Genomic DNA, 64,129 nt, shown 5'->3' on the forward strand with positions numbered 1-64,129 from the left:
GAACTGCTCTTTCTGGACAAGTGGTCTGTGGCTGCACAGCAGTCCTGCTTCTGTGGGCGTGTCCAGAGTGCAAACCAATGTCAGCACACAGAGCTTCTGTTCTAAAGCTTTAGCTGAAACTTCTGTAGGCATAACATGGGTGTTTCCTTTATTCAGATGTCAGAAAACTTAATTATTTTGCACTTCTCTTACAGGCAGGCTGTAGGACATAAGGAAGGAAAGAGAAAGTGCCTCTGCATTTTCTATATTTGGGTTGTCAGATTTTTTTTTTTTTTTTCAATTGTGTGAAGTTATTTCCTTTTTCTTCTAACAAACAATTGGGCCATGTACATAGAGCCTGTCAGCAGACTTTTGCTTTGCTACCTGAACATCTTTTTAGAGAATACACTAAGGAAACTGCAATCAATAGGGGACTGCAACATAGCTCTGCCGATGTTTGCATTCTGGAAACTCTGATGAGCTTGACTTTGTATTTTTAACTATCCGCAGATGCTCAGGATCAGACTTGGTGAAAATGTCGTGGGTTGGAAAGAGATTTGTGTGCTTTTATTAGAGAAAAGGAAAAGGACCAGTGAGACATCTTAGTTCCATCAGTAGACTCACAGTAGGATGAACTGCTGATTTTAATTTTCCAGGGTGATAAAACCCAATCAGCCACTTGCTGTGGACCTGCTTTACACATTGAATAACAGGGCTTACGTTACTTTCCATTAAAGGTGTGGGGAAACTAGCATCAGGCTCAAGATCTGCATCAATAAGCATTGAGTTTCAGCTGGCTTGCATTCATTCACTCTGCCTGTTCTCAGAGTGTTTGGAGGAGCACAGGCAGGAGCTGGATATGTGCAGCCCTGGTCCTTTATGTCCTATTCAAATCCATCTTTGCAGGAAGCCCCTGGCCTACAAATGCGTTTGAGTTAGGAAGGTGCTCACTGCAGGAATCGGTTTAGGAAAGATGCAGTTACTGGGTTCTGATGAGCAGAGGTTACTCTGGTCAAATGGAATGATTCAAGTGTCCCTTAGGCCCAGTGTGACTGGCCATTCCAAAGCTGTGAGCTGTAGGATTCAGCAAGGATGTGGTCTGTAGGCTGAGAGCTGAGTTGGCACAGCCTGTGACTATACCTGCCACGGTGGTGTTGAGGGGGAGCCACCTCCAGTGAAAACTGCTGGGACTAAGCAGAGCTCAGTAACTGGGGTTTGTTGCTTTTGCCCCTTAAAATAACTGCCTGGTCAAGGCAGAACTATTCGCACAAGTGTTAAAATCAGATTTTTTTTTTTCATTCCAGAATCAAAACATAAATGTCAGACTATTAATTAGCTGAATATTTATGATGGAGGTAGCTAGGACAATTTTTTTCTCCCACATTGTAAGCAGAGTCTGAAGACACAATTAAACTGAAATCAAACTGTCCCTTTTTCCTCCTTACACCAGATATGTGGCCAATAAATGGATGTTTTGGCTCTTCATAGATCATTTGCCTGTACTCCAGTCCCTTAGGACAAGCTCAGTCATAAGCCATTAGGCTTGAAAAAATTTTAAAAGAAACACTGCTGCTTTGCTGTCAGCATCTTGTCTTGAGAAATTTGACCAGTAGAGAACTTCTGGGCTGGAAGATGATGCTTTTGGGTCAGTGCAGTAGAATTCCCAGAGTTCTGTTGTTCTGATGCCTGGCAGAATTGACCTGCATAGCCAAGAGATGTTGCTTCCACCTTCCCCCATAGACAGATAGATGTCTTTTTAAGTAGTTGTCAGGAGAGAACAGAGCTGAAAGTGTAATTTAGTGGACCTGTTAACGTGGTGCCTGGGGTTTTAAATACAAATGTCATACTTCCTTTTCTCAGTAAAAAAAGCAGTCAGCAGTTTCAGCTGTTAGTGGGATACTTACTGGTCACCTTTGGCATGTTTTATAGGCTGGATTTTTCTGCCTTGTTTTGGGAGGCACTGACAGTCTGGTCCCAATGGGATCTATTTTTGTTGAGATTTTCAAAAGGGATGTTTTCATTATTTGTGAAATGTTTTTATGCTGCACACGGGTACTGTACACTCTGTTTCCTGGAAAAAAATGCACTCTGTTTTATTGCTGGATTTAAAAGGGATAATTGGGGCTTTATCTTGATGGATGGTGTTTCTACTTGACTGTTTCAAGTTCCTCTTTCTCTATGCGTGGCAGATGACACAACTGCACTTACTTGTTCATCTTATTCCAATATGACTTGAAATGAGCTCACGCGCTGCTTTAGTCGCTCTGTTTCTTAAAAACTGGATTTTGTGTAGCTGGTGGCTGAATCCTGGATTTGGGTGATAGCAATGTTTCACCATCAGAAATTGCTGGGACTGCAGTAATTTAGGGTTCAGGGATTTGTGCTGTCCTCTAGGACATCATTCACCAGACAGTACAACAAAGCTGGAGTCCAGGAGAAAGGGACTGGTGTCCTACAGATGTCTCCAGTACAAGAAAATGAACTCTCCACTGAGCCTTGTGTACTGTTTATATGGCTGGTAACAGGAGTTTACCCTTGGCTTGACATGCTTGAGGGTTTGTGTTCTTGCTTGGCATATTTTCATGTGCATTGTGCAATCTTGGGTTTGCACATCATAGCTTTAGAAACCTGGTGGTGCCACTTTGGCTGTGCTAAGCTTAGCCTTGTTAGGGAGAAAGATTTTGTTGGGTTACTGTTCTGTGCTTTCTGCACCAACTCAAGGATTCTGTAATAGAGAAGTATTTGACCTCCAAAAATGCCATGGAGGTTGAATGTGGTAGAATTATCCCCAAAGCACAAGCAGCTTGTCCAACCTAAACTCAAAGCAGTCCTTCCAGGAGAGGAGAGGTACAACACTGATCTTGGTGAATGAAGACTACTTTTTTCCTAACTCTAAACATTTCTGAAAGTTCCTCTTTGAGGAATGAAATAATATGCAGATTAATTTCTGTGTTGTATAGAACTCCAGGAGTGTTTGCAGTCTCTCCTGGGATTGATGGAAACAGTACATACAGAGTTTGGGAGTGGGTTTTAAGATTACTTTGTCTGTCACAACTTTTAGCAGTATTTTGTTGTTGTTTTAGGATTTGCTAGTGTTTGTTCTTTATTCCAGTGATGCTTTAAAGGAGGGAAGGAGTATTTAGCTGCTAGGTCCACAGAAGTGTAAATATATTTACAGTCGATTGGACTGAGCACTCCATTCTTCTGTATAAAGTACAAAGCCTTGGTACTTCGTTGGCAAAAAGCCCAGTGGCTTGTGAGATTTTTGAATGTAGCAAAACAGGCTTCAAAACTATCAAGCTCAAATTGGAGACTGGATGCCTTTGGACCAAATCTGTTGTTACTAGATGAAGTAGCCTTACCAGAAAGCCAAAAATATGATCCTGTACAAAGCTACTCTTTAACCAGTCCTGTCACGTAGTGTCAGCCTGGTTACTGCCTACTGTGAGCTCAGATTACCTAAAAGTAACTAAGCACAAAGACATAGGCTCGGTCAGGAGACTTCAGATGTAGGATGAAGGCTCCGCTTCAAAGGGATTGTGTGCTGACCCCTTGTTTCAGCTGCCGCCCTTCCCCAAATGTGCACGTAGCCTTGTTTTCAAAGGCAGCCCTTTGGCTGAGGGATTACAATGGGTCTTGGGAACACCAGAGACAACAAGCCTGTTTTATTGTTGTAAAACCAAAATGTCAATCTGTATGAAACACAACAAAAATGAGCTAAGGTTAGTGACACTTTGTCTCCAAGGTCATTTGTAGCTTCCTCAGCGTGGCATCTGTTCTGCAATGCACCAGGCATGCAGATGGACTTTTGATGAGAAGACAAAGTTGCTCTGTTCAGGTGCCCAGCCAGCAGTGTTCAGCTCAGCTTTAAGCCATGGAAGCGAGCAGGTCTTGCGCTGACGAAGTTCCAAGGCAGTGGGTCTGAGTGACTTAGCACAAACAATGGACCCCTGGCCTGGCACAGACCACGGGGAGCCACTCTGGGGCTCGGGCATGCTCACTCACAGCACGGGGTCAGCACTGAGCTCTGGGCACAAAGGAATTCTCACCCATTCTGAAAGCTGTTGAGCACCAGTTTCCAAGAAACCTCATGGCAAAAAAAAAAAAAAATCTGGAGGTGTCATGTTTCTCCTCTCCTTTTAATTTTTTTTTTTTGTAGTTATAATTTCCTGTTTAAAATAAATTTAAAATAATCTCTATAGACAATCAGAGGTCTTCTAGGAGACTCTACCCAAAAGGGTGACAGCTCCACACCTGTGGGCCTCTTTCTTATACTAACTCATTGGAACTGATGCACTTTTCCTGTATTTTGCCTTTTTTAATTAGCTGCTTGTTCTCAAACAAAGATTTAAATGCATATTGTGTTGTGTCCCTTCTGCTTGTTGTTTTATCTTTCTTTAACTTTTAAAAGAAAATATATATATGCAGTGAGACTGAAGTACTACATGGAAGAGAAACATGCACAAGAAAATATGCCTATTAAGTCCCACCATTGTTTGAGCAGGTGTAACAATTTAATCAGAGGATTTTTTTAAAAAATATTTTGGATGGATATTTTACTTGTTTTGTCTGTAAATAGTGTACAAAAGTTTGTGTTATATGACAGTTTTAAGTGGTTGTAAGAAAATTAAAAAAGATACTTAAACTGTTACTGATGGCTTTGGTATTAATATCATCATAAATACTGCTGCTCACCATGAGCAATTTTCCATCTTGGAAAACTGTGGAAAGCTGTCTGGCATGTTCCATTAGTTGCATAAAAGGTAAATGCAAGCCACATAAATACCACTTGCAGAGGCTTCATGTTAAAGAGTTTGATTGGGTTTATTCAGTTCCCTCAAATGCAGGAGTCCTCTTCATCCAACCTGCTTCTGGGCTAACAGGTTTTGTTTCACAGGGTGCTGAAGCCAATTAATATACAGGAGCTGAAGACAGGACCACAAATAGGAGTAATTTTCTTTTATTGCTTTCTTTGAACCTTGGAAGCTGCTTGATACAATCCAGGGCAAACCTTGCAGGTGCTGCTGCTCCTCCTGGATGGTTTCGTAAAGGTTAACATTACTTGAGCAAGCTGAAATTTTAAAAAGGGCTGGCTTCGCTTCCTCTGACTAACATGAGAGTCCACAGGATGTGTCAGAAACAACTTTGCCTTGCAAAGTTCTTGTTTCGTACTCAGCACTTGTTTCTTGGCTGCACTTCAGTTACCTTGAGCTGATTTTACACTGGGTGCAGAAAATGTATAGGAGTGGGATGGAACTGACTTGCTTAACACTGTCTTTAGACCTCTATAAATATGTAGGATTTAACATAAATCTACTTGCCTTCACAGAGCACTGTCTGCTTGAGAGAAATCTGAAGGCTTGTGAATAGTACATAGCAGGAGGCAGTGATTTGTCTGCCACGGGTTTCAGAAGGGCTTATAGGAGTCATGAGGAGATGAAACCCTCGAAGAGGTATTTTGGGGGAATTTAAAGCATGGAGTATGAAGTAACATGAGGCATAAGCCCTCTGAGTTATGTTTCCAGATTCGTGTCTGAAACATAAGTTTTGTGTGTAAATAGCATTAGGTAAATCTTAATCAGTACTGGGGTCCAGGTCACGTATGTGTGTGCGATGTCTAATGTTCAGCAACAGCTGTGAAAGCTTAAACACCACCCCTGGGCCACAAATAAATAGGTCAAGTCCAGGTTGGAAATGCAGTGTTTGGGGGCTGTTAACCACTGTGTGCAAGGGGGAGAAAAAGCAACCTGCTTTGGTCCTTGTCTCTTCTGTTAGGTAACTATTTGCTTTCCTGACCTCTTGCTTTTGGCGGCTCAGAGCAGAAGAGTGTTGACCTGGGGCCAGAGGCACTGGACAGAGTATTTTGGCCGTGTGCTCTCTAGGTCAGAGAACTGAGAGCATTTCTTTTTCTAACTGTAATTTCCAGACATTTATGGCACAGCCTAAAAATCAGAAAAATTGCTGTCTGTGCCAATACTGTTTGTCATTACCTGCGAGGAAGGACAGTCACACAGGTGGGTTTGTGATGTAGACACAAGTGTTATTTGAAGAATTATTGCTTCATGTGCTCAGCTTTGTTTTCTGACAGACTTCAATGTGCTTTCTGAGTCATACTGATAAGTGAATTCATATTTAGACAGGGATTTTAAAATATTTAAAGAAATTGAATTTTCTAAGAAAGCAGTACAATGCAACATGACCTGGGTTGATCCTGCACTAAAAATAAGAACCTAAATTGAAATTGATGCAGTTCTAGCTGGTGAGGATGAAGAGGGGTACGGCACAATGGGGCCAGTCAAGGCTCACTGGCCAGCAGGTCCAGTTTCACAGTTTTCCAAATGAAAGTGCTGACATGTTTTGTTTAATCCATTGGGCTGGGGGTTGCCCTTTAAGGAAGAAACATTTTTGCTAAAGAACCCAGATCATAATTTTCTAGAGTGATAACAGCCTTGCCTGACCCTGTGTGGTCTGGGCTGTGCAAAGCCTCGGGTGTTGTGGTTCTGACCCAGGGATTCCTCACGGTTGTGAAGCGGTTTAGAAATAGGGGTGGATGCCGGAGCCAGTCAGCGTTTGGATGCCGGAGCCAGACAGCGTTTGGGGGCTGCCCGCAGCACCGGACACTCCTCTGCTGTGCTCCTCGGCCGGCTCTGCCCAAGCGCAGCGGGGCAGCCCAGGGGCTGAACCCCCTGCTCCCGGGGACGCGGGGCCAGAACCCTCTCCCGAGGGCCGGTCTCTGTCCCTGTCGCGGGCGGAGCGCTGAGGGCTGGGCGGGCCGAGGGGCGGTGCCGGCCGGGGAGCGGGGCGGGCAGGGAGCGCAGGCAGCGGGGCGGAGCGGCAGCGGGGCCGGCACGGCCGCCATGCGCCGCTGAGGGCGCCGGCCGGGCCTCGCCATGGGGGCGCCGCCGCCCAACGGCAGCCTCGGCCTCACCGCCGGCACCCCGCGGCCCGGCGGGGCGGCGGGGCCCGGGGACCGCGGCTGCGAGAACGGCGCCCTCATGGACAGATTCGGCATCTTTCTGCAGGGGCTCCTGGGCGTCGTGGCCTTCAGCACCCTCATGCGTGAGTGGCGGGGCCGCGGCCTCCGGCCTGGCGGGGAGCGGGCGGGGCGGGCCCGAGGACGGGTCGGGCTCGTTAGCGGTGCCGTGGCCGCGCTGCCCCGAGGCCGTCCCGGGAAGGGTCGGGCAGTCCCGGGCTCCCGGCCGGGGAGGGTTCGGAAGGGCCGCGGCGGCCTCGGGGGGCGCAGCCGCCGGCAGCGCTTTGTGGGTGCCAGGTGAGGCGGAGCGGGGCCGTGCGGGGAGGCCTCAGAGGCGGTGGCTCAAGTCCTTTCGCTTTCTCAAACTTGCCTTCCTAATGTTGCACCCGTGCTGATAGAATTTATGGGTGGGTGTGTGTTCTGCTTGGAATACTGCCAGCAGGAGGAGGTGGTGTGTGCGGAGCTGCTCGGGTTTGGGATGTACAGAAGTCACGGGTTTGGCTGAGCAGTTTTACTGCAGGTGCACCTTGTCATGTCACCAGCAGCAAAGTCGCACTTTGTTTCGATCGTGCCTCGCTTCCTTGGAGGGCCATTCCTGGGAGCTGGAGCAGCCCGAGAGCTGTGTGGCCGCTGACAAGAGCTCAGCTGATGGGCAGCAGCTCCTTACACTGCTTTTTTTGTGGTGGAAAGGCAAGGAAGGTCTGTGGTGGCTCCAGCCCTGTGGTGAGGGGGTCACAACAACGTGAAACAGTTCTGGTGGATTTGTCTCTATCCCGTGGTCTAGTCAGTATCCTTTGGGTTGAGGAGGGGAAAAGAAGCCCAGTGCCATTACTCAGCTGACTGTGACCTTGCTAGTAGCAAAAAGTGGGAGAGGGAAAAGAGAACATGTTTTGCAGACGTGTTTTGCAGTTTGATCTAAAGACCAAGATCCTGTTTACATTAGAATTGCACCGATGCCTTTTCCTGCTGCTGTCACACTATTATGGTTAACTCAGACATTTGCATGCCTTAGTGTCTCAGTCACTATTAACAATTACACTGCTCTTCTAAAAGCTATGTGTGTAGCTGTCATCCTGTGGCAGAAGGGCAGCAGTAATCACTGGTGTAGCATTTGGTCAGTGACTGCAGCCTCATAATCAGAAGTTTTAGCAGTTTCCAAACAGGAGTACGTCTGTGTAAGAAGGTGATGGGTACACAGTGTTGGTTTTAAATTTCAGGGATACAAATAGGTAATTCTTATGGCTTGAGCATAAAAAGATGAAGAACTACAGATGTTAGTTGTCAGGATGGTATCTTTTTTTCTTTATGCATTCTACAGTAACACTGGACTAAGTGAAGACAAGAAAAATGAAAACCTTGTTGTTGGCTGCACTTTCTGACTTGAGTTAGGTACTGTTAAACCATGAGCTGTGAGGAGACCGTTGATGCAGTTGTGGCGGAACGGAGTGGAAGGAAGCCAGCCAGTCCTCGCAATGTACTGGTGAGAAAAGGAGTCTTTGTCCAAAGGAGATTAGAGCAAAAACATAGCAACTTATCATTCTTAAAGGTGCATCTGTTCAGAAACAGAGGGACAGGTATGTTTGTCCCAGCTTTGACAGACATGTATTCTTCCACAGTGTTTTGTGCCTCTCCCTGAGCAGGAGGAGAAGCTGGTGATGCCATGTGGGCCTATTACACTGGTACAAGAGCAGTTCTCTCTCTGTTAGGGGCTGTTTTGTGCAAAAATTCTGTTTGTCTGAATGTTCCTAGCCTTTTTATGTCATATGCAAAACACGTGGTGTGTTGTACCAAACCCTTTAAAGTTTCCTCAACAAATGGGACTTGATGTGACAGCAAAGCAGGAACTTGTGGCTGAGACCGGAGGGAGAGCATGACCTTAGCAAACATCTGGGCACCTACACAGCTGTTCCTGTCCCTGGGCTGCTGGGGCAGGAGGGATGACACAGCTGCTGGAGCTGGATCACAGGACTGATACAGCAAGAAAAATAAATGAGGAGTTGTGGTTGCTTTTAGGCTGGAGTAGCTCTGGTCCTGTAGCTGTCTGGCACAAGAGAGGTGCTGGTGCTGAGGGAGAAACAAGTGGCAGGGGCTGCTTGAGATTTGTGACTGCAGTCAGGTCCCTTTGGAACAGTGGTAATTCTCCGTGTGCAGCTGTATCATTTCTCCAGCTCTTGTCTGTAAAAAATAAAAGAACTGAAGACCCATGACTGTCTGGTATTTAAATTTAATAAGGAGGAAGTCACTTGTCTTCTTTTTTTTTTTTTTTTTTTTTTGAAAGGAAACACTAGAAGAAGATGTTCTAATACTTTGGTTGTGATTAAAGGTACTGAACCCTCTGTAGTAAAAGAAATTAAAGTAATGGCACCAGAGGTACATTGCACAATTGCTCTTTATGCACAGAAACTATCTTTCTTTGAAAAATACTCGATTTGACAGGTAAAGAATAAGAAATTTTGGTAAGTGGCTAAATCAAAGGCTGACCCAGACGTGCCCTTTTCTAGATTAATTTTACCATGCCTGCATTCAGTGGAAAAAAAGAAAATATTTTTAAACATAAGCTGTAAGAGAAGAAGGACCTTTTCTGTGCCTCACTGCTGGATGTTCATGTACAAATAACTGAAGGATGATTCTTAAAGCAAAATAATTTAAGGTCTGACACTCCAGTGTGCCACCTTTTTGTTCATACCCGTGTTCAGGTGCTGTAAAGCTGTGCTGTCAGCAATGACATCATTCAAACTTCGTATTTTAAAGGCTAAAATGTGTTAAGAATCAGGTTTTTAGTTCGTGGAAGATGTGGTGGCTCTCTGCCAGGAGGAGCGTGGGAACTGCCCTGCTGTGACTGTCTTCTGGTACTTGTAGGAAAGGCTTTTGCCCCAGGCACATTATCAGCCTACCACTGTTCCCTCACTACTGAATTGGCACAACCAAGAAGTGACAGAAACAGTGAATTTCTCGCTTTGAGCTGACAAAATGTTCATTTGAAATTAATTCCTAGGTTTCCTTTTCTTTGTAGCTCTTGCCTTCCTGTTCTGAAACACAGGGAATGAGGATCAGTTTCACTCACTCACCTCACCCTACCATTTAAATGAGTGACTTCCTTGTGGGTTTTTTTTAGATTCAGATACAACCTGTCACAACCCCCTAATCTTTTTCTTGTAGAAGGTGCTTTAGCTGGTGATCGTCTATCCTGAATTTATATGGGAGCTTCCCTATCCCCCTTAAAATAGTAGAAGTTTGCATGTGGTTTTTATTGTTGTAAGTTAAGGCTTCACAAATCCACTCCTTAGTCTCTCTGATTCCAAACTGTACTCTCCTGTTCTTGATGTGAAGCGTGTGCAGGGAGATCCTTTTCTGATGTCTGAATCAGTAGTGAATATACCTAATACTATCAGAGCCCACCTGTGTGTTGTCTTTAATTACTGTGAATTAATTTTACTGCTCAGCTGTGAGGCTAAAGATGTGTGAAACACTTTCATCCAGATGCTACAGAAGTTCCAGTACACAAAAAGCTGAACTGAAGTTGGGTGAGACGACTTCTGTTGGGTCTCTCCTGACCGCAGGCTCTCACTCCCTATCCAAGGGAACTAACTGATAAAAACCCGCCTCATTTTGGCAAGTCTGCTTGGACTGGCAGCCCTCTTGACTCTGGTCACTAACTCTCAAGTCTGTTAGCCTGCTGGTTTTAAGTGTATTGTTTGGTTTTGTTCTCATCCCTCTGGCCTTACGTACACGTTTGTTTTTCACCCTGGTTTATTTAAGCCAAGCCACTTCATAACAGGAAGTCTTAATGAGTTTCCTTCAATGGAAGAAATGTATGTTTATGCTGCAGGTCACTAGGCCAAAGATAAGATTTTTTTCAAAGTTTGCTGCTATCATATTTTTTTCTTACTTCATAAGGATCTTGATTTAAAATGATGGCTTTGCTGTTTAGGTGTTTGAGGTTCCTTGGTGCAATATTTGTGTTTATTTCCTGGTGCCACGAAGCTGGTTTTAAATACGTTAGTATTAGGGCTTTTATTGGTAGTGAATGTTAAGAGAGGGGTGTTGGCATGGTATTCTCATACATGTATGACATTAGGCGTAGGTTTAATTAACTCCATTTTTATTACCCAAACCTGGAAAAGGGATAAGGAAAAACCCACTGCCCATCCCTTTACCCTGTCTGACAAAATGTTTTAAGTAGTTTATTTACTAAGCTTGTTTGTCAGAAGACTGGTGCCTTATCAGAGTGTGGCAGTGTTTGTTTTGGGCTGCTTAGGAATGGCTGAGAAATCAGATGTGAGTTGTATTGATGAGTTATTGAAATAGAGGAGTCAATTGGTTCTCTACATGTAGAAGGTTTATGTCTATCTGTGAGGAAAATAAAAATATGCTGTAAAGGAGACCAGAGTGTGGGAGTCTGTTCCCTTTTTATGGCTTTGTTACAGTTTGTGTCTGTACTCAGGCTGAGAAGGGTTTACAATAGTGGAATGATGGGGTACAGGTGCAGTGAATAATTGACTAGGTGAGTTTGCTGTTGAGAGTGACAGATGAAACAAAAAGAAACCATTCTAATAAAATATACTATCTATATTGTAAGGTCCTCTCTTTGCTTACAGTACCTTAAAGGAAATACCTTGAGACTATATCCTTAATGCTAGTTAACTTTACAGCAAGGTTTTCCCACTTAAAAAGCTGTCCAAGGAGAAGACATGCTTTTTCACATAATAAGCTATCTAAGTAGGTAATTTAGTAGAATTTGAAATGCCTTCGCAAAAATGTGCTTTTCAGAGGAATTATTTCATATTTGCATGAAGGTAAGGGAGTAATTTTATGGGAATAATGTTCTGGGGAGAAGGAATTAAAAGTAATTCCAGTTGCCTTTAACAAAACAGCATAAAATAAGCTACTGGATACAAAAGGCGTAAACCATATGATTTAGTAGATTTCTATAGCAATTTTCTTTCTGCTTGAGCAGACTTAGAAATTACGAACATTTTATATTCTGTAACATCAGCCGTGAAGCACAGACCTCTGAGAAACAGCAACTAGTTTATTCTGCATGGCATTTCCTAAGATGCTGGGCAGTGGCCTGCTAGCTTCATTAATAAAAGCATTTCTTCAAAAGATTTTATATTATTCCGGCTTGATAATGCTGCATCCTTGAATGTATTTGCTCTGAGTGATCGCAGCGTGTGTTTACATGAATTCCTGAGGACCCCTCAGCAGGGTCCTTTGTGTGTCTGATATCAAAACTTGTCTCACACTGAAGTTTCAAATCACAAATGGGAACATTCCTAGTTATGAAAATATGAACAGCATTGTACTTGCACACCCGAACACGTGATGCAAAACGCACTTTGTTCATTTTCCTAGGACTTTCACAAGTGCAAGCTCCTGGTGACTTGCCAGGTAAATGCAGAAATGGCATTCCAATGTGTGTTTGGGAATGAGTTTAAGGAGCACTCTTGGGTATCGCAGCAGCGAAGATGAATCCCTCTGCAGGTAGAGGAAGACTAGTAAGATGTGCTGTTGAACTGTGACAGAAGGCGAGGTTTGGGAGAGCATTTTTTAAAAGGAGGAGGTGACAAAAGCTCCCCGGGGAGCAGCAGGACTCGCGGGTGGCGGGGTCGGGGCAGGACCCTGGACAGCTCCGCGGGCAGCCCTGGCCGGGTCACAGCCGCCCCCCGCCCGACAGCGAGCCGGGCCCGGGGTCAGGGCCGGGGGTTCGGCATCGCTGCAGGGACGGAGGGACGCGCTAACCTGACCCACAGTCCGCCGAGGGCTTGGCCGCCTGGCAGTGAAGGGCTGAGGCAGCTCCCTCCCGGCTGGCTGGGGGCCAGGGAGGAAACAGGATGGGGTGATGGTAGTAGAAATATGTGTTATTCTCTTCCTCCTTCGGGCCCATTCCATGGCAATTAGTGACGATCGGTATCGCAGTGCACTGCAGTAGCTGTTGTTGTGTAGGTTGTCTGCTTGTAGCTGCAGGACTTGGAAAAGCCCTGTGAGGTCACTTTGGTCACAGCCTAGTAAATTGTGCCTTACAATGATCCAGTCTTTCCTTATCCCCAGATGGTGAGGTATCGCTTGCAGCCATGTAGCATTGCTGCTGCTTGTTTGTTTTAAATAAATCATCAGCCCTTCCAGTGCCTCTGTGACATCCTGAGCCGTGCTTGAGACAAATAGGAGAGATGCACTTTGAGCTGTAGAAGAAGAAAGAAGTCCAACCCTGGCTAAATTAGCAAAGTAAATTACTTTCTTTTACCATGCTAATATTGTAGTACTCTTTAACATATGGAACGTCTATGTGGAATAAATTCTGTCCATTGTGAACTCTCCAGAAAAAGGCAAATCTTGCTGACAAATTTCATGCTGTATAAAAGCAAGTAATAATAGGGTTGGGAACTGCTCAGCTGATCCTTTTTAAGTGAAGGAAATGACCTGTTTTTTTATTAAAACTGCTTGCAAGATGTCCAGTTCTTAGTTGCCATAGATTGTAATAGCACTTTATTGGTCCTCATGTCCTGATCATGTCAGGTCATTAGTATTTTACTGTCACTAAGTGTCCTTGAAATGCCATGCCAGTAAAAGTTAAGACAATTAAAATAAGCCCCCAATTTAGACAAATAATCTGCAATCTGTAAGTCTCTTTTTATTAGGTCTGATGCCCTACTTTGTCTTGCTGGCTCAGAAAGTGTTACATTTTCTTATTACTCAGCTGATTGCTGGATGTAGTTGTAGGCCCCATAATAAGATTGTTCTAAGTACAATTACACATGTCATTTACATTATGAAATGCTTAGGAAAAAGGATAAGTTATGTTGACATTTGTAAACTGTTAAAATGATAAATTATCGAGAAACTCTGAAGCTGTGTTTAATTAGGATGAACTTCTGGGCTGTTAGCTAGACTGGTGTTTAACTCTAAAGTGCATAGTGAATGTCTTCTTTACCAGTGTTTTATAATTAAATCTGTAAGGAGCTGATTTGTACAGACACACAGGGTGCAGTTTTGCGTTCTGTGGTGATATTAATTTCATGGTTAATGAAGTTTGCATTCTTAAAGTGGTATTTAACAAGGTCTTATCTGTGTGGATTTTGTTGATGAAGTGAAAAATCAGGTCTGCTTTCTCATGCCTACTGGTAGGAAATTCTTTGCATTCTCAAAGATTTCTTGTTCTCAGCAAAAATTATTCCCTGTGAAACTCAGTTTGTTAAATCTCTGGCAAACTGAAAACAAGCTCAGAGCTTGCATGAGTCTGCCTTTGCTGGTGATGTGGTGTGGGGATGAGGTTTTAGGGTTTAGTTAGGAATAACTAAACCTGTTCACAGTGATGGCCATGATACCGAAGACCTGTTTTTCTGCCACTTACCCTGATCACACATTTTATATATATTTGTTGTCATATGTAAGGAAGGTTGAGAATGAAAATGAGCTAAAATGGATTTACAGTTCAAATTCCTCATAGCTCACTCTTCAAGGTTCAGATTCATAGTTCCAGGTGTGAGTTAGTTCCCAGACGTGCAGAGCTACAGCAGGAGAAAGTCATGTCAAGGAAGGAAGTTACTAAACTTGGTTTTTTCTGGGTTTTATGATTTCTTTCCTCTAGATGTTGCACCTTTTTTTTTTTTTTTTAATAAGAATCAAACATTTTTTGTAATTTGATACGTTTTGATAAGTTTTCAGTCATTTTACCTTCTATCACGTTTTTGGCTACCCCCAGCTTCTAAGACCAACCATTCCCCTAAAATTTTAGCTCCTTTTTAGAATAATCACTTTTACTTCCTTCCTGGTGCTGGAGAAGCTGCCATTCAACATCTTCCAGCACACCTTCCTTGCTTTGAGGCAGGTGGTGTGACTAACAGCGTATGTTATTTTATATATGTAGGACTTAAATGCTTTCTTTGTTTGATAGTTTCAGCCTAGAAAGATTGAATCTGGTAAGCAAAGCTCTTTAGAATTTAAACAGCCTCTGAACATACAGTTTATATCTACCTTTGGCCTCCTTGATTTAACATATTTGCTGTTTTATTGTTTTTACAAAGTTTTTACAGTTTTCCTTTTACATCGTTATTGTATCTGAACTTATATTTCAGGTTTGCTTTCTGCTTTTAAAACTGTTCCAGTTTCTGCCTTGCTTAATATTTTAATGAATGGTGATTGAGTTTGAAGTTGTGCTTTGGCAGTTCTGCCTGTTCCCAAGAGCTGATTTAAAACAACCAGCTTGAATGACTTAAAGTTCATTGATATCTGTTGTCATACTAATAACATTCAGAAAGCTTCATGTATTATTGAGTGATCTTGTGAATGCTGTACGTGAAAATGGTGTTGTGAATCGTAAATTGCTGCTTAGTGCACATTAATATGGATTGATTCTATTTGTTTTGTACTAAATAATTCATGTTTCCCAAATGGTTCTGATTTCTAACAGAGAAAAAAAATCCACTTGAACACAGTAGACTGTGTTTTTCAGTCTTCACTGGGTGCTTGTATAGCATGACAGGAATGGTACAGCTGTTTTTCTAGCAACCTTCCTTTTTCATTTAGTAGTTGTTTAATGATACCTGATTCAGAGTATAAAAATGTTTGCAAGAGGGATCTGTATTAACTTTCTAAAGCCAGTCTCACAGGCATTTCCACTGGAAGCTTAGATTTGCTTTGCTTTAACTATCTCGTACCTGCTGAAGAAACAGAATAGCAAATGCATCTGTCTCTGAAAGTGCTGGGAAACTGTGATTTATTATGACTTTCAAACAGAGCACACCTTGACCCAGCAGTGCTGTGTATGCTAAATGCAAAGATAACAAATGCCTGTCTCTTAAGACTGAATTGTGGCTTTTAACTTTATTGTTTGGATAAGTATTTCCTAAGCTACTTGTGCTGTTTACCTTAGAGTTCTTAAAGCAGTTACTTGCAGCCCTTTATTTTTAGTATTGCCATGGCATTGTCATGGCTTTTGGGAAGCTGAGGGCTGGATGCTTCTGTTTACAGGGTGTGTGTAGTTGCATTTTATGACTTTTAAAGTGCTGCTCTCTCTGGGGAGACAGCAAATAGGTTAGCAATCAAAACTGAGAAGTTGTGTCTAATTCTTCCTCTGCTAAGTTAGTTCAGCTGTTTTAAAAGTAAGCTTTACCTTTAAAAAAAAGGAAAAAGCTTCATGACAATGGCTGTTGATGTGGTGTGTCTGGGCTGCTGGCTCTGCTAAGACGTATTTGTTTCCTTTATTGACAGCCAAGTTAATGCATCTGTCAGAGCCACACTGTCATGTGCTACCAGGATCCACGAGATCAGTCTTGCTGAAATTGTCTTAGGCTGAGTTTTATGCAGGTAATATGATTTATTTGTGTCTCCCACAACCAATCTGTACAAGCTAAGGATTTAGCAAAATTTTTTGGAGCTTAAAGTACGTACATGTTAGGAATAAAAAACCCACCAGCCTCATGTAATGCATTTGGCTGCCTTTTCTGAAGCAGCAGAATCGTCTGATTTATTCCAAAGCTCATATAGCAGTATTTAGGGTTCTTTTCCTGATAATGATTTGTCCTCTCCTCCCCTGCTCTGTCAAGGGGAGCTTTACTTTGTGATAGCCATTCCTTACAGAATGACTATAAAGTTTTAGCTCTCACTAAACCTTTGTAGAGACAAAATTTACAGGTAGGTTTTTAGCTGGTCATGGAAGCAGATAGGAAGTAAATGTTTTTACAAAGGTAACTTCAGTTACTTTATTTCACCAGCATTTATCCAGCAAGCACTTCTGCCCATTTGATAAATAATGTGAAATCCAGTGCTGACACCTTGTTTTCAGTCATGTCGTGTCATCTGTGCTTAGACAAAAGAGGCCAGGTCATGAGATAGCTGGGCTTGATGGATGCTTGGCACTGGTGTGTTTAACTTTGCAGTAAAACAGAGCCCCTTGTTCTCTGCTCTGACAAAAGTGCCAGTCAGGCCCACAAAGGTTTTGCTGCCTTAACCACAATGTTATCATCACTGCTGCCAGTGGAACAGAGAGGCTGGGATAAGATCTGTGGTTTGCAGGTACCTCGTGGCTGTCCAGACACAGCATCTTTAGTGTGACGTGGCCTTGAATAACCAACTGGCTGGGTCATTAAACTTTATTTGTCCAGCTTTGTATAAAGTTTCTCCCTGGGTGACCATCTTTAATGGACCAGTTTTTAATTACACTACAGAATCATTAAGGCCAAGGGCACAGTAGAATTAAGAAAGGGTTTGGGTACTCACGTGACTAATACTGTTTTCTGTCTTACAGAGGTTTTAAAAATTCCTTTTTGCTGGGCAGCAAAGCTGGGGGCTCATGCACTTCATAGTATGTCAGTCTAATATTGACTAGAATAAAATTTTCCCTTGAGTGAGTTATTCCATAACCTTTTTCATCATGAAGAAACCATGGCTCATGATGTCTTTCTCCAATGCAGTAATATCACTGGAAATGAGTTCTAGTCCAGTATAATTTCTGCTTCAGTATAATGGGTGTCTCAAGTGTGGAGAAGTCTGGGTCCTTAAGCAAAAATATAATGTAGAATTCTGGGGCCCTTATGTAGGGAAATAAGCAGCAGACTTTCAGGGTGTGCTGCATTTGGGCATGTAGCTAATGGGACACAGGAGTAGAAGGAAGAATTTCCAGTAGGGCAAAAATTGAATTGCCAAGAGCATAGTGCATTTTTGGGCTGGAGAAATGAGCAGCACACCAAAAACACTGATTCTTTTGGTCTTTTTTGCAATCATGTTTATTACCTCTCTTAAAACAGATGCACACAGAATTCCTTTTTTTTTTTTTTTTTTTTTTTGACTTTGATACTGGGGAGATGCTGAGCTCATAAGTGTCACAAAAGCTTTTGGCAACTGAGTGATACATGGTTTACACACCTACATATTTTTTGTAAGGCATCATTGTAGCCTGTTCTCATTGGGCATGTTGTTTCTTGCATAGTTAATTCTAAAAAGAAAAATTCTGTTTTGGGGAAATCTATGTAATCTCATGTAATTACTTATTCTCATTTTGCTGGTACCAAGAAAATAATGGGAAGGGGGGAAAAGTGGAATGGCAAGAAAAGCCTCTTAAATGCTTTGCTTTAACAGTAAAGGGAGATAAGTTCAAGTTAATGATAAAGATCACAAATAACATGAAATTCGCTGGTAGTTGTCATTCCATAGTCATGTGAATTTCCAGGAATTATTAGTGTGCATATGCTTTGTTCAGAACAGACGTGGTTCCCACTGTTGTGGGAAAAGTGTTGATACTAACAAGTAGAACAGTGTTTTTCAAAGTCTTCCTAAATAGAATTTTAAAAAATAAAAATCTGGCCTGCATATGTAGTTGACTTTACAAGTTTTTTACAGGGTTAGAATTTGCAGGTTCAGATTTGTGAGGCATATGGTCTGATAACCAAATGTTCTGAAAATAGTGCCATTCTCTGAGAGTGGCCGTATGAAAATCTGCATCCAATTCCAAGCTCGGGTGCTACTGCTTGGTGTAACTTCAGCTGTTACTCCACACTCAGTGAGCAAAGCAGCCTTGTACAGGAAACTTGTAATAATTGTTGTGAGTGCTGGAAATCATCTGAATCAATACCAAAGTAGCCTGCAGATCCCAGCAGTCTTGCACTGTGAGGGCTGTGTTGGAGGATCTGTCTGGTTGCAAACACGTTATTTGGGAAGCTCAAGCTACAGCAGATTTCTCACTGTTAAATTCTGTCCCTCCACATATGTGTGTGTCTGATTTTCAGTTAGCCCTACTTTAGTCCTTTGATAATCGGTTCAAATCTTGGAACTTTTTAAGCATCAGATCACGAAAAAATGAGTTCTAGACTTACAGACCAATTTTTCTTGGAAGGGACTCCAAATGTCACCTGTTCCCACCTCCTCAGAGCAGGGCCAGCCCATGTCCCCTTGCTTGGAACCTTGTCCGTGGGAATTCTCAAGGTCTATCAGACTGAAGTCACTGGACATTCTTTGGACAACTTGCTGCAGAGTTTAATTGCTCCCACTGGAAATTTTTTACTTCTTTGACCCTAGAATTTCCCTGGCTGCAACTTGTGGCTGTTTCCTGTGGCCTGTGCACTTGTGAGAAGGGTGCAGTTCCGTCCCAGATGAAACTGCCCACACACGTGAAGAAATGGGAATGTGACGTGTAAATATGATCCTCACCAACCTTTCCTCCTTTTCTCTTTGACCAGCTCAGCTGTTCTTTTCTGATGACAGAAATGTGTAGGAGGTTTACGAAATGAAACATTTAGTCACATGCTTTGTCTGTGACCCATCTTTGAAACAGTTTTGAGAAGCCTTGGAAACACAGGTGAAATTCCCATCTCTCTCCTCAGAAGAGCAGTATTGTTGTAGTGCAGCTGCAGAGGACATCAAACATGTTGATTTTACTTTTTTTTTAATTTCAAATTAATGAGCTGGAGAAATCTTTGATCTTTACTGGGGTTGGAAAGATTCTTACTGTGAACTGCCAGAACCTGCATCTAAGAAATGCAGTAGTGCATGATACGTAGAAATGTTTCAAAGGTGTGAGATGAGCCAGTTTTGTGCTGCTACAAGAGCAGCCGTCCAGAAGCTTGGAGTTCTTGAATCCATATTGAAGTTACTTCACATCAGCAAAATAGTTCCTGTGGGACTTCTTGAGGAGGTGAAGGAGAGGAAGGTTGGATTGAATTTCAAGTGTTGCTTTGCATATTGACAATTTGGAGAGGTTTTATTTTATTTCTTGTCTCTGTTCTGGCCTTTATTCTTCCCTACGAGTCTTCTGAAATTCTGATTGCAAAACTGCTATGTTAAAGTAAGTGTTAGAAACCCTTCCACTCTGGCATTAATTATTCCTAGAATTTCAATGAAGTGGGAAGACAATTCAATGAACTTGAATTTTGCATAAGCAATACTGTGTCTTATATGCTTACCTAGTATGTGTCCATCTGGCAGCTCACACACTTGTTGGCAGAAGTGCTTTTATTTCCTTTCCTGAAAAATTCTGGCACTGAACGTATAAACAAGCAGCACTTCTTTCTTCATTTAATTCAGCATGAAATTCTGAACATTATTAGTTAATTAATATTAACTCTGGCGAGTCGTTGCTGGTGCGAGTGCGGAGCTCCGAGCTGGAGCATATGGAGCGGCACCGCGTCCTCGCAGGCAGGAGCCGGCAGATTGAGATCCATCTGTCAGCTGACACACGCACAAGCCCGGCTTTGTGCTGAGACTGCCAAGAGAAACCGGGAGTGGGGCTGGGAACAGCAATCCTGACTTCTTTTGGGGGAGAGAAAGGGTAAAAATTGCTTTCCCCTCCCCAATTTAATAGGTGCTTAAAAATTGCCAATAAAGATTCTGTAAAAAGCATGCTGGCTTTTAGTTCCAAAATTAATGTATTAACAGCGAGCATGGTGAGGACCCTCAGCTTACCAGTGTGGTTGTCTGTTGGGTTTTTGCTCAGTGTAGTTACTGGGAAGGCTCAGATTCTTTATCAGGGATGTGTTGGGAAGTACCTGGTAATGTCTGCATCTGTCAGAAACACCTGATGCTCACAGACACTGCTGCAAGGAGCTGGGCTAGGAAAACAGCACTTTCATGTGGATCTACTGGGCTTTCAAATGTACAGGTACATATTCATCAGGTTGCACCTCCTAAAGATTTTACTCATTTAATTTGGGGGGATAGAAGTTTGTGGTGTGATCAGCCAGCCAGTACATTCCCAAAAGACAGGCTTTCCAAGCTTGCTCTCCTGTTTAATGTTAACTCAAGTGAAATGTTGTGTTTCTAGAACTGGCCAGAGAAACACAAACTTTCTCAAGTCTCAGTTTCTCAGCACAGATAAAATTTGAAGTGCTTTCAGTTGAATTGCTTTTGAATAACCTCTTCCAAAATGAATTTTTGTGAATTTTTAAAAGAAATTAATGAATCCACAGGCATTACACAACTTCATAGCAGTAACAGACAACAGCCTAAGCTTGGAGTTCACCCTTGCCCAAAGCAGGCACACCTTAGCAGTTTAATTCCATTTTTGTCTGCAGAAAAGCATCTTGCACTAACTCCACAGTAAGTTGAAACTTCTGTTTCTTGCACTTGTTTTGTGATGCTTTGTGGCTTCCTATTGTTACACAAAAGTGCCACTAATTAAAGTAATCCATAATGTGACTGGGAAGGACTTGTCATAAATAACAAACTGGTTAACTTGGCTGAGTGTTGCTCATTTTTAACAGAAGTTTTATATTTGTGTCATGCTGTTCACAGGGAAAACTGCTGGCAAATGTTGCTATTACAACTTTATCTTTGGTGTAAATGTACAGTCTTTTTGTCTTGTCACTTTTTAATTTCTCATGGGGGTGAATCAGTTTCTCTCTGCTGTCAGAAGCAGTGACAGTGAGATGGCAGGTTGACAGCCTGAAAGTGCTGCTCCTCCACCTTGAAGGTGATTTATTTAATTGTTTTATGAGGACAGTTGATTTTGGGGGAAATTGCCTTACTTTTGAAAAAGTTATGATTGGTTCAGAAACCAGAATGTGGTTTAAAGGCTTTTAAGCTGGGCAAGCATGACGTACACAGAGCATCCTATATTAAACTGAAATTCATCACTAATATCTGGAGAAGCAGGTTAGAATACCTGTTGATATTTTGCTGACTCTACCTGCTATGGTTTGTGCCTCTTAAATCAGAATCTCTTCAATTTGAAGGGGTGGCGGGGAATCAAGGCTTATTTATTTTAATATAAGAGATCATTTCTGAAATAAGAGCCTAAATAATTATTTTTCAAGACTTGTGTTGAAGGAACTGGTGAGTGGTACTGAAATTTGGGCAGAAGGAAGTAAAACCCATTCTTAGTGGAAAGGTTTCACATTACCTTGTTATCTCTGGTCTGTCTTTGGGATGTGTAAGGATTTAGTATTTGGAGCTGTATTAAAGAATAAATCTGTGTTAGGATATTAGGCTAGATCTGGCAGAGGTGAGGCTGCTACAGCCCCTGCCCAGGTCTGACCTGTGGCATGGCTGAGTGTGTGTTCCCAGCAGGAAAAAAGGTTTTCTTGCCCAGGAGTTAGAAATGGCATTTCCTAAGACAATGGGACAAACTGCAGACCAGACGGTGCAAATGTATGGACCAGTCACTGTTTACACATCAGCAACTGCTTTTATCCCCTTGTCCCTCTACTTTCCTACACTTGTTCCTTCAGGAGTCATTTAGATCCTTCTTGATGGACCTGGGAGGGGTTGGAAATACATGGAAGTAGCTGGGCAGGGTATGAGAGGAGCTTTTTATCAGATGCCCAAACAGTTTGTATTATAAACTGCATTAAAACTGCAGTAGATAAACTTACCTACTTTTTTGCCTTTGTATATAGTTGTCATTAATTTTAATAGTGATTTTTTTTAGTTTTCAATAAGTTAACAACTGTCAACCTTTTTGTGAAGGGATTATCAGACTAAAAGAAAATCTGTCCTGCTTTCCTTTTGTAATTCAATTTGCCCACAAAATAGAGATACTTTGTCAGAGAATGTATTTGTCCTGCTACTAATTTACTTGATTTCTTTCTGATATTATAGACTGCCCCATATTATGAAAATACTTTCAAATTTGACTTTGGGTCTCCAGTGAGGAAAAGAAACATCTCTTTCTAATACCTGCTTTTCTGTTGGAAATTAAATTTTCTGGATGGGCAGTCATAAAAGCTCAGGCCAGTGGAATGGTGGTCAGATGTGGATTATTGTTTCATGTGAGGAATGTTGGCAGTCAGAGGATGGAGCTCTAGGAATTTAGAGGGGACAGAAGGGAGACAGTTTCTTAAGAAATGGATCCTTGGAGTTTTAGTGAAAGATCCAATTCATTGAAGGATGTCACTTTTCTGCCAGATTATTTGCTTTCACTTTTCTGTATTTTTGTTGCTTTGGAAGTTGCTGATTGTCTTCAATGATTTTTTTTTTTTTCTCCTTAGTAAAACGCTTCAGAGAACCAAAGCATGAAAGACGTCCCTGGAGGATATGGTAAGTTTCTGCATGCTTCATTCTTAACTTCTTTTTCTTCTTGCATGTTTTAGAAATTGAAGGGATGATGTTTGTGTATGATGACTAAAATAAAGAAAAGTGATGACAAGAAATTGGTAACTGTCAGTGAGGAACCAAAAAAGTTACCAAAATGCATGAGTCAGGTTACCTTCTGTGTGTTTCCTGGCTAGACATTTCTTACTGAACACTTCCAGGAATCTGCAGAGATGTGCTTTTAGACATAAAGCTTCAAGTTGTGCTTCTTCCTGAAGATGGAAACTTAGAGTAGCCCTAAGATGCACCTGAACACCTACAAACTTGCATAAGCTTATCAGAAGATCTCAGCTGGGCTCAAATAAAATTCCATGTTTTGTAGGTATCCTACTATGTATAAAATAGAAAACAGTGTGATAAAAGATACAAGTACATCAACCATAAAAAATACAAGGTATAAAAAGCGTATTTGTGTTTATTACATTGTAAGAGTTACTGGATTGAAGCAATGCCAACATAAGATGCACCAGTTTTGAGACTGGTGTGTTAGGCTGCCATTCCACTTGTTCAAGACTTCAGTGATTTAAATTCCTCTCATACAATGCTGCTTCTCAAAGCTAACACTGACCTTTATCTTATTGAAAAAATAAGTACAAAAACTTCGTGTACTACAGTCTACCTCAGCCTGAAATTCTAACAAGTGCACTGATAGCCCTTAATTTTTAAGCAAAGAATCTTGTTCCGGGACTCAAGTATTGCTATTTATAGCATGGTGTACTGATTAGATAAGTAACTCACTGGCTTCCTGCCTCATCTCCAACACTGCTTTCTGTGTCATGCAGTGAATGAAGAGATTGAAGTTCAAGACAGTTATCAGGGAGGGTAGATGAATTCAGGCTTAAAATGTCATTTGGATCTGTTGGGGTGTTTAGATCTTTTTAGATGTGGAAACAGCAGGCAAAATGGTTGTTTTTCTGTATAATACTTAGAATACACTCCTGCCTGCAGAATACTCTTGTTAGTATTCCTCTGATTTGCATTTAATGAAACATCCACTGAAAGTTTTGGTTTTGTGTAAAGGATGATGATAAAAGAATGGTAAGAGCTGGAGTCAATACTGAATCACTGTCTAAGTGGGGGTTTATATTTTCTCTTTGAGTAACAAACTGTTTTCTCTCTGACTTTATCATCTGCTTTGGAGATAATACTGTCAAGGTTGGAATTCTTCTGCAGTGTGTTCTGGGCTCTGCACTATAGATAAAATTCAGTGAAACCACTTCATGCTTTCAGGTGAAAAATATGCTGGCTTTAAAGTGAAATACTGTAGATAAAGCACTCATTAGTCACTATTAAGTTGTTCGCCCACAAGCACATGATGAGGATTTTATTTTTGTCTGTGCCATAAGCTTGCTAAAAATGCATAAACATAAAAGGTCCAAAATACCTATCAGGACTGGGATACTCATTGTTTCCAGGAGGTTATTAAAGACTTAGCTAGAGTTAGTCAGGATTAGCTCTTGGATAATGCATATGACACCAAGAGGATATCTGTAGACTTTATGTTTACTGTGGTAGGTTTCAAGTTAATAATGATTTGGGTTATTGTTAGAAGAAATAGCAGCAGAATTTAAAATGGAACATTGTTAAATAAAAGCTAAATACCATGATACTTTTATCATTCTGGTGTTCTCATTTGGAGAAAAAAAATTAATAGCAGAGATGGAGTTTTAATTAACATAAATTTGCAATGTCTGGCTGTGTTGTTTGTGGGTCTTAAGAACTGTTTTTACTCTACACAGGTTTTTAGATACTTCCAAGCAAGCCATAGGGATGTTGTTCATCCACTTTGCAAATGTCTACTTATCAGACCTTACAGAAGAAGACCCTTGTTCACTGTAAGTGTTTAATTTTGGAATAACTGGTCTTTATGGAAGTTCTGTAGCTGAGTTTGATGGTGTATGTGGATGGTAAGGCAAGATAGAGCTCAGAATACAGTTTTCATGGTAAAAATCAGCCACTTTAAAAACCTTGAGTTTTAAGAATTCTCCTCTTCAAGTTCATGGCTGGCAGGAGTCTGCCCTGTGTGTAGATATTTTAAACCAAGGGCAAAGCCTTTCTACTTGTCCCTCTCCAGTGAATGAATGAGGACTTGGGATGCACAATGCAGTTCAGGTTTGTTTACTGAAGGTGCTGGGACCAAAGGAAATGAACATCCAGTTGTGTTCACTGTAGTAAAGCAAGGCTCTAATACAAAGTGAGGTTGCTTTCAGGGTTATTTAGCAAAAATCATTTGTGTTTGTATCTTCTTCTAAAACCTGCATTGGCTGCTGCAGTATTATTTTCATTTTGTTAAAAATGGGGAATCTTGCTTGGTAGCCAGGCAGTTAGTACAGAAATTAATTCTGCAATGTCATGCTTGGAGCAGTGTGACTAAATAGATAAGCATTTCTCTGTAGTGTATTAAACCTGAAGATTTTATGACTAAGACCCCAACAGGCTCTTTACAGGAGCTCCTGAAGCAAATGGTAATTGCTTGGGTTTGTTCTTGATAAGGCTCATGCTCAAAGTAGCTTACACATTGCTGGTAATGGAAGCTGTGAAATTACTTTTAAAAGCCCAGTAATTTGCCTTTTAGAACCAATCCAGTTCCTTTCAATGGCATCTGCTCACTTGTTGTTCTTTGGTAAACAAAAGAGACACACAGCTCAAGGAACATGCTTGTGTTGCTGCACAAGCCTGTTTTCTATATCTCTTATTCCCCTTTGGTTCCTTTTGTGCTCCTGCATGGTACAAATGTATAAGGAGAGCACTGCTTTTCTCTTCCCACCACAAAGCAATTTGCTAGGCAAAATGTATTTATTTTAGCACATTAACTGTAAAGTTTGAATTATAATTATTACAGTTTCAATAATTCCTGGCATCATTATAGGATTTTCCTTGCTCATAGATTTAAGAATTTCCTGATAGGTTTAAAAACTGGCAGGTGCAAATTACTTTCATTCCATTTTTATAAGTCAAAGTATATATTCAAGTAAGGTAACAAAAGCATGCCAAAAATTGTCAGTGTTTAAAACTGTAGCACAGTAGTGTATTACGGTATTTTAAAACTAAAAATACCTTCGTGCTGTGTTTTCAAAATAAAGGGTTTACTGACATGTGCATTCTCTTCTGCAGTCTACATATTTTTATTTTCAAATTCCACTTTTAAGTGTAACGTGACACAGAACAAGTAAGAGAGTGAGGTTATTCAGTGTTCTCAGCATAACAGAAATTACAGTGTGGAGCTGGATAATTTCTCAGACAAGGGTGCAGGTTCTTGATGGCAGAAAAAAAACCACATAGTATTAACCGAAGCCTACGTTAGGAAAAATATTTCTTAAGTTTGAAAGCGGATCCAGACTTGCCTGGCAGCAGCACAGCAGGTCCTGTTTGTGCCAGGTACAGGTGGGCAGGTTAAGGACACATCGCAGGGTGAGCCCCGAGTGTTTGGGAATCTCGGGCATCCCTGGTGTGCCCACTGGATGTGGAATAGATGCTGGCACCTCTGTTTTCCCTGCTCCTGCTGCTGCCTTCCTGCTGCGGGCTTACAGCAGCCTCTTGTGGCCTCTGTGGGACTCGTGCAGGCTCGGAATTGCCGAGCTTCCTCTGCAAACACTCAGCCTTGATTTTAATGTTTGGCTAATGCGAAGTTAATTAAAACTCTGATTTGGTGGACAATTATTAGAAGATAACTATTTTTAGAAAGTTGTGGGATCTTTAAAGACAGAAACAAAATATTGAGACTTCTAAAACTATTTAAATTTCAGGCTATCTGTAATTACAGAAGTAGGTAAATGATTGTTCTCAATACTCTGGCTTCTCAACATATTTACAGATCTTTTATCTATCATGGTGTTAAAATACCCTGAGCCTGCAGAAAATGGACCCTGACTCCTTGTTTTCTTTTCTATTTTTCCTTTCAGGTACCTTATCAATTTCTTGTTGGATGCCACATTAGGAATGCTGCTAATCTACATCGGGATCCGTGCTGTCAGCAGCATTGTGGAATGGCAGCAGTGGGAGTCCCTTCGCTTTGGGGAATATGGTAAATGTTTCTGTTCTGGCACTGAAATGATTCTCAGGGTAGAATCTCAGAGTACTTCAGCAATTGGTTAACTCATCCTAAAATCATTTCACAATCATTTTAATATTTCACTTGTCATGAGGGTTCTTTTAAGTTCTATATCTAAGCATGCACCTTCTATCCTAAAAAGCTCAACAAGTTCTGAGCATTTACTGAGTTTGGAGCAACTGCTTGAATATTTATTTTTTTAAGGAGTGATTCAACAAATTATGATATTGGCTAATCTCCTGGAAAAAATACCAATATGATAAATTTACTCTGAAACACTTCTGAAAAAATGATTGCCGGAAGGTCATTTTCTATTAAAGCTTTCACTGAACCACATGCCGTTGTCTGAAGATACAGACCAAGAATTCTGCCAGCCCTCTTTAAGCAGCCACATCCCTTCAGTGAAAGGAATGGCAAGATGGCCTGTGCTGCTCCTCAAGTAATGATCATTGGAGCTTGTGCATGTAGGGCTTGTATCCTTGGTGGAAAATGTGTGAGGGACAGACCGTGAAATCACTTTCAGGTGAAGTTGCAGAGTTTTATCTTCTATTACATTACACAGACGTCCACTGATGTGCAGAGGTTGTGGATTTGCAGTTGCAGTTGAGTATCACACATACTCACCATCAACATTTAATTTCGTTCAGTCTGTTATTCTCAGGTTGCTGAAAATGAAAGTTTTGTATACATGCTAAAAATCACATTTGAAGCTCCTTGAGATAGGAATGGGAGGAGATGTTGCCTTGCAAGTGAACTGTGGCTCTTAATCAGAGAGGAAAACAAAAACTCCAATGGTTTGGCAGGGGGGAAAGTTTACTAAAGTTAAAAATGTTTGCCTAATAAATTAAGAGCTTTCACAGCAGTTTTATAATTATTATTGGTAGGATTTTGGTTTTGTAGATTTTTTTGATTTTAATGATCCTAAGTAGCTGACAGAACTAAGAGTAAATAAAGGCCTTGTGAAACTGGAGCACTTTAAAAGCTTGAGAACTTTGCAATCAAGTAGCATTAATTGCTATTTGCTTTAATGTCAGAGGTTTAGAGATGATGACAAGCAACTTAGGAGAAATAACTGCCTATACCATTAGGGCATGTTAGATTTATATAGATTTAATGTGTATCTTTTAGGGTGCAGTTTATGGCCACTTAAGCTGTTGAAATCAGCACTGCCACAATGCTGTTTATCTGCTTTTATCTCACATGCCACAGTCCAGTGTTTCCACTCTTTTCCTTGGACTGGTGCATATCTGACTCTTCAGGGAACTGGCCAAGAGAGCTAAACCATCAAAAATTCACTAGATGTAAAAAAAAGTAAATAGTTCCTCCAGATTAGTCCCCAGACTTGTGTCTCTAAGGGATTAGGTAAGCACCAATGCCCAGGGAAGGTGAAGGGGCAAGGAAGGAGGTGAGACCTCTTGCCCAGAGCCCTATTTTCTGATTGTTGGTTTGACTTGAAACCATTTAAAGATGTTTGAGCAGCTTTCAGCCCATATAAAACTTGAGTTTCCATTTAGAGAAAAAAATTGTTGCATCTATTACAGTTATAGGTAGGTACTTGTAATCATGTCAGATCTTAGATTTTATTTCTTCTTAATAACATTTTGATTTTTTTGTGTGTGTGTAATCTGTTGTCCTTTCCCATTTTAATGTTCTTTTGATAATAAGCAGTCTGGGTGAACGGGGAGATGTGGGGAGTATATTCACTCTCCTGCAACTTAACTATTTCTTCCTGACTTTCAAAATTAACCCAGTTTTATTTTAGTTATGAGGCATTTCTGACTGCAGTAATTAAGCTCTTAAAATCAACAAATGGACCTGTGTTCTGCTGTGGAGGTGGTCTGTGGCTGCTCCAGTATTGTCACTTTGAATTAGGACATCTAAAACACCTGAACCTGTTTATTGAGTATTCTCCTGTGTGTGTGTATATAAGTGATGTATGAAATTACAGAAATCCTCTTTACTTAGTTGTTCTTTCTAATATCAGATCATTTTATTAGTCACTAACTTTCTTTTCTGCATCTTTATTAATGTGCTGTCCTGCCCTTAGTGTGTTAGGTTTTTAATCGAGCTATTGTAGGGACTATTTTAAAGCATATTGCAAATCTGTGTTTCCATTAATCATGTGGAAGAGGCTTGTGATATAAGGAGAATTAGAGAGCAGATGGAAAGTTATTGGTTTTGGCTGTGCAGTAAGGTTAGGCCCTCAGTGAGAAATTCCATCTAAAAGGACAAGTTGCACTGGATCATTTGCTGTCATCTTCTGTTAAGTGTCCCTGTTGTTTCTGAAGTGAAAACCCTCATATCACCAGTTTATTTAAAATTTTTCAGTTTGACCCAAAGAACACCCTTATTTTTCATAAGATTATTTAAAATAAAGCAAGTAGGGTAGAAGAGGGCACTAAAATGCAGTTCTGTGGGGTTGCAAGTGTGTTTAGAATTTGGTATTTTGAAGTTAAATGTGGATGTTTAGTACAGAATTACAGAACGGTTTGGAAGAGAACTCAAAAGACCATCTCATTCCACCCCCTGCCATGGGCAGGGACACCTTCCACCATCCCAGGATGCTCCAAGCCTCATCCAGCCTGGCCTTGGATGCTTCCAGGGATGGGGCAGCCACAGCTTCTCTGGGCACCCTGCGCCAGGGCCTCACCACCCTCACAGCCAAGAATTCCTTCCTAATACCCCATCTAACCCTGTCCTCTGGCACTGGGCAGCCATCCCCTCTTGTCCTCTTACTCCGTGGCCTTTTCCAAAATCCCTCTCTAGCATTCTTGGAGCCCCTTCAGGTACTGGAATGCTGCAATAAGGTCTCCTCTCTTCTCCACCCCATGGCTCACTGAAAAGTATCAGAGTCTTGGTGCATTTTATCTGTAGTAGTAAAGTCAAGTCCTCAGCTTGGAGATCAGTGTGATTTCAGTTTGTTTGTAAGTGTGGGAAAACAAACAGGAGCCTGCCTTCCAGCCCCAGACAAGTCTCTTCTTGTGATTGAGTGATGTTTGTGTTTCTAGAGCCTAAATAATCATTTGTCTCAAGTTAGTTCTCACTGTGAGCTCATTTCCCTTCTTAGCTCTATTACTTGATCCCTGGTGATTCATTACTTGAAGCTGTCACAAAAATAGCAGTGTCCTGCTGGTTTTAAAAGCCTCTTCTTTATATGGAGGTTAGTTTTTAAGCATAAATGCCTCAAGGAAGGAATGGGTATCAAAATATCAGCATTTATAAATGGTAGCTGTTTGTACAGCAAAACAGCACTGCAGTCTGATTTATGAACAAAGGAGCATGACACTCCCTCGAGGGCTTTTTTACATCAGAATTTTTAATTTTATTGGATTTGTCTTCATATCTCTGGTTTTGTATTTTCAGATTCATTACATCTGCAGTTGGATTTTAATAGAAGTGCAGAATCAGTTAATATATTGGAGTGTGTAAAGAGGAGAAAAGTAGTCATGATCTGTACTGAAAAGAATGTTTCCTGCATTCTCCTTCCCTTCTTGTCTTGAGCTACTTTAGCTGCTGCGAGTAGGAAACAGGTGATAAATCCCTCCTGGTGCTTATAAACACTTTTGGCAACTGAATTGTGGTGTGGCCTTTTTGCTTGGCTTTGCCTCTCCATGGCAGAGCTCAGAAATTGTATTTGATGCATCTTTTCCCTCCAGCTCTTCATTTGCCACTTGCAGAACAACTTACTTATAGCCATGTGGGGTAGATAGCACTGACTTCAAAACTATTTAAAATTTATGTTGGAGTAGTTCTGTGAGTTGGCATTTTCTTAAGAAAAAATTTCAGGATTTGAAGAACAGAAGAAAGTTACAGGACAGAGGAATAACAGGTATTTGGTTCAAGAACTGTCTCTAAACATACTTCCACAAAGCAGCTGATGGCAGTGGCAGACACAAGTATCTGGTTTGGCATTGCCCAGCATTTTCCAAAAATGCTGCTACAGTTGTCACTGCAGAGGATTCATAATTTTTTAGTTTCTTTCTTTATTTGCTTTTCTTGCAGTAGCAAGTTTTCCATTAATTTGCTGGATTATTCTGTACATGACAGGTAAAAATCAGAATTCAAGAGATTACTGTAAGAGACTTTAGAAATTAAATTAGAGCTTTATGACTTCAACATTAAGTTAAAATTTTGAGTTTGTGTACCAAACGTCTGAATGTACAAATGTCCCAAATATTCATTGGAGCACCTTCTGGGTGTGGTAATGTTATTAACTTGAATTTCATTACTTAAAAAACCATAGATAAAATTGGTTAGAAAGGATCTCCAGAGGTCATATAATCCAACCTCTGGCTCAAAGCAGGATTAGCTTCAAAGCTGAAATGGGTTGTTCAGGGCATGGTCCAGTCAGTTTTTAATTTATCCATGGTTTGAGATTTAAGAACCCCTTTATCTGAACAACCTACTCCAGTAGGTTTAACCACTCTCACTGTGAAAGCTTTTTTCCTTCATAGCAGAATTGTATCTTCATCCACCCAGTCTGTCCCTTCCAAGCTTTTCTTCAAGGATACTATTGGGACACTGTCAAAGGACTTGGTAATAGTAGGCAGCATCCCTGTTATCCCTACTTGTAATTACAGCTGAGAAATAATTTTGTAGGTGCAGTAGGGCACACAAAAATCCTCAAGTAGAATTTAATATATGCAACTTCTAATTTCAGTCATGTACCAAAAAAAAAAGCCCAAACAAAACCCAAAGAAAGCAACACCACTCCCCACCAAAACATTATGGAACAAAACATTCATTGGTGAGAGTGCACAACACTCTTAATACAGAGTTTCACAGTTTTTGGATGTATAGAATCTCCTGAGAGTTGCAATAGATGCAGAATTGTTTTCCCTGTCTTTGCTTTTACAAACTAAATAAAGATTGCAAAAGAGCTTTGAATAAACTTAGTTTCAATGGTAAGGCTGTAGCTAAATCTAAATTTTTTTTTTAGTATTTGCTATTTAATGAGGAAAGCTAGAGGATGCTGTAATAAAAATGTGGAGTATTGTGGATACAAAAATACAGCTAGCAAGAATTTCTCTTGCTTCTTTCCAGTCCCGTGAGATACTTTTCTCTCTTACAGAAGATATTAGCGGAGTTCTATAAACTATGAACACCTGCGACCTTGCAGAGCTTTGTTTATGGTACAGTAGAAAAATATTTTGACAATGGATGTTTTGGGATTCTAGCCAGTCACCCCCAAGGGGTGGCTGATCCTTTGACCAATTAGACTATGAAGAAAGAAGTCTATAAAGAGTTTGTAAAATAATTAAATAAATCAATCTTGCTGCACAGTTCCTGCCTGTTGGATCTCTCTTCTCCCTACCACTGCAGGATACCGTAATAGAGTATAGAAATTAATTGCTAAAATTTAATTCTCAAATCTAATTCAGGCCTTGTATCTTCAGAAGAATCACAGTTGCTCGACTTTGACTTACTGATGTTTTTCCCTTTCAAATTTCTAACTTTTTGGGTTTTTACAAGAGGAGCTGTAAACTGCAGTATATAATTGTAAAGCTTGAGCATTTTAATCACTTTCCTCTCGGACTGCTGAGTGTTGATCACAAACTTATCCTATAAAGCTCGCTTAGGAAGTATTTGTTGTTTTGAACTCCAGTCTGATTTATCAGTTTCTCTGTGTAGCACTTCAGCAGCAAACACTAAGTCTCAGACTATTACCGAATATTAATACTGAAAGCCTTTCAGAAGTGTTCCAGAAAAGGAAGCAGCAACTGTCCATTATGCATTACAGACACATAAAGGCATCTGATTTTCCATTGCCCATTATTCATCTGCAAGCTAAGAGTTTGGAGCTGCCTTTGAAGAGATTGCAGAGGCTGCTGCACCCTCTCCATACCTTGATTTTGTTTTTCAGTGAAGTGCAGCTTCAAACTCACCTGCAAAGCTTGTTAGGCTTACCAGTGCTCTTTTTCCCCCTTTTTGTCTTCTTTTTCTTTCTCTGCCTTCTTTCAAATAGTCTAATAGTGTGCATAAGTTTTCCTGTTCAAATATTTGTGGTCTTCTTTCTGTCCTGGCAGATAACTTCATGCACTCAGGTCCTCACTCCGTCCTCGAGGTGCAGCAGAATTTCAAACTCTTTCACATTGGAACTAAAATATAATCCTAATTTTTTGTTCAGTAAATTTTTTATAGCAGCTCTTGCACCTGTTGCTTCAATTTTGTAGAGAGGAAAAATAAGTTTAAGGTAGCCTGGGGACAATGGTGGAAATCATAGACCTACTTACACTGAAGGGCAATGTCTATTCCCTTTTATTTCCCCAGCCTTATTTCCCTCAAATTTTCCCTTTTAAGACACTTAATATGTCATGATAGAGGCTCAAAATTAACAATATTATGAGAAACACAATGAAACTTTATCTGTCATGCTTTCATCAGATTATGTAGAACAGTGTGAGCATATCACAGGTGTTGCTGAATGGGACAAAGTCCTGTTAGATTCAGCTTCTGATACTTTCTGAAAGCTGGGGTGAGGAAGGGGAAGGAGTGGCACTAAAGAAGTTGGAGAAGGCACTTCTAGAGGATTTAGCTGCCCTGCTGCCTCTTCTAATACTGCTTTTATAAGATGTTTACTATGAAGTAAAATCAAACCTATGCATACATGGAACCTTTCTTCCTTCTTGCAGGTGACCCGCTGCAGTGCAGTGCTTGGGTGGGCCAGTGTGCTCTGTACATAATGATTATGACATTTGAGAAAACCATCATCATCATAGTGCTGCTTATACCTCAGTGGAAAGAGGTTTGTGTTTTTACAGCATTTTGCAGACAAGTGAATTTTAGGTGGAAGCTGTAAAGGCTTCCCGTAGCATTTATTGGTTTGGCTCAAGCATCATAATTGTCTACAGTCATTGCCAATTAACTCTGTGGCAGTGGTATGTTCTTACAGTTTAATTGGAATGCTGCTAACGAGGCCTTTATCCATTGCTGGGAATATCATACCGTATTTTGAGGGGTTTTTTGTAAACTGAAATATCTAAAATTTTATTCTATCTCCTTGTCTAAAGTGCCCTTGAAACTACTAAGTGGTTCTTTTTTTTTAACTCTTTAATTCTTGCCTACACTATTTTGTATTCTTGTAGTATTTTAAAGAATTTTCTTTGCCTTACTTACCTTGTTGATAGATCTTAACTGTAGACTTTTAGAAATTTGCAGTGGATTAGTGAATCCACTGATGCCATCTGGATAAATCTTTATTTTGATGGACTCTGTGCAGCCAAATATTCAAAGTGGTGCTGTTACAGCCCATTAAAACCAGTTAGCTCTATTGTATGCTCTGGACTACTTTGGGAACTCTCTTCTTCTTACTGTATATTTTGCAAAACTCTGCTCTGTTTAAATTTCCTAAAGATGGAATCTACAACATGTTCCTTGGGAGCAGCTCTAAAATGTTCAAGATGATTCTAACTCAGCTCCTCAGACTTCTATAAACAAAAATGACAGAGATAAGTTTCTTGTCAGCCCCACTTACTTATCTGTGATAATTTATAAGCTGTCCTAAATACTTTGCTTTTCTCCAAGCTGCCCTTTTTTGGTTCATCTGCGTTATTTCTGTCACATTAGCTTGTAAGTGAACATTGCCCTGCCTAACCCAGTTGTGTGCTCATACTGCCATGAGCTGAACTTGATCCTTTTCTTTTCACAGGTGGCTTTATTGAATCCCATAGAGAACCCCCAGCTGGAGCTGGCAATCGTCATGCTGATAGTTCCCTTCTTTGTTAACGTTAGTACAACTCACTTCCATGAGATGTTTACTTGGATATCCTTCTGCCATGTGTTCATTAATTAACATTAGTCCTTAAAACACAGTGTACCTTGGTGCTTAAGTTAATTTAAGGGCTGTTAAACAATGGGTAAAATGTCTGGATATGTAGATTTTACAAAGCTGAAATCCATATGGAGCTAAAGAACCAGGCTCAGGAGAGCAGCAGGAATGCCTCATAGTCCTCTTTGGCCTGATGACTTCAGTAGTACTGAAATACTGACATAGAGATTATAAAATTACAGTGAAATTTGCTTTAGGAAGCAGTTGGTCTAAGGACAGACATCCTGTGAAGTATCCTGTGTCTGACCATAGCTATTAGGGGCTAGCCTGTGGTGGAGCAGAGTAAAAGGGCAAGTGTGCAGTCATCCTTCCCAAAGTATACTCTTTCAGCAATCTGGGATTTAGGAATTAGAGCCAGAGATAGTGGGTGTCCTTGCATGTAATAAGTGCTAGTAAAGCATTGCTACATGAGGAGTTAATATATCATCACTGTGAATAGTCACTGCTTTTCTTATTTTCAGCTCTTCCACAAAGGACTAAAGTAGCTGGGTTCTAGAGCACTCCTGCAAGGTGTAACAAGCCATGTCACGCTGTGCCTATACAAGATTTAGATTTTGGCCAATTCAGAATTACTGTCAAGTTCATTTGGTCAGTATTTGGATGTTTCTTCTACTCTGAAGAAAGCTGAACTGTCATTTTCCCCTTCTCTTTAACAGGCATTAATGTTCTGGGTAGTAGATAATTTTCTTATGAAGAAAGGGAAGACAAAAGCTAAACTTGAAGAAAAGGAAGCAGGACAAGATTCAAGAAATGGAAGTAAAGTGCGATACAGGAGAGCAGCATCACATGAGGAGTCAGAGTCAGAAGTATGTAGAGTTAATTATTGTAATTAATGCAATATCAATACAATTCATCCCTCTTGATATTGATTTCTTTGTAGCACTGTCAACTTAGGTTTGATTTTCTGAGCATGTACCTCTAGCAGTAGCTCCCAGCATTTGCAGTTGAGAGCCAGTTAAGGAAAATGTCATTGTTGTACCACTCTGGCAATTAATTTCCTTCCAGATGGGCAGGAAGACACAATAATATATGTAAATATCACAGGTGAGCTGTGTTGCAAGAGCTTCTAAATAAAACCTCACAGGAAGTACAAAACTAATAGATAATTCTAATTCAAAGAGAGGTTAATAACTTTAAGTGAGAGGGAGCTGGTGGAGGCAACTGACCTGATTCTCAAGAATTATTTACATAGTTGCCTTAGCATAATGTTCTTCTAATTTACATTAAGTGAGCAGGTTTTAGTTCAGCTGAAGGATGGGTGATTTCTTTGGAGGTGAGTTGGTTTAGCTTTAGTAAGTTAATGTAACTTTTCTGTGTGATAAACAATGCTGTTTATATGTGGTTTGCCAGGTAATGTGACTGCATTGTTACCAGTGTTGATCAAGAGCTTAAATAAAGACCTCTCAAGCTGCCTTCACTGTTCTGGAGGTGCAGGCATCACTTTTTAGGTTCAGAGTCAGTGGCTGTAGTGAGATTAATATGCATCCATCCTGCCTCAAAATTTACTGGAGGTTCCTGATAGGATGTGCAATGATATTTGATAGTGTGGCGGTAAATCCGAATTGCGTTCTCTAAACTCTTTCCTGAGCAAATAATAAGGTGCTTTGCAAGCATTAAAAAAAAGTAAAAGTTTAAAAGTAGAAAGAAGAAGGAGTGTGACTGCTCCATGTGCTCAGAAGCTGTAATTTGTTTTTAGATCCTTATTTCAGCAGATGATGAGATGGAGGAGTCGGACGCCGAGGAGGACCTGCGCAGACTGACCAACTTAAAGCCCATCAAGAAGAAGAAGCATCGCTTTGGTCTGCCCGTATGACACATTCCTTGGCCTGTGGACTTGCAGGTTTCATGGCAAAAACTTCTGTCAGTGGGGTTTAATGTTGCAATTGCATCTCCCTTTTCATACAAACTGACTTACAAGCAAGGTCTACCAACAGAAGGCAAAGCAGTTGGAAGACTTCCAGTTCAGTTGCACTACAAACACACTGACCAATTATGCAAGAATGTCTCCTCATCATGTGTGGAAAAGGGACAAGTCACTAAGGAGATTCGTGTGGGAGGTGTCAGAGAAGATCAGAGAGAACAAATAAAGAATCTTTCACTTTTGGGTTACTGATGGGACAGTGTAAGGAGTTCTCAAAAAGGCATCAGAGCTGACTAAGTTAAAGGAGTGTGTTTTATTACTAAAACTGGCTTTTGCAGCATAATTCCTAGAGCAGAATAGTTTATGGTTACAAGCTGTAACTTAACGTTATTTTTTTAAGTACAAATGTTTACTTGCTACTGGGTACCTATGGAACTAATAGGTGGAACAAAGATTTTTTTCCAAGTCTTCTCAAATCTATTTGACTATTTTATATTTAAGTTATATTTTCATACAGTTGTATTTAAAGATTCTCTTTGTCAGAGAAAAGGGTGCAGTTCCCTTTTTTGTGCAGAACAGGTCAAAAGATTTGTAGTGAAAATCTTATTTATCCTTGTGTCCTGATTTAAGACAAAGGGATTGCAAAGGGAAAAGCTCTCTGTCACCGCTGAAGTCACCAAATATCACTAAAAAATGCAGTCCTATGTGTGCTCTTGACCATATAATTTAAAAATACCTTTTTCAGTAGGAGGTGGTGTTTGCATATTTGACAAATGTGCACTTTAGTGTATAACAAAAATCCATTGTGTTATTTGTGAAATGAGTATCTATGGATGACTCTAATTATTTCTGTTTCTCCAAGTCTCTTGTGCATACCTCTCAAGTGACCCAAAAGATACGGAACATTTCTGATACTTTTCCTATTTTAGGGCCTGCAGTACAGGACTGTGATCTGGTTGAAGCAGTTGTGCTACAATATTGCAAATACAATTCTGTCCCTTGTTTTTTGTTGAAAAAGCAGTCTTCTACTTAATGTGCTTAATGGCAACTACAAAAAAATTTCTCCTATTTCATTTCCATAAAGTCTCATTATCTTTCAGTAGTAAAAGAACCCCAAGGGGTACAGTGCAGTTGTTACCACAGCATTTCTGGGATGTTCAGTGTCTCTTCTGATAATTGAGAACATGTGGTGATCTGAAACCTAGCAGATGTGTTTTCAGTGACATCCTTTTGCTTTGCATATTTTTTAAATTATAGTTTCTGACAGCTTTCCTTGCTTAGTTAAACCTTGTGCAGGACAAGGCGATGTGTCAAAGAGGTGACAACAGACCTTAAATGCAAATCTGTTGTAGTATCTGGACACCAGAAAAATTCCAAGCCTTAAACCAGTTTCATTGGAAAACTGCTCAGAACTTTTTAAGATTTTTTACATTTTTTTATAGATTTACTAGGTCTTAATGTGATTTATTATCCAGACCACTTAACTGGGCCTTAGTAAATACTGAACGGTGCGCTCACGTGCTTACTTTCACTATTCCAGCATCCCTTTTCCTGGTGGCTGCTGAGGGGACACGATGCTCTGGCACCTTGGAGTGTCCAGCTGGCTCAAAGGGACATTTCCCAAACCCGAGGTTTTAGTTGAGCCACTGACCTTTGTTACTGTGCACTGAAATGTAAGAACTGCAATAAGTTAAAGTACTAGTGTTTCCTTTAGACTAAATCTAGAAACTAATGACAGTGGAAGCTTACCTGAGTTCTTTTGACATGGGGGGGTGGGGATGGGGAAAGGTCCCTAATCAGTGTTGCCTCTGGTTTGGGGGGATTGGGGTTTTTTTATTAATTGTGTGAGTCATCTTTTCTTGACTGTTGACCACTGGGTGGGCGCAGATCTCCAAAAGCACAGTACTTCAAGGAACTCATCAACAGAATAGTCTCATACAGCTCACTTTTCCAAAGGGATTTAAGAGCTAGGACTGGCTCTTGTCACAAATGTCAGCATTTACTTTTTTAGCATAGGATTTGTTCTATTTCAGATAGTGAACTCAAGCTCCTGACCATGTGCTGCGTCCCAGTGCAGAGCCATGGCTGTCCTCGCCAGCTGAGATAACTGAGCAGCGCACACAAATTTAACTGTACGAGCTTGCATCTTATCTTCCTTTTTCCTCCTCCAGTTACTTCAATTATCAAAATTATCCTAGTCTCGTGTTTAGTCTGTGAAGTGTCAGTATAAAATTATGGCCTTAATCATGTAAAAATATTTGTTTTGAGCAGACCTCAAGCTTAATTGACCAAGTACAAAACGGTATAAAGTGCTATGGAGCAGTTTCTTGAAGATGATTATAGAAAAGGTTCTGAATGCCTAATTTTTCATGTCTTAAGTGCTTAAATGTCACTTGATGTGAGGTCTTGATATGCCTAGCAAGATGATGTAGTAAAGCACTATGAGCCAAAGACACAGAAGTGTTTTAAATACCAACAGTAGTAACAGGAGGAGCAACCTTCAGAGGGGAAAAAAATTACTTTCTCTACTAAGACAATAATTTTATTCAGAATTTTAGCTAAATAACAAAATATGGGGGTTTTTTTGGTACATTCTTTGTTATCATTGTGAAAGAGATGGAAAATGTAAGATTGGCAGTTTTCCTCTCTGTAAGGTAAAAATTGGAATTCTTGCAATAAATACGAGTAGGACATGTGCTTTTGTCTGACTGGCTTGCATATGTGAGAAGGGAGTGTGTGCCTAGTGCTTCACTGTGTCTTACCACTCACTGAAATGTATTGGCAGTACAGTCTGAAATGGACTTTTCATAAAGAGTTGATCCAGCAGTGATACTGCAACATCATGTTTGCATTATCCTCAAATTGTCACTCAGATTTCTGCCTGGCAAATGTACTTCAGGACAACTCATAGCAAAGGTTTAATTCAGGCTGTGCTTAGGAAGTAGGATTCTGTTTAATGAAAATAAGCTATGTAGTGTATGCCAAAGTAAGAGAAAGGGATTGTAACTTAGAGAAGAGACACAGAAATATTGGTGGAGGTGGAATTTACCACGAGTGGTCAACCTAAATGTATTAACTGTTCCTAGTATCTGACCTGTGACACATCTGCATAAACTTAAAACACTGGTGTTGTCTAATATGTGGTTTCCAAGTTCTGGCTTCAATATGTTCAGGTCCCCTTGTCTTACTTTAAATAGGTGAATGCTGTCTGTTAATGTTGCTAACTAAAATGTACTATACAGCTTTTCTTCAGGGAAAACTCAGAAACTGAGTTGCAAATTAGAGCAATGCAAAGTGATCCCCTCTGGCAGGTGTCTGCTCTGATTCCTGCCGAGCCTGGGGAGGGAGACCTGGGCTCTCCCGCTCTGCTCAGAGCTGAGCATCACAAGGAATCTCTGCCACTGTGCTTGACTAACCCGTGTTTGCAACTTTGCTGTGCTTTTTACAGGAGAAACCAGTAGTGAAAGCGAATAAATTCAGCCACATCAAGGCAGAGCACATCTACAGCATAGGCGTGCAAACTTTTTTAGGTGAAGTTTCCAGTTCAATTACTGAAAATGACTACTATGGTTTTACAAAGTAAAACTGCAGTATCTTTAAAAAAGGGACTCTTTTGTAGGTGTTTTTGTCTTGCGTAGGTATCCGTCTCAAACTGAATGTGGGGTTTGTTTGTAAGTAAATTCAGAGTATAGCCAATGTGAGCAAAACCAACAGCTGTATTCTGCTGCCCTGTTTGGACCATATTGTTTAATCAGTGGTGTTACCTTAAACTTTTAAGGGTATCTGATGTACGTTGTATAATGGTTTACAATAAAGTTTGACTTATTACAGATTTGTACACTTGTTTTATACTTGTTCTGTTTCAAAATGCCTGTGTTTCAGTGGTTTTAGTGTGCTCTTGTGGGAAGCAGGTTCTGCTACTTGAGTTTAACTTCAGCTCTCATTGTGCGCAGTTACGCTGATTTTAATTTCAGCACATTCATCTACCTTAATGGCAAGTCCCATTTGATCAGGAAGAGCCACTGTTCTGAAGTTGCAAATTTTGTTTACAGGTTTAAGAATCCTCGTAGGCTCCTCTCAAATCCATTCCCTGAGGAAGGTTTTTTTCAGGGCTGGAGCTGCACAGTATCGATGCAATCCTGTCTTTGTAACTCCTGTGTAACATCTGCCTGCTATTTTCATACTTTCCACCTACCACATCCAAGCAGCCCCATACCCACTGCATCCTTACAGGGAATTCAGAGTATAATCTTCACTCTACCAAGTGTCAGTCCCCTGAGGGGTTGTTAGCACTTTCCTGGAGGAAAAGTCAAATCTCCCCTGAGATTTGGAGACCACAGTGGCAGCCGTGTGTACATTCACTAAAGTCTCTATGGTCATCATCATATTTTAGTTGGAACCATTCCTCAGCAAAGGAGTTTTCCACAATTCCTATTGTGGAAAGATTAAAACTTGTGGTTTTAATGGCCACTATTGGATAAATGAGCCATCTTGTTCCATTGTCATTCACGTCCCGTTTAACAGATGTCAGGACCTCAACCAGGTGAACAGGATTTCTACTCTAAAATGTAAGTAACTGTAGATTAAGGCTGGGTTATTTGTGAGGAAAAATAGCCCATAATCTGTGCAAGGAAATGGTTGTGCCTGTGTAGGAAATGTGTAATTGAAGAGAACAGAGCTGTCCAGGCTTTGGGATGTTTTAGAAACCTTAGGATGTGCTGCCTGCCTCTCTGAGCACTTCACCTGCCCCAAATGGCAAACACGGTTTGAGTGGTTTGATTTTGTTTGTGTAATGATTTTGTTTGTATAGATTAAATTGCTATGAAAGCACAACTCTGTTGCTTTTGAGTGAGGAATATGCAGTACCAATTAACTGAAGCAATTTTGAAAGCCGAAGGGAAAATAATAGTTCAGTGTCTTGAATTCTAAATATTTGCTTTAAACATGCAGGATGCTATTTTCCTGTCATAATAGGTAGTCAGAATAGTGACGCTTGTGGGACTGTAGAGAAACATCTTAGAGAAGTGTTTCTTTGTACAATAGAAAAAAAACCTGTCTTTTTTCAAAAGTCAGTGTTTTACTCTTCTGTTTTGTTGGCCTACTAAGGGCATTGGTGCTCTGCAGAAACACTTCTTCTGGTTACTAAGCCATGGGTTTAAAATAGAAAATCAGCCTAAGGATGGCTAAGGACATAACAGCCAAACTGCTTCTTAGCCTACAAATAATTCCCCCAATAAAGGAGAAGATCTCAGGCCTGGAAAGAGTTCAGCCTAAAGGCAGATTGGGCACTGGGAGGCCTGGGGCATAGTTCACAGCCGACAGATCTCACAGCCCTGCTCATACAGCGCTAGAACTGTGGTTTGATGTCATGTTTTCGTAGTGAAAAAACAAATTTTTTGGGACCTCTTGTGATTCTCTGTACCCTAAAAGCACTGGCAGAGCTTGAGGAAAGGCCAGGGCAGATTTCTACCACCACAACAGTCGTTATCTCTAGTGGAAGGTGTTTGGAGGTCTGCCATGGCTGCCCTTCTCACATTAACCCACCTGGCTGGTGTCTTGGTTCTTTGTAGGTGTTGAGTGCAGTTACAGAAGCTGATTTTTTTGCATGATGTAAAGATTTAATGTAGAAAAACAAAAGGGAAACAATCTCCCACCTAACCTTCTCCTAGTCATGAAAAATTGAATTCATGCTCAGATGTGGTGGGGCTTTACTTAATTAAAAAATTCTTTCGAGAACAAATAATAAAAGTTGTAGGAAAGGTTTTACTACTGTCAGCATGTGCAGTGGGGAACACTGAGTTTATCTGTGTCTGAGTAAGTTGTTCCTATACAGATGTGGGTGAAATGGTTAAACTTGCTAATAGTGCGGGAAGTAGAAAGTGATTTTACTGTCTCGGTTGTGTAAGAGCCAGCACCAGAGCATGATCAGTGATAGAGTTGTAAGGGTAAAACCATACCCTACTTTATTGACTCTCCAAAAGAGTCTCAATACTTTCCTGTTAAAGATCCCTGTGCAGAAGTGATCCAGGGCGCAGTTTTGCTTTGGACATTAGGTTTATATCATCTTTAGAAAACACATATTTTGTTATGCTGGGAAACAAATGCCCACTCTTTTTTTCCCCTCCCTCCCCCTAGAGGATTCAGAGTCAATTTTGTGTCCATAACAACATTTTGCCTTTTAAAGTTATAAATAGAGCCCCAGCGGACTCCCCGGGAAGCGTTTTTCTAGGGAGCAGGCTTCCCCGCGTCCCGCTGCCGCAGCTGCCTGCACCCATCAGCCCAGCCCGGTGAATGCTGCACGCCCGAGTCATCGCCAGGAATAAACCTCCCGACAACAACAGCCTCCCTCAACCTGAATCATCCCGGGCGCTGCTTTGGGAAGATGACCCGGCTCATGACTTCACTCAGATGCTCTATATAAGTCCAGGAAAACAACAGGCGCTCGCAGAGCTCACGGGCTGGATTTAATCAAAGCCGGGAACGACCTGGGAGGGATTTCAGCGAGGAAGCACCGCAGTTATGTCACAGGTACGGGGACATCTGTGCGCTGCCTGCCCTCGGAGCAGCGCCTGGCAAACCTGGTACTGGTTTGGATTTGCTGTTTGGAAAAGCTTATTAGCGAGTTCCTCTCGTTAACCAGTGAATTCAGCTTTTCTGCTCTGTGACTTGTGTGATTAAAATATTTTAACAAGTACATTCTTAGGTTATTTGGTGAAGAAGGAAAGCAGCTGCCCTCTACATAGTTACTAAATTTAGCTTTAAAATGTTCTAGTTTACCTTAAATATTTTTATTTGTGTAGAAAGGGAAAAATCATTTCCCCTGCTCTGCTTTGGGATGTTTCACAGAAGGAGGAATCTCTGCCTTTCCATCACACTTTCTCAGACAGTGATTTTGAAATTCTGTTTTGGAAAGAGGTGGCTGTTCTGAAATGTCGCTGTGTAAAGCTTAATGTATTAACGTGCAGGAGAAAAGAGTGTGACTGAAAATTATAACTGTTAGGATATTTGAGACTGACATTTTGTATAAAATGAATACTTTTATGTCCATTTTATAATTAACGTGTGCCCCAATAATCAGTGCTTCAATGTGCTCTTAAAATTAGCTCAGAAATGTTGAAGTTTCAGATAAATGTTATATTTGCAATACAAGCTGCATGTGCCTGGCAGAGCTCTCCTCAGCATGAGGGTTTTATGGGATGGGTGGGCTGGAGAATAGGAGCACAGGCAGAGTAGGAGAGCACAATTCTTCAGCCACACAGTGTAACTCAGTTCAGCTGATTTTCTTTACTCCAAGGAAAACAGGACTTAAAACCCAGTCATAAGTCTTGTAAAGTAGCACTTTTTGACTTGTGACAGGAGGAGATAAAGCACAGGCTGCATGCCTGTGCCAGCTGGGAATGGCTCCTGGCAAACCCTGCTCACAAATCTGGGAGCACTTAGCAGTGGTGGGGCTGCGACAGTGGCAGCTGCTGGCCAGGGCTCACCATAACCTCTCTGTGCACCAGCTTTGCTCTTCAGCTGGGGCCAGCTAATCCACAGCAACTGGCCTGCTGGAAAATCCTCCTGTGATCAAAGCATGAGATGGTTTATTTTAAAATGACTGGGTGACATTCAAGAACTCTGCTCAGCCTGGCTATAACTTTGTGCATCTTCAAGTACCACCTTTCCTCACCCTGTCCCCAAGAATTCCCTTGTCCCAGTGGGAAGAAGCCTCACAGTTACTGTCTGTTGCCAATAATGGGCAGAGATTATGCAGATTTCATATTTTTGTTAATAAAGCAAGGGGCTTTTTCCCTTTCTGGGTTGGTTGCCTGTGGAGCATGCCATGGGTATGAGGGACTGTTCCCATCACATGCCAGTTGTCGTTACAGAAGGACAGGTGACACCCTGGCTGTGGGGACAATTGGTTCACCAGCTGAACAACCATGCACAAGCTGTTGTGAATTTTGAAGGGTTTGCTGCCACCCTTTCCCTTTGCTTGCTTTGGCTACTCATGAGTGTTTTCCCCGGAGATCTTGTAAATGGTTTTTTCCCACAATACATGCAAGTGGGACTGACAGTGAGCTATTCTGAGCATTCCCAGGAGTTTGCAGCAGACAGAAAACATGCCAAAGGCTGCAGTGGAGCCAGCCCACCCGACTAAGAGCCAGCCATGCATGTGCTGTCTCTGCAAGCTCCCTGGGACTTGCTGCTCCAGCCATTTGTAGACCTTAAGGGATTTGATTCCCTCCACATCTGTTTTTAGCCTGAAGTGCCTGAGTGGGCTCCACCACTGCCAGAACCCAAATATCAGAAGCCCTGTGTATGTAGTGATGGTCAGAGAAGTTTCTTGTTGATGTTTCAGTGTGCAAATCCATTTTGTTGGAGTTGGAGTGTGGGAATCTTCTGTTCTTCCTAATCATACCCCTGTGCCCTGCATCTTGCCATGAGGGCTGCCTGGTGGGACATTGGAAATCTGACCATGAAATAATAAACTGAAGGGGGAATGCTTGTGATGTTGGCTGCTGCAGACTGAGGTTGTGTCTGACTGTGGAGTGCTAATTTAAAGATAGGGATAGGCTAATATGAAGCAATGTTATCCCTATTTCCTTGTAGTGGGATAAACTGTAAACAGATTAGTACTTGGCTGTTGCAGTGCACCACCTGATGATGCATCTGTTTCTGTATTAGATTTCCTTCTCCTTCTTTGGGTTCCAAGTCCAGTGCTTCAGATGTGTTCAGTAGAGAGCCCTGTTGAGTGCTCAGATACTTTTGTTTCTTAAATTTAAGATTGGTAACTATGGGTCAAGTGGTTATTCCAACTAAAGGAAGTCCGGATTCGGAATCTCTCTGACCAGTTTCCCAAAGAAGTAGTAAGTAGATGGAGGCACAAGTCCAACTTAGTAATGAAGTGATTTTTCCTTTCCAAATATTGGACATATCCTTGAATTACCTGCAGAATGAGCAGGCAGGGCTGAACAAAGAAAATCTAAGAATAAAATAATTCTTCATTAAATTAAGTAGTCCGTTGTTCTTTCAAAGGCTGTACAATAAGACAATTTCAGATCAGTAAGAATGATAACAGATTTTGGGAAGGGCAGTGAAATTGTGATTATGTGAAGATCCGAAGTAGCTGAGTGTAATCTCAGAACTGAAATAGATGAAAAAGTTGTGTTAGCAACTTGTATGTTATAGCCTTTGGGTTGAGGCAGCTTTGTTCCCTGTGCTTCAAACACAAAATACTGATATGTGGGTCTGTTTCTTAGCCAGCCCCTGTGAAAAAGAAGCGTCCTCCAGTGAAGGAAGAAGACCTCAAAGGAGCCAGAGGAAACCTCACCAAAAACCAGGAAATTAAATCCAAAACCTACCAAGTGATGAGGCAGTGTGGTAAGTCTCCTTAATTGGAAACAATTAAGCAGAGTAAAACAATGACTTAATTGCCTTTTTCAAGTGAAAGAGTCACCTCTGGAACAGCAGCCTGCTGCTCATCTGATGGACAGATGAAGTATTTATGAAATGTGTATTTGAGTATTTCAGCAGCACTAGTTTTACTCCCCAAATTTGGGTGGTACTTCACTGATTATCTCTCCTGGTTTTCTTTTCCAAGAACAAATGGGCTGTGCAGCACCTTCCATATTCAGCCGGGCTCGGACAGGAGGTGAAACAGTCTTTGAGAAACCAAAGGACGAGCCAGCCAAGAGCGTCTTTGGCTGACAGTGGAGCTGGACATGTCTCACCCAAATGATTGTTGTAACATTTTTCAAAATTTCTGTTCCTTACACTAAAGTCACTGTAGACTCAAGGAGCTAATTTCCACTGTAAGTCCTTAAGTAGGAAATATACTCATATCAAAGAGTAAAATTTCCATGTTCATTTTTATTACATGCTTGCTTTCTCTGTATTGGACAATGTTTGCTATAATGGTTTAATAAAAAAAGGTTGTTGGACTCAGCTTGGCACACTGTGGTGACTCATTTCAGTTTGGGCTCAGACTAATTCCATGGGCGCTTTGGCACTACCAGCGATGATTTTGTCTGTCAAATGCAAACTCAAACACCCTGATGACGGTCTCAGTGTCAGTGTAATTTCTTCACACCACGCCCTCACCAGGAGGGAGCTGAGGAGGAACTGATCAAAGAGGCAGCGCAGAAACTTGGAGATTTCACCCGAATTTGTGTTGCCTACAGTGGCACCTCAGGGTGGCGGCATGGCACAGGGGGGCGGCTCTCCCCTCACGGTTTCCCGCTCACGGCTCTCCCCTCACGGTTCCCCCTCACGGTTTCTCCCTCATGGTTCCCCCCTTCACAGTCCCCCCTCACATCTCTCCCCTCACATCACTCAGGGCAGCAATGCCATGATTTCCCTTCATGCAGCTCAGCTGGGACGGCAGAGGCCCGACTCTCAGAGTGCCCCAGCACCGAGGGAAGGATTTCAGCTCGCTCCCCAGTGGTTTTTTTCCTTCTGTCCCACTGCATCGAGTGAGAAGCTGGGTGACAGACCCAGTCACCATGTCCTGCCTGACCATGGAGATGAGAAGCCAATGAGTGTCTCTGTACAACACCGGCACACTCTGAGGGGAAGTTGGTTTTTTTTCAATGCTGTTTACTTCTTGATTTGCTGCATCGAACATCAAACCTGTTTTCTCCCAAACCCCAGAATGTTTCCCCTCAGCCGGATATTTATGCTCAAACACAGAGAAACCTCTGTGGGCACCTGCCATGCTTTCCACATACCCTGAGTCTCTTCAGCACGTCTGGGGATGGTAAGGTAAGTGCCACCCTTTTTTTAAGAAATTACTTTTATTTTGCATAGGTTAGACCTGATTAAGAGATAAAAGTGATGCCGAAGCTCTCTGTTTATCATGAAATGTATAATATTTGGCTTTTGTGTCCCAAACACTTGAAAGATAAAATGCGACAGTGTCCACACAGATCCCAGAGAGGCTCTGGGGAGGAGCTCACATAAGGCAGCAACAAATCCTTTGGCTCTAAGGCGAGAGCTTCCTTATAGATGTTGCTGGTGCATTGCCTTGCCCTGCTTTTTTCACTTTAAAAGATTATTATTTGCAGCCCAGACCCTGCTTTCTCGCTTTAGTGGGCGCAATTTCTCCATGGAGCACAGACTCCTCACAGGTATGCTGGCAGAGCATTTTCCCAAGAAAGATCCTTCCAGAGCATGAAAAAAATCATGGTGGAAAAAATTCTTGCACTGATAATGTTGGAGCTGCCTTTGCATTGGGTTTGACAAACCCTCCTTAATTAACCTGCGATGAGAAGTTGGCAGGAGGTTGTTCAATAGTCATAAAAATGGTGGAGAGGGACAAGTGGGGCAAAATGTTGTTGTTGCTTTTTTTTGTGCAATACAAGGGCCTGACCTGCAGGTTTGCAGGTGGAGTAGAAAGGACGGGGGGTGCTGTATTTCAGACCCTGCTTTGGATATGTTGGTGCTGATTTAGCAAAGCACAGAAACCTCTGTGTCCCACACAGATTCTACAGGGAAGCCAAGTAAGGTATCTGCCAGAAACGTGGGATTTGGCAAACAGCTCTATTTCCAGGATGCTGTCAAGTTCAATTACTTGTGCCGCTTCCAAGTGCGTTGATAAGGACTGGGGATCTTTTTTAGTTTTCCTGTCTTTTAATGTGGACCTCATCTAAAAAATGTCAGGGGCAGAGCTGACAATGCAGCCTAAATCTGTGCAGTGAAAGCAGCTCTTTAACATTCATGTGATTTTACATGTAGGCATTAGAAAACTGATGACAGATCCACTTAATTAAAGCTAAAGCTTTGGCTCTTACAGCTCTTAGGCCACTAAGTGTCTAATCTTGTGTATTTTAAGGGATTAAAGCATTACACGAGTTGTACAAGTTAATCGAATTTATAGCAGTTTAATTTTTTGTCTTTAAAAATATATATATTTACATGCCCTGCTATAAAGGATGTGGTATTTGCAAGTGGTATAAACAGTCTGCCAGGGAGGAATGAAGTTTATTTTTTAAAAGAGTTACTTAAAGCACAAACCTTGTAAGACCAGGCTGTGCTTAGCACATTCTTTGTAGTGAACTTGTAGATGTCTGATGAGTAATAAATTATTGAGCTCTGCTTTAGTGTCTCCTTGCAACTCTGAGGCCACTTGCTCTCCACATGGACACTTTGTAAAATAGTCATGAAGCAAACACAGATGCTTGTATTTGCACAGGGTCTTTGTGTTAATTTATGACAATGAATGGCATTACCCACCAAGGATTATGGCTTGTCACCTCACCAAAGGAGGTGTTTCATAAGTGCTGCTCTTTACTTCTCATGGGCCAGTTGTGCAGGGAGGCACAAAGGTTGAGAAATCCACCAGCTGTAGTATCTCATGTGAATGTTGCTTGTCCTGGCAATCTCTAAATCTCTGATGTGCTTGCGATAATGTTAAGGATGTGCCCTTTCAAATTATTACTGTGGAATATGATAGAGATTCCTGCAGCTTGTTGCAGACCAAATAATTTCCCTGAGAGATTTCACATGACACAGTGAAAACTAATTTTTTAAAAAAACAACATAGGGATTTCTTAATTTTATGTGTTATGAAACATTAAAATTCTAATGTTTAACAGCAAAGATCTGTTGGAAAAATAAGCATTAGCCAAGTCCAAGTTTTACCTATGTTTAACAGGTAAATATTAAATTTCTGGGTCTCTTCAAAGTCTACGTGATATCCCCAAGTACAAGTTACTCATTAACTGATTCAGATAAATAGAGATTTCATTTGAAAATTTGTTTTTTCCAAAATGGAGCAGAGAGCATTGCTTGCATGGACGGTCTTTTCCTCACTCTTAGTATTAGCAGAAACTATTGATCAGAAGGTATTTGCTCTATTTTTATTATCAATATCTCATTTACTCATTTGGTGATGTGGTGGTATCGCGGTAACTGGCCAGGTAATGCAGGTAACTCCTCTGGTAACCACCACCTGGGGAGCCTTGGGTGGATTGTGTTAAGATTTTAGAGCTTTGGGTTATTTTAAGGTCTTTTTGGTTGTTTGTTTGGGCTGTTATAGTACAAATATAGCAGGAGGCATTTGCAGATGTGTCTGATCATGCTCTTCCTCAGGAATGTAAGATACCAAATTTGAGAGATCAGTAGCTCTGCCTTGGCCACCGGATGAGGTTTGGATCTTGACACAGGACCAAACAAGCACTATGCAGTGCCAGGAGGTTTCTGACAAGTGTTTACTAATATATATGGAATGGAAAAGAGTGAAGTAGAAAGTTATTTGCACTGTCTGGAGGAGCAAACTGTGTTCTGTACCATCACGGGGTATGGGTGACAGGTGGCATTGTAAAAACATCAATATTAGAGAAGAAGAGGAAGCTTTAAGTCGGGAGGTTTCTCTGACCATCGTGCCTATTCAGAAAAGTGTGAAGTGGAACTGAAGTGCAGGTGGGTGTTGGGAGGCAGGGCGAGGCCTCGTGGCTGCTGCAGGGGCAACCGAGACCTCTGCAGGAAGCCATGGATGGGGGTGTATGGCCCACAGTGCCTTTGCTTTTGGGTACATGCCTGGGGCTGGTCCTCTCTGCTTCTTTCACCAGGGGCACAGCAGTGCTTCTCCCTATGCTGCATCCCATTGACTCTTGGTTTGTGCTGGCCACAGCCTAAAATGCTGCTGGGGCTGGGCGAGTGCAGGAGATGCAGGTCCTCCTCCCTGCAGCATCCCTTGGGCACTTGGCAGCGGAGTAGATTTTGCAGTGGGTAAATTTTGCACAGGACAAGCTCCTCCTGTGTTGGAAGGATCCTCAGGGGGCACCAATGACCATCACCTGCCTACACTGCCCCACTGAGTCACAGCCTGGGGCTTGGTGCTCCTTATGACAAAACCTCACTCTGAATGTGCCATGGGCAGGTTTGAGTATGGCAGGTCAGCAAACTTTTGAATTTCAGCCAGTGTCCTAACTGAGAAGAGGCCACTGGATGCTATTAATTAGCAAGCAAAGTACAGGAGATTAATTATCAAAATAGCTAAAGATCAATTAGCCATTCAAGAGACTTGGAGGGTGAAAAAGTAAAAACAGTAGTGCAGTGATATGCTCTGTTGCTGAGCTTTTTTACTTTAATCAGCTGTTGGACTGTTGTGTGTCTGGTGATGCCCAGATCAACCTTTCCTAGTGCCACTGCTGAAACATGGTTAGGATCTTTAGAGAGACATCCCAAATGCAACAGGAGGTGTTCATGTAGGCAGGTGCTCCAGGCAGTTCTCAGTCCAGCCATGCTCTGGGGTGTTCTTGGGCAGCTCCAGAATGGTGCCCTCCTCCTATGGGCATCAGGGGCCCTGGAAGAACCAGACCAGGAGAAACATGAGTGCTCAAAGGGCATCTCTGCTTGTGCAACCAAGTGAGGGGTTGGGAGGCCCATGCTGGATTTTAAATCTGCTAAACATCCTGTGGGACTCAAGGTACCAAACTGAAAAACAGGCAGCAAAGTCAGCAGCTGGGACAGCAAATAAACAGTCACACAAAAAACAGGGCCCTTCCCTGGGTCGGGCTTAAAGAGGCTTCTGATCTTCCTGAGGTAAATCTTGGGCAATGCACTGGAGTGATGCAGCAGCTGCTTCACTGTACCCCAAGGAGAGAAAAAGGTTCAACAGAAGCTTCTGTGGAACAGCAAAATGCAGATGGAGCTGCAGGTTTTGCATGGGGCAGGGGTTGTGCCTGCAGGGAAGGGAATAAGCAGACTGGTCCAGAACAATCCCCTCCCCAGTTCCAGCCAGGCTAATAGTTCATTCCTTCATCCGACTTTTCCAATAGCATCATGCAGGTAAGGACTACTTGGGATCAAAACTTGAGTGTTTCTTTTCAGTCTGTTTATCTTTTTCCAGCCTGAAATCTACAGCCTCCACGTGGACTGCAAGGTCACATCACGATTTGCTCACACTGTCATCACCAGCAGGATTGTCAACCAAGCCAATGAGTCCCGAGAGGCCACCTTTGAAGTGGAGTTACCCAAGACAGCCTTTATCACCAACTTCTCCATGTAGGATCAGTCCTTACCTGTGGTGTGAAGAAGGGGGGGTTCATCTTTCTGCTCAGGAGCTGGTGGGCAAAGTGCACAAAGAGGGTCCTCTGCAAAAATGCTCTGTGGGGCAAAGTAGTAGGCAGCCAAATAGAAAAGAGGTGCCCAGGGCCAGGCTGCCTGCTGCACAGGGTGGGTGACAGATGTGCTCAGTGGTGTTATTTCCCCTGCTCCAGCCTCTTCAAGACTCTGCAAGGACAAGGTGTGGTGGTGGTGACTGCTGGCATCCTCATGGGTGGGGAGGGATTTGGGAGCCAAACCATGTCCCTTGCTCTTGCCCAGAGAGCCACAAAAAAACTTGAGTTTCTTTCCCCAGTGCATTCCTTCTAATATTAATTAATTTTTATGGAAACCAAACAGGTCCATCGATGGTGAAGTATACCCAGGAATAATAAAGGAGAAAGCTGCTGCTCAAAATGAGTATGACACGGCAGTCTCGCAAGGGCAGAGCGCCGGTCTCGTCAAGTATGTTACCATTCTGAGTAAGGCTGCTCCAACACCCCTGCTTGGCTTCCTGTTTGGCTGGGGGCAGGTTAAACCCTGGAGACAGCTACATCTTGGTGGGGACAAATGTGAAAATCAGTCTTGGGTTCTTGGTGTGAGGGACAGTGAGTGTATATATTTTTTTTCACATATATATGATTTATATGTGGTCCTGCAATGGGCTCCAGTGGGAAGCGTCCCTGTTCAGCATTACCCTGGGACTTGCTGCCATAGAATCACTGAATCACAGAATGTTCTCCGAAGGGTTCTACAAGGATTATCAAGTCCAACTCTTAAGTGAATGGTCCATAGAGAGATTGAACCCACAACCATGGTGTTATTAGCACCATGCTCTGACCAATTGAGCTAATCTCAGGGTCAAGAGTCCTTAAAGATCATCTAGTTCCAACCCTGCTGCCGTGGGCAGGAACACATTTCAGGTTGCTCAGAGCTCCATCCAGCCTGGTTCCCTGTCGTGTGAGAGCACCTTGCCACTATGGGATGATGCTCAGTGCTGAGTCTGCTTCCTCACAAGCACAGAACACCACGGCACTTGAGCAGAGATCACAGTTTCAGGGTATATTTAATCTGTGCTTCACAGGTGTTTAGTCTGAGGCATGCAGGGGTTTCTGCTCCATTTCTCAGCTTGAGCCCATGACGCACTAATAAATACATGTGATGTACATAATAGCACCTGCAATGTAAAAAATCTCTGTGATGAACGAACAATATTTACTGCTACTCTTTTTTTTTTTATTTATCCCATGTGGCCCCTTGGCCTTTATTTTGCACACTTCACAAACTCTGGCCACCACAAGGAAGCCTTCCCTGCAGGAGATAAATCCCTGTTCTTGCCCCCCAGAATTACAGACAGAAAGCTGGAGCAGTTCCATGTGTCTGTCAGCATTGCGGCCGCCAGCAAAGTCACTTTTGAGCTGACCTATGAGGAGCTGCTGAAGAGGCAGCTGGGGAAGTACGAGCTGCTCATTAAGGTCCGGCCCAAGCAGCTGGTTAAGCACTTCCAGGTGAGCTGGGCAGGGAGCAGTGCCGTGGTTTTTGGGTACAGCCATGTTCCCTCTGAGAAGCTGATGCTGACTTTTTCTCTGCTGTCAGATTGATGTGCACATCTTCGAGCCCCAGGGCATCCGCTTCTTGGAGACGGACAGCACATTCATGACAAACGAGTTAACCGAGGCACTCACCAAAGTGCAGAACGAAACCAAGGTAAAGCAGCAGCTGCCAGAGGTTACTGCCAGTGGCAGCTCTAGGTTATCTTGCTTTAAATCTTTTTTTCTTGTTTCTTTGCAGGCTCATATTTTATTTAAGCCAACTGTAGATCAACAAAAGAAAAATTCTGAACTCGATGAAACACTCCTCAATGGTGATTTTGTTGTGCGTTATGATGTAAAGAGAGAAGCCACTGCAGGTGATATACAGGTAAAAAAGAAATAGAAACGAAAATTCTTTCAGATCACAGGTAAGTCTGAATGTGAAGTGCAATCAGCAAAACAGCAACATTTGCTTTGAAACACCAAGAATGACAGGAAAAGCTCTTTCCGTTAATCCTGGGTCAGCAGGAACTGAGGCTGATATTCGGTAAATCCCCAGAGACACCAGGTATATTGCAAAAATGGATCACTCAGGAAAAACAATTAATCTTTCAAATTTTATTCTAATACCAAATCTATATTGGTATTTCATAGATGTCTCTTTACACTCTGTTTTAATTATTATTTTGGCTCCTCTGAAGTGTATTTGTGCCTTCTTGTAAATGAAGTTTAGAGGAATGTGATTTATATAACTTAAAATGATGCTTGGTCTCTTTTTGGTTTTTGTGATAACTGAGGCACAATTAAATACAGCAGGAACTTAACAAATATTTATGAACCAATGCACATTCTAGGGAATAAAATACAGTATTTTCCATATCATTTCACTAATGAAGTATACACGGGTGTGCTAAAAGGTGGCGGCCACAGTCACTCAGCAGAAGTGTGCTAATAGGTCATGATAAAGAGGTAATGTGATATACTGTGATAATATGCATACATCATACATATGGCACTGAGGTGTCTAATATATATGTATGTATGCATGCTGCTCTCTTGTAATTTTCTCTCTACAGATAGTCTTGCTTCCAGCTAGGAAATACATTTTATGTTCTTTAATTTAAATTCTTTGATTTGGGCTTATCAAGAAGAGCAGAATGCTGAGCATGCTCCCCACCACTTGCTGTGCCAGAATGTTAAGATTTATTCTTTATTTCTTTAGATGTACTTTTATAGGTGTTTTCACATTCTGTATTTCAGATTGTCAATGGGTATTTTGTCCACTACTTTGCACCCCAAGAAATGCCAGTGTTTCCCAAAAACATCATCTTTGTTATAGACCGAAGTGGCTCCATGGCAGGCAGAAAAATTGACCAGGTAACTTCATGACCTCTGTTAGCAGCAGGCACACACACCCCAGCCTTCTGAGGAAGCAACTGGGAATTTCTCATTGGAAACACACACTGGTTTTGTACACAGCAAAACGTTTATACTTACAGAAATGCTTGAAAATACATATGCAGAGATTGAAGTTATTAAAGAGTAACACTTGTCTGACACAGCTATTTTCGTGGGTACTAAGCATTGAGGCAGAGAGTGCTTTCTGTATCTTTGCAGAACTTTTTGTGTTTATTTTTTTCTTTAATGAAGCTTAAAGAGTTAATTTGTCTGTTACCTGTTTTATGTTTATTGATGACTGTGTATGTAGCTCTGCTTGAGAGCAGACAAGCCCCCTACAGCCCTCATAGGTTGGTTGTTCATGTCTGTAAGTTAAGCAAATCAGCTACTTCTGATGGTCTCAACCTAAAACATACCCTTAGGGTTTAATAAAGGCATTGGGCTGCATCTGGAACAGAGCTGTAGAGAACTCCCTCATTACACTGCAATTTCAATCCCAGTTCTGGCAAAGAAGTTGGAATAACCAAAGTGATTGTTTGCTCCTTGGAACAGACAATGGATGCCCTGTTGAAGATTTTGCAGGACCTCCGTCCAGAAGATCATTTCAACTTTATCACCTTCAACAACAAAGTGATGGAGTGGAAGAGCTCTTTGCTGCCAGCCACTGAGGAGAACGTGGCCAGTGCTGCAGCACTGGTGCAGACTCTCACTGCCAGGGGAGGTACACGTGCTTGTAGCCACAAATATGCACCCAGTGAAATGAATTGCTTAGAAAACAATTATTTTTATTAGTTATATAGCGCCCCAGAGCTACCATGAGTGCTTACAAAGCAAGTCAATTTTTAAGACTTAGAAGTGATGAGTGGGAAAGAAAGCTTGTGAGTGGAGAGACTGGTGACTACATTATGAGCTAGATATAGATATATAATATACATAAGAGATGCTTACATCATATATGAACCATACATGCCACAAAGTTTTGTTTCCAATTTTTATGACAGAGATAATTGGAAGATTCCTTGATAGCACATTTTTTTTCTACAGAAAAATGGCAATTCACTCAACATTTGACAGCAATTTGCTTATTTTTCTTTTTATATCAAGTGTCCCCTTGAAAAAAGGAACAAAAACCACATCCAAAGTTACACTCCCTTGTAAGCCATACCATGGAAATAAAACAGGCAAAATAGACATGTGGCATTTCAGTGTGCTTGGTGTTGTTTAGTTCTCAGCGCATCTCAAGAGCTCTGTCTCCCTTTAATGTTACATTCTGAGTAGTAACAGAAGTTTCCTTACCCCAGGCGCTAACACCAATAAACCCACCCATGCTCAGCTCTTTTCTCTGACTTCTTAGATAAGGCAGGGAAGCTTTTCTTAAATATAGGTTAACAGATGACAGCGTGTTTATTTAAGCACTTTTTAATGGCTCTAGACATGTTTGTATTTCCCATGACATATGTGTGGAAAATGCTCCCAAAAGAATACTCCAGCACTGCCATTGCAATATAATACCCTGTAATTAAGTCAAGTAGGCTAAGTCCCTAAATCCTCCTCTCTCGGAAGGATTACTTCCTGCAGGAAACTTTAAACAAGTCTGCAGGGCCTCTGCAGATGAAGGGCAGCAATCTCTGCAGATGATTATCCTGTTTAGGTGAGCGATGCCTGCTCTCTCATTCCAGGCACAGACATCAGTGGTGCCCTGCTGGCTGCCGTGGGCATGCTGGAGAAAGCCGAGGGGCTGCCGGAGCGCAGCGTCTCCATGATTGTTTTGCTGACAGATGGCCAGCCCACTTCTGGTGAGTGAATGCTACGCTCGGTCCGCCCTCCCCTGGGGATTTTTATCTTTTACACTTGCTTCCCAATATTGGTAGACCTCGCCTGTGTTTCAGAAGAGCTTTGGAATACGCAGGCTGAGCTACAGCTGGATCTGGCGAGGGGGATTATGAGAGGGCTCTGCTGAGTGAGGGCTGTAGGGAGTGATGGCAGAGCCTGCCTGCCTGTGACTGCGCATCCTTCAGCTGGGAACTGTTTTGCTGCATACCGTTGGCTTCCCATCTTAAAAACTCGAGGGAATTGGAGATACTCCAGGCACAGCTGAATTAGAAAAGTAAAATACCTAGAGACAAAACATGGACCTTTTGCAGATAACTGTGTACAGTCCTATTTGAGAGATACTGCTTGTGCTTCTTCGCCCTCTGTGCCTCAGACTTGGGATATTTTCAATGTGCTTCTTGTTCTGTATTCTTTTCCATGTCTTAATTAGTGATCAGCTGTGACAGCACAAACCAAAGGATTGAGATTAAAATATCAGGTGAAATAAGCAACAACTCCCAGTGCAATAGCACAAACTTCTTGTCCTGAACAGAGGTTTGTCTTAGTTTTGTGTGGCACCAGCATCCTCCAAGGCCAGCAATATTAATTCTTCTGTAAGCTCTCTAAATAAGATCAGTCTGCTTTTTAGATTGTGAGCCATTCTGCTCTGGGGTATGTTGATTTTGTTTGGGTTTTTTAATAAAATTCATCTCACAGTGCTGCCTCCCCAGCACAGCCACAGTGAGTCTGCAGTGCTCCCCACATCCAGCAGTTAGAAATCAGGCCAGGGTGGTGTGTCAGGCATTATTGCATACACTGTCTTCCTTAGCAAAGCAGCTGAGAGGGAAACATCTGAGCTGCTCCCATGATATTGCTACAGGCAGTGACAGTTTCTGCCTGGAAATGCTGATGGAGAAGCTCTTCATTCATACATGGCCATCAGCAGCTCTTCAAATGGGATAAGATGATGGTGTGAAAATCTTTTCCCTCTGTCACACAAAGGAGCAGGGAGAGCAGCATGGCTGAGTTCATTGGCAGTTTGTTGGAACTGCACCATTAACCAATCCATTCTTCTCTGAATTGACACACATAATTTTTATGGATGCTACTTGTCTTTTGAATGCTTGATGAAGTGTATCCATCCCTCATGTTGTTAGCTTGTAGTGTGTGTCCCTTCTGTACTAAAAACCTCTTCTGGCCCTGTAATCCTCTAAAATATTTTGCATTTAGCCATGACAACATCACTAGATTGTAGTAAAAGTCATTAGGAGGAGAATCATGTTTTGGCACTCCATATGCAGAGTGATGCTTTTATCTCCAATTCAATTACCAGCATTCTATCCCATATTTTTTTAGTATTTTATTCTGAATTATTTTTAAAAACTTCAGGCAGGATTTTCCACTAACCTGCTGTGGTCTTTTTGCACTTGAAAAGACCCAAACCCACAACAGCATGTTTTTGTTTCATTTACAGGTGAGAGAAATGTGGAAGTAATTCAAGAAAACATTCAGAAAGCAATCAACGGGAAATATGCTCTTTTCTGCCTTGGCTTTGGGTTTGATGTCAGTTATAAATTCCTGGAGAAAATGGCCCTGAGCAATGGGGGAATAGCACGGCGTATCTATGAAAATGCTGATGCAGCCCTGCAGCTCCAGGTCAGGAGGAAGGAATGTGCCAGAAAAAAACATCTATCAGCTACAGCTGATACAGTCCTAGCAGCAAAATCACAGATTTTCTGAGATGCAATGTTGGGTTTGAGTTTACCTGTTAATTTACGGGCGGGAGGAAGGCAATTTTGGGGTATCTGAGGGTTTGTACCCTCCGTGTATCCATGACTCAAAGTCCTCAAATCAGCCACATTCAGACAAACTGGGAGTTTTCTGTACTGTAGAAAGAGAAATTGTGCAGGGGAAGTGGGCAATTTCTAAGTTTGCAGTAGACTTGCACTACTAAAGAAGAAGCTTTTTAAGGGGGTTTTAGACATTCCACATCTTGCTTTGCACAGTTTTGCTGTCATTTGTGTGTGTTCTCTGTCTCACTGCTTCTCTTTAGGGGTTTTATCAAGAAGTGGCTACCCCAATATTAATGCAAATTGAAATGCAGTATCCAGAAAATTCCATTCAAGGGTTAACCAAGAACGATTTCAAGCTGTTTTTTGAAGGATCTGAAATTATAGTGTCTGGAAAAATTAGCAATGAGCTGGATCTTTTGCCAGTAGAAATTAAAGCTCAGTCAGTAAGTGTTTAGTTTATTAATTGTGAAAAACATCTCTCCCTTCTGTCTTTCGTGGTACAATAGGAGGCTTCAAGAAGTGCTTTGTGTTTAGTATAGGTTCATTAGAACAACTCACTGGAATGCCCCCATTTGGGCATGCAGCTGTTTTCCCATTGTTTGAACTCTCAAATAATTTGCTAAAATTACCCTCTCTTGAATTTGAATACAGAAGAAAAACCTTGAAGAATATCCACAAATAAGCAAACAGCAATTTTAATTCTACAAAACCCACAATATTTTCTCCTTTTAAGCACTTTTAGGTTTGTATTGTTACAATGAAGTAGGAAATCTCAATTATTCATCTCAAAAATGTTGAAATAGAACAATTTAATTACCTCCTTTTTTCATCATTGTTTCAAGTCCAGAAATATATATTTAAAATACATGCTTCTTAGATTTCTTGGAGTTGCATTCTCTAATGGGAAAGAACAAAATTGAAGGACAATTGGTACTGAAAGATGTTCTCTTGAGTCTAATAATGTGACTGTAAACAAAGTCTGGAGCTGTTTTTTGATGGTCAGTTTTCTCCCACTTCAGCATACAAGTGACTTGACTCTTAAGGAAGAAGCAGATGTCAAAGAGAAGGAGCAAGTATTCCAAAATCAAAAATACGTCTTTGGAAATTTCATAGAGAGACTGTGGGCTTACTTAACCATTCAGCAGCTTCTGGAAAAAGCGTAAGATATTTTAATGCCTTGCATAACAAACTTCTAACTTCTCAAAACACAAATTCCTTATTCACAAATTATATGGTCAGAAAACACAAAGAAACAGAAATATTTCTCCAGACAGTATCAAAAACATAAGATACTGGGAGAATACTATATTACTATGTGATGAACATGAAGTGCCTTTCAGTTTATGATAGCACTACAACATTCCATTTCAGGAATAGGAAAACGTAATGTAAAACATTCTTCATGGCATTACTATGAAATAGATTTCAATTGTATGGATTGTGTTGAGCTGTTCTTGCACACCCAGAAATACTGCCTGTCGATAAGGAAACGGCAATAGCTAGGGAATAGAACAATATGTATGTCCATAAGATAATTCATAGATCATGTAGCTATTATTTTTATGTATTTAAACCATACGTAGGCTCCAGTCTTGCAAAGAATTAAGCATTTCCATAATTTCAGCCACATGAACATCTGAGTTATCCCCTTAAGACTACTGACCCTTCAATACTAAAAAATATCTGTGAAGATACAGCTAATATACAAAGGCATCTGAAGATGGCTTGTTCATAGTCTCTACACGTTATTTCTTCATCATTAACACAGACTTTAGTATTTCAGTGGAAGAAGAGGACCAGAAGGCCCTGGAGGCCCAAACTTTGGATCTGTCCCTGCGGTACAGCTTTGTCACACCCCTCACTTCCATGGTGGTCACCAAACCCTCTGATCAGCAGCAGAAGGAGTTGGCAAACAAACCCACCGAGGCTGGTAAAAACAGCCCCCCTGAAACACTCTGCTCTTCCTGCTTAATTGTTGTTGACTTCCACTTAGGTTCATTTGATAGTGGCGTAATGAGGCAAATGGGAGGCGGGAGTTCAGGGATTGGCTTCCTTTCAAAATAAAATACGCAGGATTTTTTTGAAAGGTGAAGTGATGAAACGGGCACTACTATTGAAATGGAAAATAATTTGTTTAAATATTAACTAAAAGTAGTCTAATAATTGTTACTATTACATTCCTAACAATGCAAAAGGGTCCCACACTTTTCTCTGTAGCATTTAAGTGGAAAAATGAATGCAGGGGGGAAGGCATGGCTTCAGTCAGAGTTTTGCATGTGGATAAAAGGATATACCCATCCTTTAACACAAAACACCTGAAGCCCTTGCACCAGTTTGCTTGTTTACACGGGTAAAGTAATTCAGTGTTGACTGTACGATACTAATCTGCCCCTCTTCCTCTTGACAGATAATGAGAAGCCCAGCAGTTTTCCAGCAGGAGGTAAATGTTTTCTTCTTTTCCAGTGGCATATTTTCATAGTCTCTAATAAAAAAACAAACTAACTAACTAACCAACCAAACAAACAAACAAAAGAGTTCATGGTGGCTGTTCTATAGAGGGAAGTCTCTGAGATTTGAAAAAATGTGTGAAGTAAATTATAAGCAATGCCTACCACAGTCTGTGTGGGTTTTGGGTGGGTAACAGGGTCAAAGGGAGAAAATCTTCCATTCAGAAAGTCTCAAAGGTCAAAATTATCTATGCTCTCAAGGAAAAGTAGTTCTTCAAGCCAATGGTGTTAATGATGCTTTCTGCTTCTTTCTACCACGTGTAGCATCTTTCAAAAAATTCAGCTCAAGAATGTCTTCTGAGGATGATTTCAGTATTTTTTTCCTCTCTGGAAACAGCATTTATTTAATAATAATTTTATAGATGAAGAACCTTGGGTTTTGCTCTAGTTATGTCACAGAAATATATTGAGGGAATCACAATGCTGCCCTATTTTTGGACATTGCCTCTTTCAAAGTGGTGCTGGGGAGTTTAATGGCAGAAAACTCCCTGATCAGAAACACTCCTGTAAGGTATGTGATGCAATTGTGAGTAAAACACAGATACTCTCTTTTCTTTCTCCAGGTACTTATAGAATGATGAATGGGTCACCTGCTGGTAAGTACTCCTCCTCTGTTTCTATTCAGAATAATTCTATGAAGTTAATTTCATATGTTCATTGATTTTAATAAATGCATTTGGATTGGAGATGCCCACTTGATACACAATTTAGTTTTTATTATATGTATTTCTGTCCACAGATATTTTCTAATGGACTATAAACTTTTGAAAACAATCTTGGTCCATTTTCAGAAATAAAAACATATTATACCTCCTGAAAATAAATGTGAAAGATCTGGAAAAGTATGTATTAGTAAGCTGAAAGAAATGGATGTAAAAACAAAGTAGTTCACCAGTCCTGGGGTATCCAGAAAATGCAGTGGGCAACAAGCAGGACAGATTCCCTGTTTCAAAGGGTGGGGAGGGAGGTGCAAGACATAAACCCAAAGCAACAAAACATTGGGAAAACCCCTTTCTTCAGGTCGAAGGCGCTCTGAGCTCAAAACTGGCAGCAACAGGAAGATGTCTTCAACAGGTAACTGTGCACAGTGGGGTGGGAGGAGCTGGGCTGGCTGTGCTGCATTCAACACTGCACAGTGACCCTTGTAAACACAGCTCTAAACCCTCCCACAACTCCAGCTGAGCATGGCCCCGTGGCATGGTCCATCCTGAGAGAAACAGACACTGCATGTTGTGCTTTTTTCCCATTGGGACATCTTGTCTTAAGCAAAGCTCTTCATGGGAGTCAGTGGAGAGCTCTGCTAAAAAAGCTTCTGTCCAGCATTTGTCCTGGTTAATCAGCTGACTTAGAGAAAAATGTTTCATTAAACTCTTCTTACTAATTTTATCTATTTCAGTCTCCAGGTTCAGAGGCATAAGACCACAACCTCTTGGTAAGTGATACACATCCTAGTCCCATTTCAATTATTAATGTAACCACAATGTACACTTTTTCATGCAACAATGTTTTCTCTGACTGCATCAGCTCTGTGAAAATATTTTACCTCTTCTTGCAAATCTTGGCTAGTTCTTTCCATTTAAGTAAAAATTATCCCCATGTTCCATGAGAAAACTTCTCTGACTTGAGGATATAAGAAATGCAGTACAACAGGTCTTCAACAGCCTAAGCTTTTTTAAGGGCTCATTGTCCTTAGTAAACTATATTTAAAAATCTGTTGGTTTCATTCATATCGAGGTGCTGTGTCTGAGTGTCCTTTTCAACAATTATTACTTTGTTTTAAATTGTTCTATCCTATACAAGCTATAACTGATGTTTTAGGTATAAATCATTTTTGCTGTGCCTATCCAGGGCACAGGCTAGATTTTTTTTTGTTGCTGATATATTTCTTCTGTCTTTTCAGTCGATGAACATCCACAACTTCTCTTGCAATTACCCAGACAAAATGAAAGAATCTGCTTAAACATTGATAAAACAACACAAAGCTCTGTCCACCTGCTGTCAGATCCAGAGCAAGGTGAGTGAGCCATGTTACCCCAACACCAAGACAAGGAGAGTCACTGGGTCTGTGAGTGCAGTCTGTGTCTTTGGGAATAACCCCCTCTCATGAACAGCCATCTCATAACCTGCTGCCTTGCACTGACCAGAAAGGGTGTGGTAAATTCCGCCTTTCTGTTAGATAATATTAATGGTGCAACAGCTGGGGGCACTTCTCACAGGTCTGGCTGAGGGTCACCTTTCCCTCCTGGTGTCACATCCTTGGTCCTTAGGGTTTTCTCCTACCCAGCCCTTGGGGCTTTGGAGGATGCAGAGACCTTAAACCTCATGGTCCCTGTGTACCAACAGAAAGGTGCATGCTCTGGATGTACAGAAACTTTTCTGTACTCCTGTACGCAAGGAGCCATGGCCCGAGCCCCAGGTACCTGCTCTGATTATGGAACAGAGACACCTCTATGCAGGAGGTGGAAGCATGGGGTTAAACAGGCTCTAGTGACCCCACCACAGTCCTGGGGCACGGGGAGCTGAAATCCAGGGTACTGTGCCCCACAAAACTAGATATGAGACCCTGAAGTTGTTTCAGTAACAAAACTGAAGCAGGTTTATTAAGATCACTTGTACCTTAAGAGAAGAATCACCTGATAAATTTGTATTAAAGGGCTTACTGTGACGGGGAAACTTGGAAATGGATTAAATCACTTTGTGCAGTTTGATATTAACTATGTGAATCCCCCCGTGCAAATCCATGTCTACACTCATGCAATCCTTATAAGCCACAATAACAAGAACAACTGGCTGTCGTGGATGAAATCAGCCTCCTCCACCATCCAGGGGTAAGAAACACCTCCCTGTCCTTTCCTAAACTTGAAGATGTGTCAGATCTTTGTTCATTCAGGCCTCTGCTTCCCCATTTTCCTGAAGTAAGTGCTTCCAAATGTCCTTATCCAGCAAGTATATCAGTGTGAGTAGCAGCAGGGTATCTTCATAATCCCCCATTTCAAATACAGAGAATGAAGTGGGTTTGATTTTAATTCTCCATGCCTGTGTAAAGAGAACCAGAACAACTGCACCACCAGCCTGCTGTTCATGTATTTATGTTCCAAAGGAAAGGACCCACAGCCATGCAGAGCAGCCCTGGTGCCACCAGCAGCCACTCTGTGTTCCTCCAGGGCAAAGCGAGCGCTGCCAAGTGATGGCTTTGACATTTACCATCCCTTTTATACAGCACTTGGCTCCACACAGGCTGGGGTTTTCTTTCTCCTCAGTTTTAGCAATAACTCCCATCTGGGCAGCGGACATTTTTTATGGGCAGGCATAAAGTGTTGGAATAGCTGCCTGTAACTAAATGCC

At 41.4% G+C, this 64,129-nt stretch overlaps 3 protein-coding genes across 3 annotated transcripts in view; all 3 read left to right on the top strand.

The window, feature by feature from the left end:
• Positions 1–6,834: 6,834 nt before the first annotated feature.
• On the top strand, positions 6,835–38,459 carry LOC309577125 (store-operated calcium entry regulator STIMATE-like). Its single transcript, XM_082288902.1, has 8 exons — positions 6,835–7,038; positions 22,870–22,918; positions 24,712–24,807; positions 26,875–26,996; positions 33,656–33,768; positions 34,672–34,749; positions 35,508–35,657; positions 36,548–38,459. The coding sequence occupies exons 1-8, from the start codon at positions 6,870–6,872 to the stop codon at positions 36,662–36,664; spliced, it is 894 nt and encodes a 297-aa protein (XP_082145028.1). The 5' UTR covers positions 6,835–6,869; the 3' UTR covers positions 36,665–38,459.
• A 4,529-nt stretch (positions 38,460–42,988) lies between these two features.
• On the top strand, positions 42,989–46,642 carry MUSTN1 (musculoskeletal, embryonic nuclear protein 1). The gene is given in 5 exon segments (XM_082288903.1): positions 42,989–43,177; positions 43,179–43,212; positions 43,215–43,240; positions 45,958–46,078; positions 46,299–46,642. Coding segments are annotated over 5 exon segments (462 nt in total). The 5' UTR covers positions 42,989–43,003; the 3' UTR covers positions 46,406–46,642.
• Positions 46,643–49,464: 2,822 nt separating this feature from the next.
• LOC309577075 (inter-alpha-trypsin inhibitor heavy chain H4-like) overlaps positions 49,465–64,129 on the top strand; it is a gene marked incomplete at both ends in the record, with an annotated part of 17,088 nt that continues 2,423 nt past the window's right edge. The window contains 17 exons of the mRNA XM_082288781.1: positions 49,465–49,539; positions 51,549–51,703; positions 52,103–52,207; positions 53,088–53,250; positions 53,339–53,449; positions 53,534–53,662; positions 54,535–54,651; positions 55,225–55,393; positions 56,352–56,468; positions 57,959–58,140; positions 58,538–58,720; positions 59,297–59,436; positions 60,053–60,207; positions 60,685–60,717; positions 61,348–61,380; positions 62,685–62,798; positions 63,438–63,612. Of these exons, the coding sequence (XP_082144907.1) occupies positions 49,465–49,539; positions 51,549–51,703; positions 52,103–52,207; positions 53,088–53,250; positions 53,339–53,449; positions 53,534–53,662; positions 54,535–54,651; positions 55,225–55,393; positions 56,352–56,468; positions 57,959–58,140; positions 58,538–58,720; positions 59,297–59,436; positions 60,053–60,207; positions 60,685–60,717; positions 61,348–61,380; positions 62,685–62,798; positions 63,438–63,612 (2,156 nt within the window). The remainder of the gene's footprint in view (positions 49,540–51,548; positions 51,704–52,102; positions 52,208–53,087; positions 53,251–53,338; positions 53,450–53,533; positions 53,663–54,534; positions 54,652–55,224; positions 55,394–56,351; positions 56,469–57,958; positions 58,141–58,537; positions 58,721–59,296; positions 59,437–60,052; positions 60,208–60,684; positions 60,718–61,347; positions 61,381–62,684; positions 62,799–63,437; positions 63,613–64,129) is intronic.

This window comes from Coloeus monedula, assembly GCF_965178545.1.
Source record: "Coloeus monedula genome assembly, chromosome: 11".
NCBI classification, from domain to species: domain Eukaryota; kingdom Metazoa; phylum Chordata; class Aves; order Passeriformes; family Corvidae; genus Coloeus; species Coloeus monedula.

Coding starts and splice junctions, on each gene's coding strand:
- LOC309577125 (XM_082288902.1), top strand. CDS start 6,870: ATGGGGGCGCCGCCGCCCAACGGCAGCCTCGGCCTCACCGCCGGCACC. Junction 34,750..35,507: donor TAGTTCCCTTCTTTGTTAAC/GTTAGTACAACT, acceptor TCTCTTTAACAG/GCATTAATGTTCTGGGTAGT. Junction 35,658..36,547: donor ATGAGGAGTCAGAGTCAGAA/GTATGTAGAGTT, acceptor ATTTGTTTTTAG/ATCCTTATTTCAGCAGATGA.